The sequence below is a fragment of the Sorex fumeus genome, unplaced genomic scaffold (assembly GCF_029834395.1).
Source record: "Sorex fumeus unplaced genomic scaffold, SorFum_2.1 ptg000058l, whole genome shotgun sequence".
Classification (NCBI taxonomy): Eukaryota; Metazoa; Chordata; class Mammalia; order Eulipotyphla; family Soricidae; genus Sorex; species Sorex fumeus.
Window position 1 is genome coordinate 8561889 of NW_026606115.1, and position 72089 is coordinate 8633977.

The 72089-nt window shown below is 39.4% G+C and overlaps 1 protein-coding gene across 1 annotated transcript; it reads left to right on the top strand.

The window, feature by feature from the left end:
* Positions 1–253: 253 nt before the first annotated feature.
* IL13RA2 (interleukin 13 receptor subunit alpha 2) lies at positions 254–48104 on the top strand. Its single transcript, XM_056125658.1, has 9 exons — positions 254–348; positions 3546–3697; positions 5536–5689; positions 6660–6780; positions 15817–16001; positions 22246–22388; positions 29288–29438; positions 46230–46345; positions 47999–48104. Exons 1-9 carry the CDS (start codon positions 255–257, stop codon positions 48029–48031), a joined length of 1149 nt encoding a protein of 382 aa, XP_055981633.1. The 5' UTR covers position 254; the 3' UTR covers positions 48032–48104.
* The last annotated feature ends 23985 nt before the right edge of the window (positions 48105–72089 follow it).

Here is a 72089-nt window from a genome sequence, read left to right on the forward strand (position 1 = left end):
CAGTGGTCTTTTGTTTGTTGTTATGCTTGTTAAAAGAAGGAAACTGAATCTTTTCTTTTATCTTATTTGTTCTGGTTTATTGTTTTTTTCTGTTTCCATGGTTCAAAGATGCAGTTTCTCCAATTCTTGATAGAAAGCATGAAAAAGTTTCTAAATGTATTTGTAGTCACATTTTGTCATTTGAAGTAGAAAAGGGGGTGTTAAATTTGTTTTTCCTTCTTAGGTGGAAATTTCAAGGCGTTGAATCTGACAAAATGATTCTTATTCATTTGCATATCAGATGCCTATATACTCTTCTTATCTGCATAGAATTTGGTGCTGTTTTATCTTCAAACACTGAGACAAAAGGTAAGGCAACAGCAGAGGAGCTTAAAATTGTGGTATTAATGTCTATAAGAGTACATAGCATATAGGCATATTAATAGGTATATTTAAGGAAGTCTACATACAAAAGTTCATTCTTATTAGCCAGTATCACATAAGAAGTAAGTGATAAACATTTTATGGGATAAAATTCAGACTAAAAGATACTTTCCATGTGTTTTGTACAGATTTTTCAAAAGATTATTGGAAAACTTATTTAAAGCCTGGAACATAACTATTAGAAGCCCGGCACCTAACTATTACAAAAATTTTAACAATCACTTAAGAAAAACATGCAGAAATTTAATTGAACTATAAAAATTACAAAATCATTGAATTATGGCTATTTAACTAATTTTATTTATATAACTATGCATTTGACAAATATTTCTAGCCATAAATGCTGAAAGAATGGCATTGTCATAAAATAATATTAATAAAAATAACATAACACTAATACCTAAGTACAGTAGAGACAGGACCAGGAGGATTGCTTCACGGTTTGATAGCCTGATTCATATGTTGTGGGAGAAGGCAGTTGGGATAGAGATGGGACCACCAAGTCAATGATCATTGGAAGAATTGCTTGGAATGGGAGATGTCTGTGAAAAGTAGACCAAGGACCAAGCATGATGGCTTCTCAGCATTTGTATTGCAAACCATAATGCCAAAAAGTATAGAGAGGGTAAGAAGGAAAGTACCTGCCATAGAGGCAGGGGGTGGGGTGGAGTGGGGCTGGTGGGAGGGATACAGGGGGCATTGGTGATGGAAAATGAACACTGGTGAAAGGATTGGTGTTCAATCATTGTATGACTGAATCTCAATCATGAAAGCTTTGTAACTGTATTTCATGGTGATTCAATAAAAAATTGCATGCATTTACCAAACTAGAATCAAAATTAAATAATAGCAAGGACAAAAAATGGTATTGTCATTTCATCCCCAATAGAGACTGTTCTTATTGGGCATGGATGGATGTTCAATATTAAATCATAATTTCTGAAAAATGTCTTTCTATATATTATGTTCCTCACCTCATTACTGATGTAAGGTATTAAAATGAATAAAGCTTTTGATATCCCAATCCAATCTTGTCTGCTCTGGTTCATAAGTGTTGTAGAATTTGAGATGTTGTAGATTTATACAACATAGGTGTTGTAGAGTTATACAATGTTATATACTTTGAGATGTTTTATAATTTAGATATAGATTTTATTTGTGATGTAAATTTTCTTTATTTCCTTTTGGGCATTATGGTTTGCAGTATAGATATTGAAAGGTTACCATGTATATGTATTCATTTACCTACTTTCAACACTCAGTTCTTGTGAAGAGTGATCATTTCTAGCTATTATTGTCATAGGGGTCCATTTTCTATCCTATCTTCCCTTTGCCTCCAACACACTTGTGGCAAGCTTCCAACCATAGACCAATCTTCCTGTCTCTTGTTATACCTGGTCTTGTTTTACCTGGTCTCATTTTGTTTTTCTTGTCTAATTGCCACGGCAAGTACTTCTAATACTGTATTGAATATTAGTGGTGAGAATGGGCACCCTTTTATTGTGCCTGATATTAGAGGGAAAGGCAACCAATCTTTATTAACAAAATACAGAAAGTTTAACCTGTAACAACATCTCAGTAATCTCTTATACAAGAGCTTAATGTCTCCATGGTCAAATTTAATAATCTCCACTAATTTTCTTCTAAGGAAACATTCTTTGATCATACTTTTAGCAAACTACTTAAAAGAAGCCATATAAAATAAATTATTGAGGGCATGGTATGGGGACAGGCTTAATAGGTGGCTGTGGAAATTGGAGATAATGGTTGTGTGAAGGTACAGTGGTAGTGGTATCAGTATTGATGTATTGAATATCTGTAACAAATCATCATGAACAACTTTGTAAACCAGTGTTCTTTGGTAATACTATAGTGTATTGATTAGAACAAAGTAATTTTCTTAACAAATAAATAAAATTAAACATGTTGCACACCTCACAAAAATAAAAGTAGAAAAATAAAATTAAATAAAGCAGAAATCAGAGGCAATTACTAGAAAAATGGCACTATTGGAGAAGACCTATAATATTATTAGTTTGGCTAGTATAAAATTACAGTAAGTGAAATTGAGTTATTTGTTTTTATTACTTTACAAATAATCATATGGGTATGATTATTACCTCGCATTGCTCTTCCCTTCTAAAACTCGAGTTGTTCTTCAATGTTACTATACTCAACTGTCAACCACTACTTGAGGACTTTCAACAGTTATTCTAGTTTGGCACACTCTAGGGATAGCTTTAAATTTTAGTTACTTCGAGGGTTTAATTATCCAGAATGAATCAACAAGATCTGCTCTCTACATTCTTAAGTCATTTAACCATGGTAGTTACCTTTTTCTATCTACCTTTGGCGTGTGCCATGATATTATATACATATTGTAAATATTGAATTAGCACTAGTTTATTCTTTCTATTAAAGATATTTCTATAAAAGTATTTGCACTCTATACCAACATTTGATCTGTGACCACAAAAAGAATGCTATGAACATTTATTTCCACTGAATTTCTTGTAGAAAGTTAGGTTTGTGTTTCCTGTAAAACAATATAGACTTAGGCAAAACTACACTTCTCATGTATTTTTTAAAAGAGGGGATAAATATATAGTTTCAATCCAGCTTCTAGCTTTTTAACATTTGCTTGACATACAATTTGCATAATATAAAACTTATCCCTTTAAAGTGTACTGATGATAGTTTTTAGTATACCCACAGAATTGTGTAACAATCACATAATCAAATTTCTGGGAAGAGTACAGAGATTATAGATTACAGAGTACATAATATTTACAAACTTCCCCTTAAAGAAACTCCATATGATGCAGCAGTCATGTTTGATTTTACCCTGTTTCAACCCTGGCAGCAGTTGAATTTCTGTTCCCATGGATTTTCCTGTTCAGCAAAATTCATATTGATGGATTCGTACACTCTGCAATCTTTTGTGACTTCTTCCCCATTTAACACAATATTTTCAAGACTCTTCTAAATTCTTAAATTTTTCTTCAATTTTTGCATGACTGAATAATATTCTGTTGTGTGGATGTAATACAGTTTATTTGATCATCAGTTAATAAACATATGGAAGCGAAAAATACTATAATATTGTATTGATTTTGTTTCAGTCAATCCTCCACAGGATTTTGAGATAGTGGATCCTGGATATTTGGGTTATCTTTATTTGCTTTGGCAACCTCCACTGTTTGTGGATGACTTTAAGGATTGCACAGTAGAATATGAATTAAAATACCGAAACACTGATAGCGCAACCTGGAAGGTAAGTGAATCATATACTTGCAGTATCAGAATTATTATTGGAATTTAATTGTAGTTTCATTGTCTGCTATAGTGTCCCCATCTCAGTAGCTACTATTATGATATAACAAACTATCATGCTCTATCTTTTAAGTCTGCAATGGGATTCAGAGGTAAAAAGTATTTGGTGCAGTAGAATATGAACTTGAAATTAGTTACACATTTTTATCATGTTTTGTGGTTACTTACAAAGCCATTTATGGATATTATGTATGCTACTAGCTTGCTGAGTAAGAATCAAATCTTATTTATCTCTGTACTCTTCCCAGAGAATAAAGGATGTTTTCCTGAAATGTATTTTACTGCATAAGTGCTCAATGGAAGTTATTATTTATTAACATAGTTATTTATTAACTATTTATATAGTCAATGAGCACATTCATGCAAAGATTTCCAGCTAGATAGTTATAAGGAACAATTCAAATCAAAATTTTATTGAGCATCCTTTTGTGTCAGGAACGATCACGATCACGATCACAACCATCCTGTTTTTTGTCGATTGCTTCAGGCAGGCCCAGTAACATCTCCTTCGTCCTAACCCTGAGATAGTGCCATATTCAAGGCTCTTTAGGAGAATGAGACCAATCATTGCTACTGGCATTTGGCATATTGGGGACGCCACGGGGAGTTTGCCAGACTCTGCCATGTGGGCAGGTTACATTCGGTAGCCTGCCAGTTTGTCCAAAGTAGGAATGAAATAATAAGATGTCGCACAGCCGCATTCGTGGCCATATGCTTCCGGGAGCTGGCTTTTATAGTCTCTGAGTCTTGGCCGTTAATGGGATTACACGGTGCCAGGGGGTCAGTTGGTGGGTGTGACCCCCGCCTACTGGAATTTGGAGGATCTGGGTGGAGGATGCTCAGCCCCAACCCAAGTAGGCTTGGAGATCTCAGCCCCAGGACCCGCATGCCTTTGTTCCTCTGCCGGTACCTTCATGTGTGCGGAGAGTGGTCTCAGCATGGTGGTGGCTGGTTCTGGAGGTCTTCAGCTGCCGGAGCCCTGGTCGGGGCGGGGAGGAAAACTCAACCCGCTCCCCTCCAGGGGCCCTGGCGAGGACAGCCAGGCGTGGGGGCAGGAGACCCTGCTGTGTCAGGAACACTATTAGGAATACAAGAGTAAGTGATATGCAATTTTAGTCATCCAGGACCTCAGTTTTTCTGACTTTCTCTAATTTCCTACTGTATGATACTTTATATTATTAATTAATTGCTTGCATAATATTTTAAATAAGATGAATAATTTGTTCCATAATATGCATATGCATTGGAAAATTATCTCTTTAATTTAAAGTTGGTTTATTTATGTCCATCGCTCCATGGACATAAAGGGCTGGAGCGATAGCACAGCGGGTAGGGCGTTCGCCTTACATGCGGCCAACATGGCCGACCCGAGTTCGATTCCTCCGCCCCTCTCGGAGAGCCCGGCAAGCTACCGAGAGTATTCGATATGCCAGACACAGTAACAACAAAGTCTCCAATGGAGACGTTACTGGGCCCGCTCGAGCAAATCGACGATCAACGGGAGGGCCTTTACGTTTACGTTATTTATGTCATATTGCCTTTTATCCCTTCTAGAAGTATTTTTCTTGTTTTTTAAATAAATGAGATATTAGATATTAATGGTCTTAGTAAATAATTGAAATAAACTGTGTAAGAAATTTGTGTGGGGTATTGTATCACACGATTATAAGTAATCTCTCAGATATTGAGAACTTTCTGGGATATTAATGATTTTTAATCTTTTGATGTGACTGATGATATCACCACTATTTCAAGCTTGACGTTGTCTCTTTTATTCAGACTATCATTACTAAGAATCTACATTACAAAGATGGGTTTGATCTCAACAAAGGCATTGAAGCAAAGATACTCACATTTCTGCCAGAGCAATGTACCAATGGATCAAGAGTTAAAAGTTCATGGTCAGAAGCAACTTATTGGGCATCAACAAAAGGTTAAAACTAAGTTTCATTTTTTTTTTAAGTTAATAGTAGACAGGGCTGGGGTGATAGCACAGCGGGTAGGGCGTTTGCCTTGCACGCAGCCTACATGGCTGACCTGAGTTTGATTCTTCTGCCCCTCTTGGAGAGCCCGGCAAGCTACCGAGAGTATCTCGCCTGCATGGCAAAGCCTGGCAAGCTACCCGTGACGTATTCGATATGCCAAAAACAGTAACAACAAGTCTCACAAATTGTTATGAGATGTTACTGGTGCCTGCTCGAGCAAATCGATGAACAATGGGAGGACAGTGCAGTGTTAGACAACTCTTCAGAGGGAATAATTTCTTCAGCTCTTTTGTACCAAGATTGTATGTACAATTGAAAATATAGCAAAAAACAGAATCCTACATAGTAGTAGATGGCTGGACTTTCTTTTGATTTTTTTAAAGTTTTTGGACCATAGCATGCCATGCTTGGGGTCTACTAGCTTGATGCTTAGGAATCATTCCTGGTTATGCTTGGGGGACCATGTAGGGTGTCCAGATCTAACCTAGGCTCTTTCATAAAAAAAAAAACTTCAGTCCATTCAGCTGTTTATCAGTCCCTGACTGGTCATTTAAAGTTCTTTAAATTAAAAAAAATCCTTTTGGCAAATCTACATCTTATTAAGTTTTGAACAGTTTCTTATTTGGGGTTTATATTATTAAATCTGCATATGAGCATTAAATCAATTAATCAGAGCACCCTATAATTTTTAATGTTGTACTTTCGCATATGCTTATACTATTACTAGGAAATGAACCATCTATTATCTTTTGATTTTCCAATCTTAAGTGATTTACAGCAAAGTTATTTTGAAAGATTCCTAAGTATGCTGATTGTTAAATGGGAAAGTTGAAAGGGAACAAAACAGAGATTCATAATGATTTCCCAAATGCTCCATTACCATATTATTGAAGCATTTGCCATTTATTCATTCCTAAGGACATGTGAACACCAAAATTCAGGATATGGAGTGTGTATATAACAATTGGCAACATTTACTCTGCTTTTGGGAACCTGGGATAGGCGCACAGTTTGATAGCATTTACAACTTGTACTACTGGTAAGTATTTCCATAATAATTTTTATTAGCATTATTTTTTCATAACTGTTTAATTTTCTTCTTATATTTATTTATTGAATCACTGTGGGAAAAGTTACTAAGATTTCAGGTTTAAATCTTGATCATGCAATAATCAAACACCTTTCCCTTCACCAGTACTCATTTTCCACCACCAAGTACCCCAATAAACCCCCCTCCCACTCCTCCCAATGCCTGTGAGGCAAATGATTTCCACTTAATTCTTCTCTACATAGATTACATTCATTATTTTGACAAAAGATGCACCATTATTGTTTAGAATTACCCCCCCCCCCCAACAATCAGAATTGCTGAAAAGGCATTGTGAAATACTTTGTTTTCTATAGTTGGTTATGAGAATCATATACTCTTGCTTGGCCGCAGTAGTGGCCTCGCAATTTTGGATTTCTGCAAAGAGACAGATAATTACGAGGTTGGTTTCTGTGCATCTGGTGTTATCACTGTGCCAGAGAGCCGCTCGTGGGGGGCAACTCGTGACCTCAGTAGGGCGTGAAGGACGAGCCAGTAGCGCCCCCCCCCTTCCCATGAGACTGCAGCTTCCCCGTCACTGCTGGCTCATACCTGGCTTTTCTATAAGCTGTGAGGCGGCGGCCACCTTGCTGCCAGAGAGAAAAAAGGTGGAAGGGAACAACACCCTTTCCCTCCCGGGGAGGCATGATGCCATAGTTTAATGCATGGTCCATTCAATTTTCTGCCTCAAGCTGCTGGGCTCTGGATTAAGTCCTTTTGCCTCTGGAATCATGACCATGCTGGAGAGCCGCTCGTAGGGGACAACTCGTGACCTCGATAGGGTGTGAAGGATGAACCGGTACCGCCTCCCTTCCTATGAGACTGTAATTTCCCCGTCACCGCTGGCTCATACCTGGCTTTCCAATAAGCTCTGAGGTGGCGGTCATCTTGTATGTGATACAGATGCATTTCTGCCAAAAGCTGCTGGGTTTTGAGATTTGTTTCTGAGTCTCTGGGATCATGGCCATTAATTAGCTTGATCAGGAGCCAGAGAGGCCATTTGTAGGCAGCGACTTAGGGTCTCGCTGGGATGGGGAGGAAAGGGCCGGTTCCACCCCCATCTGGTGAGGCACTGCAGGCCTAAACCTGACTGTCCAGTGGCCTCTGGAGGATAGTGGTCACCAGGCCGCCAAGGGGAACAAGCCAAGGCATGAAACCTATTCCCATCCTAGTGGCCCAGCACCTGTAACCTACTGCAGAAACAGGATGCATTTCTGCCAAAAGCCTTTGGGTTCCGAGATTAGTTTCTGAATCTCTGGGATCATGGCCATTAAGCAGTTCGATCAGGAACCAGAGAGGCCATGCCTCCAATTATATAGCTGAGCTGGAGGTGGTTTGTGGGTGTGTCTCCTAACTTTTGGCCTTTTACTTTCTTGGTAAACTTTGCCCCAAGTTTTTGGGGTCTGACCAAAGGCACAGCAGCAATTTTGGGGTATCTGAAAGTCTGACGGTGCCATCAGGCTGCTGATGCACTCGTTTCACAGGTACAGATTGACCTGCTGGTGGCAGTATTATATTTTAAAGTAATAAACATTACTAGTAACTATTTTCACTGGATTCATTATGCATATTTGTATTTTATATACACATATATAAATGTATATAATGTATGCCATAGTATGTATATATATTTAGAAATGTATATATTATATGCTATGTTATAAAATGTCTATTTGTGTATATATGAAATATAAAAATTATATAAAAATAGTATTATAGTATTGTGATATTATTTGTATATATCTAATTTTATTTTATACATATTAATGTAAGTTGTAGTTATTTGGCATTTTTTTTCGAGTAAGTATGCTTAGACTGTACTTACTGACATGTACTATATGGTGATACAGGTTCTGTATTGGTCGAGTTTTGTATACATTATATAGATGAATTTACAATCTAAAGTGATTGGCTAATCACTTTATGTGTGGAATTGGAGGATGTCATGTTAAAAATTATTGTCTAAGAATTCAAATATCTACTAAAATGGATCTATTCAATACTCCTTTCTACTTTTGTCAATCATCATAGAAGCTTTTAAATTTAATCATTTTGAAACTTTCTTTTCTCGCTACCATGTTACTTCATAGTAGCATTGATCATCTTGTTCTAACACTACTTTACAAGCATGCACATTTGTTTTGCACATACTCCCTATTTCTACTCTGAACATTTTCCTTTAGCAAAGCATCTAGATTACTGTGGCCTCCAAGTAATTGAAAAGACAGTGATACAGTGGGCCTAAGACTGGAATGGTGATCTATTTTATCCTGACTTTTCAACATTATGTTTTATCACCACTGTGACAGAATTTTCTTCTCCCTATTAACCCATCTCAGTTTTTCCCTCTCAAACATGTTTTAGACTTTTGTGTATATTGCTGCCTAAAATCATCTTTACCAATCTTTTAAGAAATTTATTATTTTTCAGTAGTATCAGTATTATTGTTTCATATTTGCTGTGCTGTTATACCATGTCTACCACAAGAGTTACAGGATCTCAACATCATTATCTTAAAGTCCCTGATCCTACCATATCCCCAGATTACAATTCTGTTTACCCTATGTCAGGATTGCTTTATGTGAGAAATGTCTAATCTCTTGCTTTGTTTCTTTATACTCCACAAATGAGATCATCCGATGCTTATCTTTTTCTTTCGACCCATTTAACATGACATCCTCCAATTCCATACAGGTTGCAGCAAAATTCATGATTATATCTTTTCTCATAGCTGAGTGATATGCCACTGTGTATCTGTATACCATGATTCTCCCCACAGATCAATGTTTTATTTATTTATGTTATTGTATTTTAGGTAAGATGTTTTAAATAGTGATAAAAGGTAAAGGTAAAGGCCCTCCCGTTGATCGTCGATTTGCTCGAGCGGGCCCAGTAACATCTCCATTGGAGACTTTGTTGTTACTGTGTCTGGCATATCCAATACTCTCGGTAGCTTGCCGGGCTCTCCGAGAGGGGCGGAGGAATCGAACTCGGGTCAGCCATGTTGGCCGCTTGTAAGGCAAACGCCCTACCGCTGTGCTATCGCTCCAGCCCAAATAGTGATAACTTTTATAATATTGATGTGCATAGTTACTGCACTTTAAACACTACTAAAGTGTCTAAAGGCCTTCATAATTGTTATTTTCAGGTCGGCCATGTTGGCTGCGTGCAAGGCAAACGCCCTAACAGCTGTGCTATCGGGTAGGGCATTTGCCTTGCACGTGGCTTACTGGGCTGACCCAGGTTCAATTCCTCCGCTCCTCTCAGAGAGCCTGGCAAGCTATCGAGAGTATCTCTCCTACACAGCACGGATTTGATATGCCAAACACAGTAACAACAAGTCTCACAATGGAGATGTTACTGGACCCACTGGAGCAAATCGATGAACAATGGGAGGACAGTGCTACAATTGTTATTTTCATAAAAAATTAATGCATATATTTTAAAATTAAGGCACTATGATTTACAAGTTTGTTAAAAATAGACTTCTAGGCTTACAATATTCCAACACCAAATCTACCACCAGAGTGGCCTTTCCTCTACCAATGTTCTCAGGTTCCTTCCCAAGTCACAATCAGCCTCCTTGACAGGCCCATAGTTAAGATTATTTACTGTAGTTGAGTTCTCCTTCTTGCAGTGTTGTTACCTATGTAGATACGCCTTGGTTTCTTTGTCCACCCATATGCTCTTGAATACTTTACTTTTACTCTTATCCATCCTTTAAAACCCATCTGTTATTCAGTCTGATATAACTTTTAATGTTTTTGGTTTTGGACACAGAGCAGGATATTCCCAGGGGTTTCTTCTGGTCTTACAGTCAGGAATAACTCCTGATTGTTCTTGGGGGACCATATGGGATTCTGGGGCTACAACCTGGTACCCTACCTACTGTATTATCTAACTCCATGATTAAATGTTTGATATATAACATTAGTATATGTTTATTTTTCTCTGAGCTTATAAGTCTAACTTACTGCTCCAGTTGTAATTTTCTCATAAATTTGTCTTCTCTCAGATTTTTAGGAGATTGGTGGAGATAAATTATTTCTGATTTATCTTGACTAACTCTGCTATGCAATGGCAGTTCTAGTATTCACCAAAATATCGAAACATTATTAAAACATTGCCAAACTTATGGAAATATCAAACAATTTGCATATATTAAATAACAATAAAGGCAATATTAAACAAATTTTTGCTTAGAAGTCTTCCTTTGGAAATTTAGAAATTTCTTGTCTTCCTATACTTTTATCCCCATTCATTGATGAAGGTGAATTCTTATATTTCTTTATTATGCCTCGTGCTGTGGTATGGCTAGGTTTAAAAAATCCAAGTAGGAGATGAAGGCCTGTGTGACTGACAATCAGGAGATCTCACTCACAAAATAAAGTTAGTGTCTGTGGTTCTGATTCTGTCATGTTCTGCATGCCCATTAGAGATTTGTTGTTCAAGTGCCATATAGTAGCCTAACATGTCTGTGCTCAGCAATTTCTGGTGTCTGGCTATGGAAATAAAGTTGAAGACTGGCTGACCTGAACAGTGACTAGGAATTAGTCCAAAGTTAAGAAAGTTATTCTCAAATTAAGGGCACCTCAAACTAGAAAGAAATTGAGGACCCTTTCAGGAAAATAGGATTCTGTAGGCATTGGATCCCCAAACAAAATTCAGAGATGAGTCTCAATAAAAACCTGAAAAACTGGATCCACTTCCAATAAACAACTTACTGACTAAACGGAAATAATCTAATCCAATTATATCAAGTACTTCCATTACTGTAAAATTTAATGGAATTTCGAGTTGGGCTCATCTCTCCAGGATGTCATCCAGTGACCATATTCTGAGAGAACCCATCCCATCCCCCTCCAGAATTGGGAGATATCCTGGTTCTTCATGCTTTATTCTTTTAATTGAAACACAGTGATATACATATTTACAAAGTTGTTCATGATTGTATTTCAATCATATAATGTTCCAACATCCTTCCCTTCTCCAGTTTACTTTCCCCACGACCAGTGGTCCTAGTTTTTCTCCTGAGCCCCTCCCCTTTACCCCTACCACCTGCCATTATGGCAGGCACGTTTTTTCTCTCTCTCCTCTCTCTCTCTATCTCTCCCTCTCTGTCTCTCAATTTCCTTATCTCTCTCCCTCTCTTTCCTTCTCTCTCCCTCTCTCTTCCTCTCTCTTTTTCCATTTGGGCCTTATTGTTTGCAATACAGATAATGAAACATTATCAGGTATATCACTTTACCTGTGCCCATTACTGCCCACACAGTGTTGTGGCAAACTTCCATCCATTAACCTGTCATCTTGGCCCCTGTTTACACTCACCTTGGGTATTATTCTCATTATATATGTATATATGTAAATATATATATCCCACAAATGAATGAAGTCATTCTATAACTATCCCTCTCATTCTGACTCATTTCACTCAACATGATTCTCTACATATCATCAGTTTTCCTAACAGCTACATAGTAGTCCATTGTGTAGTTATACCATAAATTCTTTACCCAATCATCTGTTCTCAGGCACTCAGGTTGTTTCCAGCTTCTGGCTATTGTGAACAGTTCTGCAATGAACATCGACGTGCAGATGACATTTCTGATGTGTGTTTTTGGGTCCCCAGGGTATATTCCTGGCACCAGGGGGCCATTTGGTGTGTGTGACCCCTGCCTACTGGAAGGTGGAGGATCTGGGTGGAGGATGCTCAGCCCCAATCTTAGTAGGCTTGGAGATCTCAGCCCCGGGACCCGTATGCCTTTGTTCCTCTGCTGGTACCTTCATGCGTGTGGAGAGTGGTCTCAGTATGGTTGTGGCTGGTTCTGGAGGTCTTTGGCTGAGGGAGCTCTGCTCGGGGCAGGGAGGTAAACTCAACTCACCCCCCTCCAAGGGCCCTGGCAAGGACAGCCAGGCGTGGGGGCAGGAGAATCTGCACTGTTCTCTTCCGGGAGATGGGTTTTATAGTCTCTGGGTCTTGGCCGTTGATGGGATTATTCTCCACATGAATGAAGGTACCAGCAGAGGAACAAAGGCATGCGGGTCCCGGGGCTGAGATCTCCAAGCCTGCTCAGATCGGGGCTGAGCATCCTCCACCCAGATCCTCCACTTTCCAGTAGGCAGGGGTCACACCCACCAACTGGCCCCCTGGTGCCATGTAATCCCATCAACGGCCAAGACCCAGAGGCAATAAAACCCAGCTCCCAGAAGTGCGCGGACGCATTCATGGCCATGCAGCATCTTATTATCTCATTCTTACTTTGAACAACTTGGCAGGCTACCAAATGTAACCTGCCCACATGGCAGAGTCTGGCAAACTCCCTGTGGCATACCTAATATTCCAAATACCAGTAACAATAATGGGTCTCATTCTCCTAACCCTGAAAGAGTCTTGAATGTGGCCCTTTTTAAAATCTCAGGGCTAGGACAAAGGAGATGTTACTGGGGCTGCTCAAGGCAATCGACGAACAACAGGATGATTGTGATCATGATCGTGATATTCCCAGAAGTGGAGTTGCTGTATATTCCCAAAGTGGAATTGCTTTACACTGAGAAGAGGTCCCTAGAATTCGTGGCAGGCCAGAACATTCTTTTTATTCTCATAGCAGGGACATTTTCGTCTCTTCCTTTAACTGTCCTGCCTTTAGGCATTAAAGTTATCCCTGAGGGTAGCAAGGCACTAGTAATATTTACTCTTAGTATTAGATGGCTCTTATTGGTTAAACCGATGACTTTGGACTCTGTCTCCCCTTTCTTCACTTTTTAGTATATTTTTAAATGCTATATAGCAATTATGTTTGTTTGCATAAACACAGAAAGGAGATCACTCCTCTGGGTGGCATGGTCTGCCTGCCCCTAATGTAGATTAAAAATTTCAAGAGATAATTATGACACTTTAAAATCCTCTTCCTCAGAAAAAAATTTTGGCACTAGGCCTCTCACATAAAAGGTTAATGACCTACTGCTGAGCTACCTTTACAGCTTTTCTTTCACCCCCTCTTCTCCCCTCCAGTCCCTTTACCTCCCTTCCCTTCCCTTCTCTCTCCTCTCTTTCCCTTTCCCCTTCCATCCTCTCCTCTTTTGCTATGTTGTAGATCAAAGCCAGGTCTATTAAAAGCATGTGCCCTTTTACTTCTGGGCATCTCTAGTCCCCATGGTGTCTTTCTTTTGAAAATCTTTAAATGTAGATATATATGTGTGTATATATGTGTATATAAATAATAAGGAATAAGCTGTTAGCAATCCTTTTAATTAGATTCTAATATGTCCTGCTTTTTATTTCATATAGTGCTCTTGAAGAAGCAATTCCAACTTTCATTGTTTCATAGTATGGAATTGACATGTCAGTTTTTAAAACCTAATTTACTTGTTGATTTAATAAATAGTAAACATCTAATAAGTGAGGCAAGGTTTGGAATAAGACAAATCCTTGCCCTCTATTGCAATGCATTAATAATTTGCATAACTTTATTCTCATCTCAATAGAGTAGTGAGTTATAAGTGTTAACATTTTAGAGTCAGAAGGAGAGGAACACACATAGAATGATTGCATTGATTTGTGGGATGTAAAATAACCCACATCCCACATAATGTAAAATGTACTATGACTAATACCCAAGGACAGTAGACAAAAGGTCCAGGAGGAATGATCCATGGATGGAAGTCTGCTTCAAGTGCTGGGGTAGAAGGTAGTTGGTACAGAGAAGGGTCACTATGACAAAGATAGCTGTAAATGGTGGCCCTCGATAAGAACTGTGTGCTGAAAGTAGATAAAGTAACACCATGATACAATTTCAGTATATGTATTGTAAACCATAAAACCATAATGCCCAAAAGGAGAGAGAGAGGAAGACAGAAAGTGCCTGCTAGGCACATAAGCACATAGAGACAGGCTAGGGGTGAAGTGGTGGTGGTGGCAGGAAGGAAACTGGGGACATTGGTTGTGGAAAATGTACACTGGTGAAGGGATAGGTGTTGGAACATTGCATTACTGAAACCGAATCATGAACAGCCTTGAAACTATGTATTTCATGGTGATTAAAAAAGGGTTAACATTTTAGAAACTGGACAGTAAAAGAAATATGAACTTTCCCACTAATGCAAAATCAGTTTACAAAGCCAAGCCTGGATACCATGTATCTTAAATAGTGATCCGGTATACTTGCCTAGAGAATAAAATTTTGCACTTTCCTTAAATACTTGGCATAAAGTGAATTCAGTAGAGTCTGGATATTTGTACAGAACCTTATCAACTGCTAGGTTGGACTCATTTCAAGAGATTTTAACTGCCCTTACACATAATGCAACAGTTTTTATTGAAAGCTAATTTTAAGATAAATAAGCAAAAAATATTACTTTGTGAATCAGTATGGAAATTTCCCCTAATTCCCACCAGCTTTTTACTGGCAATAAATGAACTTTAGATGATATGCTCACATTTCTTGTCTGCAAAAAGAAAAAGTCGCTATTTACTTGCCAAAACAAGTCTTTTTTCCCCTGTGGCTTTCTCTTCAATTTATGTGGTTTGTATCTTCATGTATAATATATATTTAGAGAATTTTGATTACTTTAGCTAATCAGAACAATATCAATATGATTTTAATATTTTTTCTAAAATAAATTCCTGATTACAATATAGAAAAGAGAGGATTACTTATGTAAACTCCAGAATTTCTTATCTTAATTTGCTAATTCTGTTAGTGAGTCAACATAATAAAAATACCTGCCCAAGAACCCTTACATTATTTTTGAAAATTTGGAAACATTTTCATAAGTTTATAAACTCCATGAAATCTTTAATTATCTCTACTTTCTTTAATATTGTTCTAGCATTTGTTATCACATCTGGTGCATAATATATGCTTAATAAATACAGCATATCTTAAATGATTTTAACATTTACTTGGAATTTTCTGATTATATAAAATTGAGGAACATGGTATTAAAAGACACTGGAAAACACAATTCTTACAGCACTTCTTTTTATAGGTATGAAGGCTTGGACCATGCATTGCAGTGTCCCAATTACATTAAGGCTGGTAGAAAAAATATCGGATGTAGGTTCCCTCATTTAGAATCATCAGACTATAAAGATTTCTACATCTGTGTCAATGGAACATCACAATTCAAGTCTATCAGATCCAGCTACTTCATTTTTCAGCTTCAAAATATAGGTGAGCGAAACTTCAAAATATTACTAGTTGAACCATTTATATGTGCATGGAAGGAGGTGAAGAAGAAGATGATGAAGAAGAAGAGAAATGAGCATGTGTGTGTATGAGAACAATAAAAGAGACGGGCAAGTAAGGAGAGAGAAGGGCAGGAGGGAAACAGGGGGAGGGTGGGAAAGAAGGGGAGGATGAGAGTTAGAGTGCAAGAGTGACAGAGGAAAGAGAGAGACAAAAAGAATTGAACTGTGTTATAAAAACAAAGTCAGAAAAAAGAACTGATAGACTATATGAGACAATATGAGGAAGCATTTAGCTAAACATTAATATATAATAAAGGATTCAATGAAGGGAAAAGTTATTTTCATTTAGAACTGTGCTAAGTGGATTTACTACTGAGTTTTAAAAAGTATTCTATTTTAGGCACTGTGGTTTACAAGCCTGTTCATTGTAGAGTTTGATGCATAAAATATTGTGGTAATACATTCTCTAACAGTGTCCACTTCATTGTACTTTAGTCCTAGTGTCTCCACTCCTATCCTATTGTTGTCTGTGGGAGATGTGACACCTGTCATCAAAGAAGTAGAATTCCCCAGGTGGCTTATGTGAAACAGGGAAAAGAGAAGGGGCAGCCTTGAGAAAAAAATCTATCATTTCCCTCTATTCTCACCTCATATCCTGGAGAACTGCCTGGGGAAACCTACAATTGTATAACTACTGTAATAAACACCTGTATGATAACAGAATTTATCTCAGGAGGCTGTTATCAAACCCCACCTGAATTCCATTTGTTCAGCCCAGCATGAGAAATGATCTCTGGCTTCTAATTCTTTGAGAGCTGGGAAATAAGGTGGGAATGAGACCCTGGCCTTTGTAGAGTAGTCACTCTTAAATCTTACTGAGGAGTTTCAGGTCTATCCATTTTCCTCACAGAAAAGAATTTCAGGAGGAGATGAATAGTGAAATAAAATAAGTTTCGTTTGGAAATAGAGATAGCAGGAGAAATGTAGATAAAGATATGGGCTCAAGAGAGAACACAAACTTTTCAAGAGTGACAAAATAAGAGCAAAGTACACATACCACGCAAGGAGGAGGCAATCTCCCCAGAATGAGAAAATGCACCCTTAAGTAAGAAATTACACATCCCAAAAGGAGATGTAGGCAAGTGCATGCCTCTTCTGCTGTCATGTAAGTTTATAGACAGTTTTCCCAACTTGCCCCCTCCCCAGTTCATTGCTAGGGTGGTTGGCAAGGAAAGACATTTGGAGCAATATGACAGAGCTCACTCAGTATTTGTTCCTCTCCTGACTTGCTATAGTATTTTTGTTAAGTATCTGTGATAGAATAATTATGGAATCAGTTGGACATTATCAGATATAATACTGGAGTGACAGGCCATACCTGGGTCTGAATCATGAATTTATCTATTTGTCCCTTTATTACTGTGTATTACTGTATCTTACTTTGGGTGAGTTTATGAACACTTTTCAATTTGCTTTTCAGTAAACTAAGGATAACCTCTTAGATTTGTTTTGACACATGAATGAGTTTATGTTGCAAAGTCTTTGCTTCAGTGTCCAACACATCATAAGCTCGAAATCACTTGTTTCTAATTTTACAAAAAATGGGGAGAAATTACTTATTTCAATCTTTGAATTTTTTCTATCCTTCAATACTTTTTTTTATTAGTGAAACACCATGAGGTACAATTGTAGACTTACAAATTTTTGTGCTTGGGTTTCAATTATACAATGATCAAATACCCATCCCTCCACCAGTGCCCATTTTCCACCACCAGGGATCCCAGTATCCCTCCCACCACATCCCCCCATCCCACCCTGACTCTGTGGCAGGGCATTCCCTTTTGTTTTCTCCATTCTTTTGGGTGTTATGGTCTGCAAAAGAGGCATTGAGTGGCAGTCATGTTCGGTCCATAGTCTACTTTCAACATGCATCTCCCATCCTAGGAGGATCCTCCAAACACCCTTTATTTGGTGCTTCCTTCTCTATATGAGCTGCCCTTTCCCCTAGAATGCCCTGCTGGCCTCTAAGTCCTGGAGTAATCCTACTGGTACTGATCTCAGCTATTCTTGGATGTTAATCTCCTATTTTGTTACTTTATGTCCCCCAGATGAATGCAGTCTTTTAATGTCTATCCCTCTCTTTCTGACTCATTTCTCTTAGCATGATACTTTCTATGTAGTACCACTTGTATGTAAATTTCATGAGTTCATCTTTTCTAACAGCTACATGGTACTCCATTGTGTAGATGTACCAAAGTTCCTTTAACCAGTCATCTGTTCTCGGGCACTCAGGTTTTTACAGATTCTGGCTATTGTAAAGGGTGCTGCAATGAACAAACAAGTGCAGATGTCACTTCGACCATACATTTTTGCCTCTCTGGAATATATTCCCAGAACTGGTATTGCTGGGTCATATGGAGCTCAATTTCTAATTTTTTGATAATCGTCCATACTGTTTTCCAAAAGGGCTGAACCAGTCAGCATTGCCACCAACCGTGAATGAGTGTCCCTTTCTCGCCACATCCGCGCCAGCATTGGTTGCTTTTGTTCTTTTGGATGCGGGCCAGTCTATGAGGTGTGAGATGGTATCTCATTGTGGTTTTGATCTGCATCTCACTAATGTTTAATGATGTAGAGCATTTTCTCATGTACTTTTTTGCCATTCGGATTTCTTCTTTGAGAAATTTTCTGTTCATCTCATTGCCCCATTTTTTAAAAAATTTATTTATTTATTGAATCACTGTGGGAAAAGTTACAAAGCTTTCAGGTTTAGGTCTCAGTAATGCAAATATCAAACACATTTCCCTTTACCAATACTTATTTTTTACCATGAAGAACCCCAATAAAACCCCACCCCCCACCCCTCCCAGTCCTTGTGAGGCAGATGAATTCTAGTTAGCACTCTTTGTTTCAATAAAAGATTCACCACTATTATTTAGAGTTTACCCCCCCCCCCCAAAATCAGACATGCTGAAAAAGCATTGTGAAGTGATTTGCTTTCTACAGCTGGGTTCAAGAATTACATGTTGGTTTTGGATTTCTGCTATTTTACTTATTAACCCTGGAAGTATTTCTACTGAAAGTCAGATAATTAAGAAATTGGTTTCTGTGCTCTGGAGTTGTGGCCGTGCCAGAGAGCCGCTCGTGGGGGGCAACTGATGACCTCGGTAGGGCGTGAAGGGCGGACCGAAACGCCCCCCTTCCCATGAGGTTTTAGTCGCCCCCACACCCCCGGCTCATACCTGCTGTCCACAAGGCTCCCATGTGTCCGCCATCTTTCTTTCCAGAGAGGAGAGGGCGAATGGGGCAACACCCTTTCCCCTCCGGACAGACCTGATGGCCTGGATTAACGCATAGTCTGTTCACTTTTCTGCTCCAAGCTGCTGGGTTCTGCATTAAGTCCTTGTGCTTCTGGGGCCATGGCTTTGCAGGAGAGCCGCTCGTGGGGGGCAACTGGTGACCTCGGTAGAGCATGAAGGACGGACCGGAATGCCCCCCTTCCCATGAGGTTTTAGTCGCCCCCACACCCCGGCTCATACCTGCTGTCCACAAGGCTCCCATGCGGCCGCCATCTTTCTTTCCAGAGGGAGTAGGGCGAATGGGGCAACACCCTTTCCCCTCCAGGCAGACATGATAGCCTGGATTAATGCATAGTCCGTTCACTTTTATGCTCCAAGCTGCTGGGTTCTGCATTAAGTCCTTGTGCTTCTGGGGCTGTGGCCGTGCTGGAGAGCCGCTCGTGGGGGGCAACTGGTGGCCTTGGTAGGGCGTGAAGGACGGACCCAAACGCCCCCCTTCCCATGAGGTTTTAGTTGCACCCACACCCCCAGCTCATACCTGCTGTTCATAAGGCTCCCATGCGGCCGCCATCCTTCTTTCCAGAGGGAGGAGGGCGGAAGGGAGCAACACCCTTTCCCCTCTGGGCAGACATGATGGCCTGGATTAACGCATAGTCCGTTCACTTTTCTGCTCCAAGCTGCTGGGTTCTGTATTAAGTCCTTGTGCTTCTGGGGCCGTGGCTGTGCTGAAGAGCTGCTCGTGGGGGGCAACTGGTGACCTCGGTAGGGCGTGAAGGACGGACCAGAACGCCCCCCTTCCCATGAGGTTTTAGTCGCCCCCACACCCCCGGCTCATACCTGCTGTCCACATGGCTCCCATGTGGCCGCCATCTTTCTTTCCAGAGGGAGGAGGGCGGAAGGGAGCAACACCCTTTCCCCTCCGGGCAGACATGATGACCTGGATTAACGCATAGTCTGTTCATTTTTCTGCTCCAAGCTGCTGGGTTCTGCCTTAAGTCCTTGTGTTTCTGGGGCTGTGACCGTGCTCCAAACTTAACTCTGATTTTCAGGGAGAAACGTTGGGTGATTTACTTCCCATTGATCACTTTGTATATAGAGAGATGTTGCGCGGCCACGTAAGCGGCCGTGCGGTTTGGAGGAAAAGTCCTATTTCCCGCATACTCGAGCTTTGCTTGTAGAGGCTTCTGGTCACCGGGGTTCCATCTGGGGGAGGCGGGATGCGGCACCTACCCCATCTGGGACTTCCCGATGATCTCGGCTCTTTTTGGAACCTGGTTTTTTCTCCGGGGGCTGTGGAGCCAGCCCTCCATGTGGCCCTTCTCTTCGGCTGTATGCTGTAAAGATCGCCCCATTTTTTAATGGGGTTAGATGTTTTCTTCTTGTGGAGTTCAACCAGTACTTTATAAATCCTTGATATCAACCCCTTGTCAGATGTGTATTCGGCAAATATCCTTTCCCATTCTGTAGACTGTCTTTGTATTTTGGTCACTGTTTCTTTTGAGGTGCAGAAGCTTCTTAGTTTAAGATAGTCCCATTTATCTATCTCTGTTTTCACTTGCTCAGCCAGTGGCGTGACATCTTTGAAGATACCATTAGCTTCAATGTCATGGAGGGTTTTGCCAACTTTGTCTTCAATGTACCTTATGGATTCTGGTCTGATGTTGAGGTCTTTAATCCATTTTGATCTTACTTTTGTACATGGTGTTACACAGAGTTCTGAGCCCACTTTTTTGCATGTAGCTGCCCAGTTTTGCCAGCACAACTTGTTAAAGAGGCTTTCCTTACTCCACTTCACATTTCTAGCAACTTTATGAAAGATTAGATGATCATATGATTGAGGGGAGGTGTCAGTGTATTCAACCCTATTCCATTGGTCTGCAGATCTGCCTTTGTTCCAGTACCATGCTGTTTTAATTATTACTGATTTGTAGTAGAGTTTGATGTTAGGGAGGTTGATTCCTCCCATTTTCTTTTTCCCAAGAATTGCTTTAACTATTCGTGGGGGCTTATTGTTCCATATGAATTTCAGGACTGGTTGCTCTATTTCTTGCTTCAATACTTTTTAACATATTACTTTAAAAAATGAGTTTGCCTCCCAGGATGGGAAAATTATGCTGAAAGTAGACTATAGACCGAACATGATTGCCACTCAGTGCCTCTTTTGCAAACCACAGCACCCAAATGGAGAGAGAGAACAAAAGGAAATGCCCTGCCACAGAGGAAGTATGGGATGGGGGGGCATGGTGGTTGAGAGGGATACTGGGATTCGTGGTTGTGGAAAATGGGCACTGGTGGAAGGATGGGTACTCGATCATTGTATAAGTGAAACCCAAGCACAAAAATTTGTAAGTCTACAACAGTACCTCATGGTGTTTCACTAATAAAAATTTTGAAAAAATTAGTTTGCAAAATAACAAACTTTCTAAATCATTGTTTCCCAAAGTGGGTGATACTGTCCACGTAGGGTTTCCTGGACCAATTCAGAGGAAGTAGGAGTGGTAACCTGAGATCCATTTGAGGGTGCTTTCTGTGTGTTTGCTTAAGTAAGGCAGATTTCTGGAAGGGACAATTACTGAGTGATTTTTTTTTCTGAAAAGGAGTTGGCAGGCCAAATAATTTTGAGAATCTTTGCTATAAATAAACTGTGTTTGGCAAGTATCTTGATGATATTGTATCTAATTGGAAGGAGGGTGTATTGGGAATAAACCCAGGACCTCATACTTGCAAGACATGTACTTTTTCACTGAGACTCATCGCTTGTCCATGACAAGCAGCTTCGATTTTAATTCCTAGTGTTGAAAATAGACTTAATGTGCCTGATTTATCTTTGTAGGTGTCTGTTACTAGGAGTTCCAGGGTTTTGATAAGGTATACTGCTACTAAACCTCAACAACCTCTATGTCTAAATGGTTTCCTTTTGCTTTTCAGTTAAACCTTTACCAACAGACTACCTTAGTCTTACTGTGAAGGATTCAGAGGACATTTTCCTGAGATGGAACGTTCCAAGAGGCCCCATTCCACCAAAGTGTTTCATTTATGAAATTCAGTTCGTAGAAGATGATTCTACCAGAGTAAGATGAATATTGCATTTATTTTGGGGAAATTATAAACCTAGATTTAGAAATGATATAGCAGACATAAGAGCCAAAATAATTCTCTAGCTACATAAATATTATAACATGACATGTACCTTAATTTCTGAAAGATCAAATATTTTAGTAGACGAAAGAAATATGCTTTCAAGCTAGTAATATAATTAAGCATACAAATTTTAAAACTTCATGGTGTCTTAGAAATCTGGTAACATGTTTTGAATTTCATGTCAATAAACTAAAGTTGCCATTGCATACATAAAATGGAAGTGGCCTCTAGTTAAAAAAAGCAAAATAAAAAACACCAACATAAACACTATTTATTTATTTATTTATTGAATACCATAAGAAACACAGTTGCAAAGTTTTTAATGATTGGGTTTGAGTCATATCAGTCATACAATGTTCGAAAACCTTTTCTCTCTCTCTCTCTCTCTCTCTCTCTCTCTCTCTCTCTCTCTCTCTCTCTCTCTCTCTCTCTCCCCCCTTCTGGATGTTATGGACCATAGACACTTTTAGAAGGGCTAAGCAGAGGAAACAGCCAAGACTAATTTATTTCCCCTGTAACAACGAAACAGTGATCTCTTTAGGCCTATGGTATTATGTTAATTTTATTCTTTGCTTTACAACATTAAAAAGTTGTGGGTATAAATAAATAAGCCATGAGTTTGAATTGATTCTTTTCATATAAAGATGAGAAAACACTCTGTTGTTAGAATAGATGTAGAGGTCCAAAGTAATTTTTAATTGGTTCACAATCAAATTACTTATCTTGAACTAGAATACAGGTCTTGTAAGAATAATGTTAAGAAAATTCCCATTTTAGCTTGGAAAATTATTAGCTTACTCTTGAACAAGATGTCTCTGAATCAATGTGAAGACTTGTCCACTTGAAGCTATACTATTTTATGATCATTCCCAAGAAAATTGCAACAAAAAATGTGTTCCTGTGGGTGAGAAGCCTTTATTTGCTTTTTGAAATACAAAATTAAAATAGTTGTTACAGTGTTTTTTTATTTTTATTAGTGAAACACCATGAGGTACAGTTTAAACTTACAATATTTTGTGCTTGGTTTTCAGTTATACAAATAGTCGAGTACCCATCCCTCCAGCAGTGCCCATTCTCTACCTCCAGTGCGCCCAGTACCCCTCCCATACCCCCAGACCCCCCATCCCACCCCAGCCCTGTATCAGGGCATTACCCTTTGTTTTCTCTCTCCTTTTGGGAGCTGTGGTTTGCAAAAGAGGCATTGAGTAGCAATCATGTTCAGTTTATAGTCTACATTCAACATGCATCTCTCATCCTGAGAGGCTCCTCCCCAAACCCTTTATTTGGTGCTCCCTTCTCTATCTGACCTGCCTTTTCCCCCAGCATGTGCGGCTGGCCTCCAAGCCATGGAGTGAACCTCCTGGTACTTATCTCGGCTATTCTTGGGTGTTCATCTCCTATCTTGTTAGTTTATATTCCCCAGTTGAATGCAATCTTTCTATATCTGTCCTTCTCTTTCTGACTCATTTCACTTTTAGCATGATAATATCCATATAGTACCACTTGTATGTAAATTTTATGATTTCATCTTTTCTAAGACCTGCATAGTATTCCATTGTGTAGATGTACCAAAGTTTCTTTAACCAGTCGTATGTTCTCAGGCACTCAGGTTTTTTCCAGATTCTGGTTATTGTGAACAGTGCAGCAATGAACATAGAAGTGCAAATGTCATTTTGACTGTACCTTTTTGCCTCTCCAGGATATATTCCCAGAAGTGATATAGCTAGGTCAAATGGGAGCTCAATTTCTAATTTTTAGATAATCGTCCATACTGTTTTCCATAATGGATGAACCAGTCGTCATTCCCAATAGCAGTGAAGGGGAGTGCCTCTCTCGCCATATCCATGCCAAAAGAGGTTGCTTTTGTCTTTTGAATGTGGGCCAGTCTCTGTGGTGTGAGATGATATCTCATTGTTGTTTTGATCTGCATCTCCCTGATGAATAATTATGTGTGTAGGGCATTTTCTCATGTACCTTTTAGCCATTAAGATTTCTTCTTTGGAAAAATTTCTTTTCATTTCATCACCACATTTTTGATGGGGTTAGATGTTTTCTTCTTGTAGAGTTCAACTAGTGCTTTGTACATCCTTGATATCAACCCCTTATCAGATGGGTATTGGGTAAATATCCTTTCCCATTCTGTAGATTGTCTTTGTATTCTAGTCACTATATCTTTTGAGGTGCAGAAGCTTCTTAATTTAAGATAGTCCCATTTGTTTATCTCTGTTTCCACTTGGTTGGTCAGTTGGTGTCGTCTTTAAAAATCGTTAGCCTCATATCATGGAGGGTTTTGCCGACCTTGTCTTCAATGTACCTTATGGTTTTGGGCCTGATGTTGAGATATTTAATCCATTTTGATCTGGCTTTTGTGCATGGTGTTAAGTGGAGGTCTAAGCCCATTTTTTTGCATGTGGTTGTCCAGTTATGCTAGCACCATTTGTTAAAGAGGCTTTCCTTGCTCCACTTCACATTTCTTGCTCCCTTATCAAATATTGGATATTCATATGTTTGGGGTTGTGTGTACGGATATTCCACCCTATGCCATTGGTTTAAAACCCTGCCTTTGTTCCAATACCATACTGTTTTAATTATTACCGCTTTGTAGTAGAGTTTGAGGCTGGGGAGGGTGATGCCTCCCCATGACTTTTTTCCAAGAATTGCTTTAGCTATTTGTGAGCATTTGTTGTTCCATATGAATTTCAGGAGTGCTTGATCTATTTCTTTGAAGAATTTCATGGGTATCCTTATAGGGATCACATTGAATCTGTATACTGCTTTCAGGAGTATTTTCATTTTTACAATGTTAATTCTTCCTATCCATGAGCAGGGGATATGTTTCCATTTTCTCGTGTCTTCTTTGATTTCATGAAGTACCATTTCGTAGTTTTCATTGTAGAGGTCCTTTACCTCTTTAGTTAGGCTGATTCCAAGGTATTTGATTTTCTGGAGCACAATTGTGAACGGGATTATTTTTTTCATGTCACTTTCCTCTCTCTCATTATGTGTGTATAGGAAGGCCATGGATTTTTGGGCATTGATTTTATAGCCTGCGACTTTATTGTGCAAGTCTATTGTATATAGGAGTTTCTTGGTAGAGGCTTTAGGATTCTATAGATATAGTATCATATCATCCACGAATAGTGAGAGCTTGATTTCTTCCTTTCCTCTGGATGCCTTTAATGTCTTTTTCTTGCCTAATCGCTATTGCAAGTACTTCCAGCACTATGTTAAACAGAAGTGGTGATAGTGGGCATCCTTGTCTTGTCCCTGATCTTGGAGGAAAGGCCCTAGTTTTTCCCATTGAGGATAAATGCTTTCCATGGGTTTGTCATAGATGGCTTTGACTATCTTGAGGAAAGTTCCTTCAAAACCCATTTTGGTGAGAGCTTTCATCATAAACTGGTGCTGGATCTTGTAAAAAGCTTTCTCTACATCTATTGATATGATCATATGGCTTTTATATTTTCTTTTGTTGATATGATGGATTATGTTGATTGATTTCCGAATATTAAACCATCTTTTGCATCCCCGTGATGAATCCCACTTGGTCGTGGTATATGACATTTTTGATGAGTTGTTGGATTATATTTGCTAATACTTTGTTGAGGATCTTTGCATCTGTGTTCATTAGGGATATTGACCTGTAATTTTCTTTGTTGGTGGTTTTTTGTTTGCCTTCGGTATTAGGGAGATATGTGCCTCATAGAAGCTGTTTGGGAGAGTTCCTTTTTTTCAATTTACTGTAAATGCTTGAGGAGAACTGCAAAACGTCTTCTTTAAATATTTGGAAGAATTCACTAGTGAATTCGTCTCGGCCTGAGATTTTGTTTTTGGGAAGACTTTTGATTACCACTTCAAATAGCTTGATATGAACGAGTCTATTCAGGTATCCCAACTCTTCCTGGTTCAATCTTGGGTATTATAGGAATCCAGGAATTTATCCATTTCTTCTATGTTCTCTTGTTTCATGGCATACAGACTGTCAAAGTAGTCTCTGATGATCTTTTGAATTTCATTGGTTTCTGTTCTGATGTCCCCTTTTTCATTTCTTATTCAGTTTATTTTAGTTCTCTCGCTCTCTCCTTCTCTCTGAGTCTTGCTAGTGGTTTATCAGTCTTATTTTCTCAAAGAACCAGCTCTTGGTTTCATCGACCTTTCAGATTTTTTTACTTCCATTTCCTTAATATCTGCTCTAATTTTTATTATTTCTTTCCTTCACCCTGGTTTGGGTTCCTTCTGTTGGTCTTTTTCTAAGATCTTGAGCTGTGAAGTCAAGCTATCTATGTAGGCCTTTTCTTCCTTCCTGAGGAATGCCTGCAAAGCTATACATTTTCCTCTTAACACTGCTTTAGCTACATCTGATATGTTCTGGTAGCTTGTGTCTTCTTTCTCGTTTGTTTCCAGGTATCTTCATTTCGTCTTTGACTTCCTTCCTGACCCAATCATTGTTCAACATTCAGTTGTTTACTTTCCAGGTGTTTGATTTGTTTCTCGATGTCTTTGTGTGATTCGTTTTTATCTTGAGCACATTGTGGTCTGAAAAGATTGTTGATACTACTTCTATCTTTCTTGTTATATTGAGGTATGTTTTGTGGCCTAACACGTGATCTATTTTGAAAAATGTTCCGTGTTCACTGGAGAAGAATGTGTATTCTTTCTTTTGGGGGTGAAAAGCCCTGTATAGTTCTATAAGCCATATCTCTTCAATTTCTTCCTTCAAAGCCAATGTTTCCTTGTTGAGTTTTGTTCTTGTTGATCTATCCAGAGGTGATAAGGCAATGTTGAAGTCTCCAACTACTATTGTGTTGCTAGAAATGTCATCCTTAAAATGTCTAAGCACTTGTTTTAAGTATTTAGCTGTTCCCTCATTAGGTGCGTATACATTTAAGAGTGATCTTTCTTCCTGTTGTATGTATCCTTGATAAATAGAAAATGGCCTTGGCTTTCCCTTCTAACCTTTTTAAACCTAAAATTTATGTTGTTGGATACGCTAATTGCCACCCTAGCTTTTTTGATGGAGCTGTTTGCTTGCAGGATTGTTTTTCATCCTTTAGCTTTGAGTCTGTGTTTGCTCTGACTGTTGAGATGAGTTTCTTGTAGGCAGCAAAATGTTGGTTTCAGTTTCTGGATCTTTTTTGTCACTCTTTGTCTCTTGATTGGTTCATTTAGACCATTGAGGTTGAAAGATATTATTGTCATGGGGTTTTCTGCCATCTTTCTGTAAGGGTTGGTTGTGTTTCTAAGTGTTTTCCTTCTTATTTTACAGGAGCCCCTTTAATCCTTCTTTTAGATTTGGTTTCGAGTCTATGAAGTTCCTGAGCTGTTGTTTATCTACAAAATGGTGTATAAGTCCATCTTGTTTGAGTGACAGTTTAGCTAGATAAAGTATTCTTGGTGAGGCGTTCAGTCCATTGATTTTTTCACTATATCCCACCATTGTCTTTGGGTTTGGAGAGTTTCCTCTGATAGGTCTACTGTAAATCTAAGGGGTGCTCCTTTGTATGTGATTTCCTTCTTTGACCTTGCTGCTTGCAGTATTGTGTCTCTGTCCACAGCATCCATCATTCTGACTATGATATGCCTTGGAGTGTTTTTATTTGGATCTCTTTTAGCTGGCACCCTTCTGGCTCCTTGTATCTGTATGTCTGCATTCTTTTACTCTGGGAACTTTTCAGCAACGATTTCTTTGTGCCTTTTTCATTCGGGTTGCCTCCCTGTCCTTCTGGCACTCCGATAATTCTAATGTTCTTCCTCTTGGCATCATCCCCTAGTCTCTAATTCTCCTTAGATCTTTTTTGAAGTCTTTTCCCATTGTTGTTCCCTATGAGATTTCTGTTTCTCATCGTCAAGCTGCAGTGATCAATTTTTAAGGTCATTCAGATCTGTGATATTTTCCCTACAGGATTATATTTATACCAGTATCAGAGCACTGGTACAGAGCGAGTACTATATTAGCCAACCAAAATAAGATTAAAGGGAGCAGATGGAGCAATAATATAGTGGTCTGGCATTTATCTTGCATGGGGTTTACTAGAGTTCCATCCCGCACCACTTATGGTCCTCTGAGCACCTCCAGCAGCAATCCTTGAGTGTAGAGCCTGGAGTAAATTGTGAGAACTGCCGATTGGGCCCCAAAAGAATAAGGGGTAAACTATTTCTGTGTCTTAATGAACACTATAGTTTTCATACAAACAATATCAATGTACAAAATGACTTTGTTTTCCACTAACTCAGTGTATGTAGAATTTTTCCAGATGAAGGAATATGGGAGCATTAACACTAAACCAAATAGTACGTGTCATGTACATCAAAGTTACTTGACGAATTTTTATTCTGCCACATGTATATGCCTTTTATGCACGTGACACAGAAAAATTAAAATATAGACAAGAAAAATGAAAAAATGCAAAAATAACCACCACATAAAATACAGTCACTAATAGTATTTTTGGGCTGGAGCGATAGCACAGCAGGTAGGGTGTTTGCCTTTTACGCAGCCAACATGGCCAACCCGAGTTCAATTCCTCCGCCCCTCTCGGAGAGCCCAGCCAGCTACCAAGAGTATCTTGCCCGCATGGCAAAGCCTGGCAAGCTACCCTTTGCGTAATCGATATGCCAAACACAGTAACAAGTCTCACAATGTTAGTGGGCCCGCTCGAGCAAATTGATGAACAACAGGAGGACAGGACAGTTAGTATTTTTGTCTACCACATTCTAGACATTTAATAGATGTTTTATGAACAAGACCTACTTGCAAGGTTACCAAGCAGGATCTACATAGTTTTAATTTAGGCTAAATAACAAATACTGGATTTTTTTTTCTCTATAGTTTCAGGCAACTACACTTGAAAATGAGATGCACGTTACAAAATCATTAAATGAAAGCCAGAAATTATGCTTTTCAGTAAGAAGCAAAGTGAATATTTACTGTGCAGAGGATGGAATTTGGAGTGAGTGGAGTGAGGAACAGTGCTGGAAAGGTATGAGAATAAAGAACAGTAAGTGAACAATAAATGATTTGTGGCAAAATTAATTTGTTATATTTAATAAATTATGTAAATAAAGTGATCTTAAATGTAGTATATAATACATAAAAGATAATTAGCGAATACCTCAATAGAATATAACTTTCTTGATAATCCAATATTCACTTTTAATGAGGAGTTCAATTAGTAGTTAAACTAAGTTTTGTGTTATCAGCATTCTTATTTTCTTAAGTGTCATTTATACTAATAGTTCATTTTTGGTGTGAGTCTATTTGGAGGGTGACCAAGGTTTTGAATCACACCCTGTGGTGCTCAGTGCTTTCTTCTGACTCTATGCCCAGTGACCACTCCTGGCAGTGTCAGAGATTGATCCCAGGTGAACAATGTGCAAGGAAAGCTCTGTAAGTCCGGTATCATCTCTCTGGCCCCAGGAGTAAGGATATTTTACCAATGATTTCTTATACTTTTAGCAATATAGAAAATTTTTTCTTCATCTTTTATTTCAACACCATGATTTATAATGCTATCAATAATAAAGTTTCAGACATGCAATACTCCAATACCATACCCACCACTTGAATGTCAGCATTCTTCCAACATCTAAAGATTCCCTCCAACAGCCCCTTGACTAACTCAGTTCTGCAAGTCAACTCTCAGGGTCCGTTGCCATTGGCTACTTGTTCTTACCTTTCAAAGTTTTTTTTATATGAGAGGTCATTCTAAATCTTTCCCCTTTCTTCTGAAATATTTCACTCACCATACCTTCTGGTTCCATTCACATAGCAGCAGACTGCACATGGGTTGTTTGAAGATTCTGGTGATTGTGAACAGTTCTGTAATGATCACAGAAGTGCAGATGGCTTTTCTGCACTGGAGACACTTTTTAAAAAATATATGAGATTTTGCACTGGGTTTATGGTACTGTTGCCGAGAGGGTTTCATATGTAATAGTTTACCTCCTTTCAATACCATCTCCTTCTCCTGGTTAAACACTTCTCTTCATAGATGTTGCCATTTTCCCTGTACTTTTCCCCCAGCCCTTTTTGGGGCGGGGATTGTTGTAAGTTCCAAGAAATAAGAGTTTCTGGATCAAATGAAAGCTCAATTCCCAGGTATTTTAGGAATGTTCATATTGTTTTACATAAAAGCCTGACTAGTCGATGTTTCTACCAACAGTGACTGAGAGTCTCTTTTTCCCTGCATCCATGCCAATACCATTTCTTCTTATTATTTTTGATGTGTGCCAATCTCTATGGTGTGAAATGGTATCTCATTGTTGTTTTGACTTGCGTTTCCCTAATGATTAGTGATGCAAAACACATTTTCATATGCCCTTTGTCTCTTTGTATTTCTTCTTTGAGGAAGGTTCTGTTAATCTTTTCTCCCCGTTTTTTTGATGAGGTTCAATGTTTTTATTGTAAAGTTCTACCAGTGCCTTATATATTTTTGATATTAAACCCTTATCATATAAGTGTTGGGTAAATTATTTCTCTCATTCCATGGGTTGTGTTTGTATCCTGGTAATCATTTCCTTTGAAGTGCAGAAACTTCCTCATTTAATGTAGTCTTTGCTTTGTAGTTCATCTTTGCTTCCACTTGCTTGGTCATTGGTACTTCATCCTTAAGAATGTCTTAAGCTTCAATGCCATGAAGAGTTCTGAATACACTTTCTTCTATGTTCCAAATTGTGTGTGGTATTAAAAAGAGGTTTGAGTTCATTTTTTGCATATAGCTGACCCATTTTTCCCACCACCATTTGTTGAAGAGATTTCTTTCCTCCACATCAAAATGTTTCCCCTTTATCAAAAATTAACAAAAATTAACTGACCATCACTTGAGTGTTTGTCTCAGGATATTCAATCCTATTCCATTAATATAAGGGTCTGTCTTTATTTCAGTACCATGCTGCTGGTTTAATTACTACCACATTGTCATACAGTATGATGTTGGGAAAAGTGATACCTCCCATCTTTTTTTTCCTGAGTATTGCTTTATTTCTTCAGAGGCATTTATTGTTCCACATGAATTTCAGGAGTGTTTGATCTATTTATTTGAAAATTTTCATGTGTATCATTATAGGGACTGCATTAGATATGTACAATGTTTTGGGAGTATTGCCATTTTGATAATATTAATCCTCCCAATTCGTGAGCAAGAGAAATGTTTCTATTTCCTCAAACCTATTTTATTTTTTGAAGTGTGTTTTTATAGATTTCTTTGTATAGGTGTTTCACCTCTTTACTTAAGCTGAATCCGAGGTACTTGATTTTCTGAGGCACAACTGTGAGTGGTATTGTTTTAATAAATTATATCACATTTCCTTTACTCTCTGCACATAAGAAAGCCACAGAATTTTGCATGTTAATTTCATAGCTTGCCTGCAACTTTGTTACAGAAATCTATGGTTTCTAGGAGATTTTTGTGTAGTCTTTAGTATTTTCTAAATACAGAATCATATCAAAACAAATAGTGAGCTTGATTTCTCCTTTTCCTATCTGGATGCCTTTGATATATTTTGCTTGCCTAATTGCTATGGAAAGTACTTCCAGTATTATATATAATAGAAGTGGTGACAGTGGGCAACTTTATCTGTGCCTGATCTTAGAAGGAAGCCTTTTAGATTTTCTCCTTTTAGTATAATGTTTCTGTGGGCTATGATAAATGGACTTATTTATGTTGAAAGTTTTCAATTCCCATTTTGTTGAAAGGGTTTATAATGAATGGGTGCTGGATCTCATCAATTTTTTTCTCTTTTTTATTGATATGATTGTATAGTTCTTTCTTTTATTCATGTGATGCATTATATCTTTGGCTTGTGTTTGTTAAACCATCCTTACATATACATAGACTAATCCCACTTGGCCATTATGCATGATCTTTTTGATAAGTTATTGGATGCAATTTGCTACTATTTTATTGAGTATATTTGCACCGGTCTTTATCAGGGAAACTGGCCTGTAATCCTCACTTTTTAGATATCAAAGTCTGCTATATAAATCAGAGTGAGGTTTGATCTTAGAAAACTTTTTGATAACATTTTTTATTAGTGAAACACCATGAGGTACTGTTGTAGACTTACAAACTTTCGTGTTTGGGTTTCTGTTATACAATGATCAAGTACCCATCCCTCTACCAGTGCCAATCCTCCACCACCAACGAACCCAGTTGCCCTCCAACCCCCCAAGACCAGCCCACCCCACCCCACTTCTATGGCAAGGCATTCCCTTTTGCTATCTCTCTCCTTTAGGGTGTTGTGGTTCATAATAGAGGTATTGAGTGTCCGTCGTGTTTGGTCTATAGTCTAGTTTCAGCACGCGTCTCACATTCTGAGCGAGTCTGCCAACACCCTTTAATTGGTATTCCCTCCTCTATCTGGGCTGCGTTTTCCCCCAGCATGTGCTGCTGGCTTCCAAGCTGTGGATCAGACCTCCTGGTACTTATCTCAACTATCTTTGGGCGTTCATCTCCCATTCTGTTAAATTATATTACCAAGATGAGTGCAGTCTTTCTATGTCTGTCTCTCTCTTTCCGACTCATTTCAATCGCATGATACTTTCCATGTAGAACCACTTGTTTGCGAATTTCATGACTTCATCCTTTCTAACTGTTGCATATTATTCCATTTTGTACATTACCGAAGTTTCTTTAACCAGTCATTTGTTCTAGAGCACTCAGATTTTTTTCCAGATTTTGGCTATTGTGAACAGTGCAGCAATGAGCATAGAAGTGTAGATGTCATTTCGACTATAGTTTTTGCCTCTCTGGGATATATTCCCAGGAGTGGTATTACTGGGTCAAATGGAAGCTCAATTTATAAATTTTTGAGAATTATCCATATTGTTTTCCAAAAGGGCTGAACCAGTCGGCATTCCCACCAGCAGTAAAGGAGGGACCCTTTCTCTCCACATTCGTGCCAACACTGGGTGCTTTGGTTTTTTGGATGTGGGCTAGTCTCTATGGTGTGAGATGATATCTCATTATTGTTTTGACTTATAGTTCCCTGATGATTAGTGATGTAGAGCATTTTATCATGTGCCTTTTATTTTTTTAATTAATTTATTTATTTTGAATACCCATCCCTCCACCAGTAACCATTTCCCACCACCACGGATCCCAATAACCCTCCCACCCCCATCACTCCCATCCCACCCTGCCTCTGTGGCAGGGTTCTTTTGTTCTCTCTTTTGTTCTTTTGTTCTCTCTTTTCCATTGGTTGTTGTGGTTTGTAAAAGAGTTAAGCCTGATTTTCAGGGAGAAACGTTGGATAATTTACTTTCCATTGATCACTTTATATATAAGGAGATGTCGTGCGGCTGCATAAGCGGCTGCACAGTTTGGAGTAAAAGTCCTGGTTCCTGCATAACCGAGCTATGCTTGTAGAGGCTCATGGTCACTGGGGTTCCATCTGGAGGAGGCAGGATGCGGCACCTACCCCATCTGGGACTTCCCGGTAACCTTAGCTCTCTTTGGGACCTGGAGCATTCTCCAGGAGCTGTGGAGACACCCCCCCCTGCCCCGCGACCTTTCTTCTCTGTGGGTGTGTGATGTAAAGATGGCGCTGGGGGGCGGGTTGTGGACGTGACTTCCAGAATCAGAGGTTACCTGGGAGCCGGGGCAGTCCAGGAAGTTTGGAGTAAAAGTCCTGTTCCCGCATGCAGGAGCTGTGCTTGTAGATGCTCATGGTCACCGGGGTTCCATCTGGAGGAGGCAGGATGTGGCACCTACCCCATCTGGGACTTCCTGGTGATCTCAGCTCTCTTTGGGACCTGGAGCATTCTCTGGGAGCTGTGGATCCCCCCTACAGCCTTTCTTCTCTGTGGCTGTGTGCTGTAAAGATGGTGCTGGGGGGTGGGTTGTGGGCGTGACTTCCGGTATCAGAGGTTACCTGGGAGCCGGGGCAGTCCAGGAAGTTTGGAGTAAAAGTCCTGTTCCCGCATGCAGGAGCTGTGTTTGTAGAGGCTCATGGTCACCGGGGTTCCATCTGCAGGAGGCAGGATGCGGCACCTACCCCATCTGGGACTTCCCAGTGATCTCGGCTCTCTTTGGGACCTGGAACATTCTCCGGGAGTTGTGGAGCCCCCGCCCCCCCCCCCCCCCCGCGTGGCCTTTCTCCTCTGTCTCTCATGTGCCTTTTAGCCATTCAGATTTCTTCTTTTAGAAGTTTCTGTTCATTTCGTCACCCCATTTTCTGATGGGGTTGGATGGTTTCTTCTTGTGGAGTTCAACCAGTGATTTGTCTATCCTTGATATCAACCCCTTATCAGATGTGTATTGAGTGAATATCCTTTACAATTCTGTAGATTGTCTTTGTATTTTGGTTACTGTATCTTTTGAGGTGCAGAAGCTTCTTAGTTTGATATAGTCCCAATTGTTTATCTTGGTTTCCACGTGGTTGGTCAGTGGCATGTCATCTTTGAAGATACCATTAACCTCAATATCTCGTGGATGGTTTTGCTGACCTTGTCTTCAATGTACCTTATGGATTCTGGTCTGATGTTGAGGTCTTTAATCCATTTTGATCTGACATTTGTGCATGGTGTTAAATTGATGTCTAAACCCATTTTTTGTTTCATGTGGTTGTCCAATCATGCCAACACCATTTGTTAAAGAGGATTTACCTGCTCCACCTCACATTTCTTGCTCCATTATCAAAAATTATATATTCATACATTTGGGGTTGTATGTTGGGAAATTATACCCTGTTACATTGGTCTTCGGTTCTGCCTTTGTTCCAGTACTATGCTCTTTAAATTGTTACAGCTTTGTAGTAGAGGTTGAGGTTGGGGAGTGTGATGCCTACCATTGTCTTTTTCCCAAAAATTACCTTAGCTATTCGTGTTTGTTGTTCCAAATGAATTTTAGGAGTGCTTGATTCATTCCTTTGAAGAATTTCATCGGTATCTTATAGGGATCACATTGAATCGGTATAGTGCCTTTGGGAGCATTGTCATTTTGACAATGTTAATTTTTCCTGGGCTGAATCGATAGCACAGCAGGTAGGGCATTTGCCTTACAAGCTGTCAACATGGCCGACCCAAGTTCGATTCCTCCACCCCTCTCGGAGAGCCCAGCAAGCTACCGAGAGTATCTCGCCCCCACGGCAGAGCCTGGCAAGCTACCCCTGACATATTTGATATGCCAAACACAGTAACAACAAGTCTCATAATGGAGATATTACTGGGCCCACTTGAGCAAATCGATGAACAATGGGAGGACCGTGATAATGATAATAAATAATTTTTCCTATACATGAGCAGGGGATGTGTTTTCATTTCCTCGTGTTCTCTTTATTTTGTGGAGTAGCGTTTTGTAGTTTTCATTGTAGAGGTCCTGTACATCCTTAGTTAGGCTGATTCTAAGGTATTTGATTTTCTGGGGCACGATTGTGAACGGGATTGCTTTTTTCATGTTGCTTTCCTCTGTTTCATTATTTGCATATAGAAGGTATGGATTTTTGAGTGTTGATTTTATTGACTACAACTTTACAAGTCTACTGTTTCTAGGAGTTTCTTGGTAGAGGCTTTAGGATTCTCTATATATAGTATCATATCTGCGAATAGTGAGAGTTTGATTTCTTCCTTTTCTATTTCGATGTCCCTTAATAACTTTTTCTTCTATAACTGCTATAGCAAGTACTTCCAGTACTATATTGAACAGAAGTGGCAAGAAATGGAATCCTTGTCTTGTCCCTGATCTTAGAGGGAATGCCCTTTTTTCCCCATTGAGGGTAATTCTTGCCATAGGTTTGCCATAGATGGCTTTGACTATCTTGAATAAAATTCTTTCTAAGCCCATTTTGATGAGAGTTTTCAGCATAAACTGGTATTGGATCTTGTCAGGTGCTTTCTCTGCATCTATTGATATGATCATATGGTTTTTATCTTTACTTTTGTTGATATGATGGATTATGTTGATTGATTTATGAATGTTGAACCATCCTTGCATTCCCGGGATGAATACCACTTGGTCGAGGTGTATGATCTTTTTGATGAGTTGTTGGATTCTATTTACTAATATATTGTGATGATATTCACATCCATGTTCAACAGAGATATTGGCCTGCAATTTTCTTTCATAGTGGTGTCTTCGTTTGCTTTTGGGAGAGTTCTTGTTTTTTCAATTTCCTGGAAAAGTTTGAGGAGAACTGGCAACAGATCTTCATTAAATGTTTCAAAGCATTTGCTAGTGAATCTATCTGGAATCTATCTTTTGTTTTCGGAAAGACTTTTGATTACAGTTTTCATTTATTTGCTATGAATGGGTCTATTCAGGTATTACAAGTCTTCTTGGCTCAGTGCTGGGTGATTGTAGGAATCGAGGAATTTATCCATTTCTTCTAGGTTATCTTGTTTGGTGGCATATAGACTCTCAAAGTAGTCTCTGATGATCTTTTGAATTTCATTGGTTTCTGTTGTGATGTCCTCTTTTTCATTTCTGATTAGGTTTTTAGGGTTTTCTCTCTCTTTATTTGTGAGTTTTGCTAGTGGTTTATCAATCTTGTTAATTTTCTCAAAGAACGAACTCTTGGTTTCATTGACTTTTTGGATTGTTTTTTTGGTTTCCATGTTGTTAATTTCTGCTCCAAGTTTTATTATTTCTTTCCTTCACCCTGGTTTGGGTTCATTCTGTTGGTCTTTTTCTAAGATCTTGAGCAGTGAAAACAAGTTATCTATGTAGGCCCTTTCTTCCTTCCTAAGGAATGCTTTTAAAACTACACATTTTCCTCTTAACACTGCTTTAGCTGCGTCCCACAGGTTCTGGTAGCTCGTGTCTTCATTCTCATTTGTTTCCAGGTATCTTTTTATTTCTTCCTTGACTTCCTTCCTGACCTCCTCATTGTTCAACCTTGAGTTGTTTGATTTCCAGGTGTTTAATTTGGTTCTCTGCATCTGAGTGTGATTCGCTTTTATCTTCAGCGCATTGTGGTCTGAAAAGATAGTTGATACAATTTCTATCTTCCTGATTCTATTGAGGTATATTTTGTGACTCAAGACGTGGTCTATTTTTGATAATGTATGGTGTGCACTGGAAAAAATGTGTATTCTTTCTTCCTGTGGTGTAAAGCCCTGTATAGTTCTATAAGCCATATCTCTTTTATTTCTTCCTTCAAAGCCAATGTTTCCTTGCTGATTTTTGTTTTTTTGTTGATCTATTCAGAGATGATAAGGTGATGTTGAAGTCTCCAGCTACTATTGTGTTTCTAGCAATGTCTTTCTTAAAATATTTTAGCAGTTGTTTTAAATATTTAGCTGTTCTCTATTAGCTGCGTATACATTTAATAGTGTAATTTCTTCCTATTGTACGTATCCCTTGATGAATATAAAATGGCCTTAGCTCTCCCTTCTAATCTTTTTCAACCTGAAGTTTATGTTTTCGGATATTTGTATGGCCACTCCAGCATTTTTGAGGGAGCTGTTTGCTTTCAGTATTGTTTTCCATCCTTTAACTTTGAGTCTGTGTTTGCTCTGACTGTTCAGTTGAGTTTCTCGTAGGCAGCAGAAAGTTGGGTTCTTTCTCTGAATCTATTTTGTCACTCTGTCTCTTAGTTTGTGAATTTAGACCATTGACATTGAGAGAGATAATTTTTATGGGGTTTTGTGTCATCTTTCTGTAATGGTCTGTTGTGCTTGTAGGGTTTGTCTTGCCTGATAGTAGCTCCTTTAGCCCTTCTTTTAGGTTTGGTTTTGAGTCTATTAAGTTCCTGAACTGCTGTTTATCCACAAAATATTGTGCTTGGAAGGTTTCCTCTGAAAGGTCTGCTGTGAATCTAAGAGGTTCTCCTTTGTATGTGATTTCCTTCTTTGATCTTGCTGTTTGCAGTATTGTGTCTCTATCCATGGCATCCATCCTTCTGTCTATGATATGCCTTGGAGTATTTTTATTCGGGTCTCTTTTAGCTGGCACCCTTCTGGCACCTAGGATCTGGAGTTCTGCATTGTTTAACTCTGGGAACTTTTCAGCAATGATTTCTTTCACTGTGGCTTTTTTATTAGGCCTGTCTCCTTTTCCTTCTGGTACTCTAATGATTCTAATTTTGTTCCTCTTGGAGTCATCCCCTAGTTCCGTGATTCACCTTAGAGCTATTTTGAGGTCTTTTCCCATTTTTTGTTGTTGCCTGTACAATTTCCGTTTCTCAATTTCAAGATCACTAATTCTGTCTTCAGCTGTAGTAATTTTACTGCTGAGGGCACCACCTGAGCTTTTAATTTCATCTACCGAATCCTTTATTTGTGACCCTTCTTTTTGTAGCTTTCTTATTTCTGCTATCATTTCTTCATGTATTTTCTCAACTATCCATTCCACTGTTTCTTTCATTTCTTTCTTTAATTTTCTGGATGTCTCCTCCATTGATTCTTTGAGTCTTTCCTTGAACATCCTCAGCATTTCATCTCAGAATTCTTTATTGGAGAGTTCGTATTTGTGTGTAAACCCGGTTGAGGGTTCGGAACTCTTTTTTTCGTCCTCCCCTTGTAGTGGAGATTTGCGCTGTTTCTTCATGCTCTTGTAGTTATCTAGAGGTAAAACCTTGAGTTCACTAGCAGCGTTCCTTCTTATTGCGGGAAAGTATTCTGAGTAAAGTTGGTTGATGGCGGTCACCCTTCTCCCCTTCTAGAATCTGTCCTACCTCTCAGACATTAATCTGTGGCTTATGATAGGCATCTAGTAAAGCGTTGGAGTAGGTGCTCTTTTATATTGGGCTTGCACAGCTTCTTGCGTACTGGTCTTTTTTTGGAATGGGAGTAGGCTGGTGGATTATTGTTGTATTGTGCCTAAGGCGACCAGCACTTTTTCCACAGAATTAGATGATAAAGGTAGGGATGTGAGTCGAGAGTGTTCAGAGTGGGAAACATAACTGAGGCCACACAGAAGTCCTTGCCCATTTTTGAGGAGGCCACGCCCTACAGTGTAGGCCATACCCCCAGTCGGTCCTGATGCTTGTCCACAGACCTGTGCACAAGGGCCTGTGCAGAGGAAAGGTGGGGGCTGGGTAGGCATGTGTGGTAGAACTCTGGAGAGTGCTCTCAGGGGGCTGTCCAGGTGGCAGTCCAGTGGGGACCGCGGGCTGGATGGGACAGGACGTGAACACACAGAAGGACACACCTGTGCAGAGGAAAGTTGGGGGTGGGTCACATATTTTTTTTTATTTCATCACCATGAGATACAGTTAAAAAGCTTTCATGTTTGAGTTTCAGTCATACAATGATAAAACATCCATCCTTCCACAAGTACACATCTCCACCTCCAATGTCCCCAGTATATGCCCCCTTTCTAACCCTCCCTATGCCTGTATGGCAATTTCCCCTATACTCTCTCTCTACTTTGGGACATTATTGTTTGCAATATAGATATGAGAGGCTATCACCTTTGGTACTTTATCTACTTTTGGCACATATCTCCCATCCCGATTGATTCCTCCAACCATCATTAACTTAGTGATCCCTTCTTTATTCCAGCTACCTTCTCCCCCCACTTATGAGATAGGCTTCCAGCTATGGAGCAATATTCCTGGCCCTGTGTCTACTGTCCTTGAGTGTTAGTCTCATGTTATTTTATATTCCACAAATGAGAGCAGCCCTTCTATGTCTGTCCCTCTCTTTCTGATTCATTTCACTTAGCATGATACTATCCATGTCCATCCACTTATAAGAAAATTTCATAACTTCGTCTTTCCTAACAGCTTCATAGTATTCCATTGTAAAGATGTACCAAAGTTTCTTTAACCAGTTGTCTATTCTCGGGCACGCAAGTTGTTTCCAGATTCTGGCTATTATGAACAGTTGCAATAGCTACAATAGTTTTATGTTATTGCTGCAATGAACATACAGGTGCACATGTCATTTCTACTGTTCTTTTTTGCGTCCTCGGGATACATTCCCAGGAGTGGTATTGCCGTGTCATATGGAAGCTCAATTTCTAGTCTTTGAAGGAGTGCCCATATTGTTTTACAAAAAGGCTGGACCAGTCTGCATTCCCACCAACAGTGAAAGAGCGTCTCTTTCGACCCACATCCATGCCAACAGTGGTTGTTTTTGTTCTTTTGAATTTTTGCCAGTCTCTGTGGTGTAAAATGATATCTCATTGTTATTGTGATATTCGTCTCCCTGATGATTAGCAATGTAGAGCATTTTTGTGTGCCTTTTGGACACTTGTATTTTTTTTGAGGAAGCTTCTGTTCATTTCTTCTCCCCATTTTTTATGAGGTTGGAGGATTTATTCTTGTACAGTTCTACTAGTGTTTTGTATATCCTGAATATTAATCCCTTATCAGATGGGTATTGGGTAAATATTCTTTCCCATTCTTTGGGCTCTCTCTGTATTTTGCTCACTGTTTCTTTTGAGGTGTAGAAGCTTCTTAAGTGTAATGTAGTCCCATTTGTTTATGTTTGTTTCCACTTGCTTGGTCAGTGGTGTTTCATCCTTAAAGATTCCTTTAACTTCTATGTCATGGATGATTCTGCCTACATTTTCCTCCATATACCTTATGGATTCAGCTATTATGTAGAGGTCTTTTATCTACTTTGATATGACTTTTGTTCCAGTTGTTTGATAGAGGTCAGAGTTCATTTTTTGAAGGTAGCTCTTCAGTTTTTCCAGCACCAGTTTTTGATGAGTCTTTCCTTGTTCCACTTCACATTTTTTGCTCCTTTATCAAAGCTTTAGTGATCATATATTTGAGAGTCTGCGACAGGATATTCAACTCAGTTTCCTTGATGTGGGTCTAGAACAGATTTCTTAATGCAAGGACAAGTAATTTTATACTTGTTTACAAGTGCATAGTACTTTATCTATTTAATGTTTGCTTGTTACTATGTCATCATTAAATACATGCAAATTCCGTTCCCTTCCAACACTGTTTTAAAGTGTCATCTTCAGAAATATAGGTAAACATTAAATTACAAAATATAAAAATTTAAAGCTTGACATTGAAGTGAAATGCATATTTTAGTATAATAGCTTTATTACTAGAAATTACTAATAATGGTTGGAAGTTGAAGAAAATTAACATTGATTTATCAGGTACATGGTATATATAATATTTTTTCATGATGTTCCATTATATTGCAAACCCTATTTGAATATTTTTTCTTATGAATACAGTAATGATTCCTTCTACCTTACTTAGTTTTTTGTCTGGTCAAATAATTAGAATGACATAAAACAGATCAGTAAAAGAAAAATAGATATCATTGTATATTACAGAAAACACACAAAGAATTGAGTGCCCATCCATCCACCAGTGCCCATTCTCAGCCGCCAATGTTCCCAATATCCCTCCCCCCACCCCACTCCTTCCCATTTCTGGCCTCTGTGGCAGGCACATTCCCTTTTACTCTCTCTGTCCTTTGGGATTAAACAATGATTTTCATGCCATACAAAGACAAAGGGATACAGAAAACAATCTGAATAAACAGGAGTTGCTACACAACCAAACCTACATAACCCTTTTTGAAATAGTCTGCTCGATCTACATTATTTTAGTCAGGATAGGAAGAGCAAAACATTCTCAAGTCTGATTTTTTAAACATAGTCAACCCCATAATTGTTCTCCCGGAGACCAGAGAGATAGTACAAGGGTTAAGACATTTGCCTTTTATGCAGTTAATCTTCATCACATTTCCTGGTACCATATGCGGATCCCAATGCCTCCAGGAGTGATCCTTGAGCACAGAGCCAGCAGTAATCCATGAGAACTTCCAGTTGTCTCCCAATCGATCACCCCATATGCCAAAAATCATTATGCCAAAGATATATATATATTTTTGTAGGAGTACTGCGATTTATTCAGCCACTGGTTAGCTGATTGAATTGTGCATGAACTCCACCTTACTTTTTTTCATTTTTTATAATTTTATTTATTGAATCACCGTGAGAGCAGTTACAAAGCTTTTGCTCTAAGTCTCGGTCATACAATGAAACACCCGTACCTTCACCAGTGCCCATTCTCCACCACCGAAAACCCCAGTATACCCTCATCCCACATCCTCCCCCTACATGTGGGGCAGATGATTTCCACATTACTCTCTCTCTACTTTGATCACATTCAATATTTCGACACCAGACCCACCATTATTATTTGAGATTTTACCCCAACACTCATATCTGCTGAAAAGGCAACAATAGACAATTTGTGTTCTATTGCTGGTTATGAATAACATATGATGTCGCGTGGCTGCAGTAGGTCGATGTGGTTTTGAAATTCCGAAATTTTAACACTTAAATCTGGATGGATTTCTGCCAAAAGCCACTGAGTTTCGAGATCTGCTCCTCAGTCTCTGGGATCATGGCCGTTGAGCAGCTTGATGAGGAGCCAGAGAGGCCGTTCGTGGGCGATGACTTGGGGTCTCGGGGTGGGGAGGACAGGCCCGGCTCCACCCCATCCCGTGAGGCCCAACAAGTTTCGTCACTGCGGGCCCAAGCCTGACTGTCCAGTGGTCTCTGGAGGATGACGGCCACCGAGCCGCCAAAAGGAAGCAGGCAGAGGGACAGCACCCCAAAGATATATTTTAAGACTGCAAATTTTGCTTATCCACATTTCCCTTTCACGTGAGAAATATTTACTAAGCAGGTGTATACAGAGCCTTCTTAGACTTTTGGAGATACAGCACTGGGAAAAAAATCTCAGTCCTAATAGAATTTATGCTTTATTCCTGAGTAGCAATAGTCAATTTTTAAGAAAGGCAAAAAAGGATGGCATAATCATGAAGAACTGTGGAGAAAATTGGGAGAAGGAAAAGTAAATTAACCAAAAGATAAGAGGAAACTGAAAGAATTCTCTTTTTATTTTTTCGTTACTACTATGGAAAAAGTGTAGAGAAACTATGAAACTAACATGAGAAAAATCATGGTCTGATACTCAGAAGACAGCAAAAGTGGCAGTGGACATATTTGTATGTGACATGCTGAGTTTGATCACTGGCACCACAGACCCCACACTTGTTGAAATAGTTCACTTACCCCAGAACCATACCAACACAAAGCCTGCATGGACACATCATACCTGCACTAGTAGCAGAGGTGGAAGGGCACCAGAATTGATGGGTGCGGTCATTTGTGAAAAATATCATGTTCTTCAATATGACAATGAGATATCATCTCACATCAGTGATACTGACACATATTAGAAAGAGTATGAACAATCTGTGCTGGCAGGGATATGGTGAGAATTAACTCTCATCCATGGCAGGCGGGGAATGTTGTCTGGTTCAGCCTCTGTGGAAAGTAATATGGAGAGTCCTTAGTAATCTTAGAATTGAACTGCCATTTGACCCAGCAATTGCACTTTTGGGCTTCTACTTCCAGGACTAAAAAACATTCATCCAAAAGGACATATGCACACCATTATTTATTGCTGCACTTAGTACAGTAGCTGAGATATGGATAGATTTAGGTGTTCAACGACAGATAAATGGACATTGAATATGTGCTATATATACACATTGGGTGAAGCGATAGCACAGCGGGTAGGATGTGTTGCCTTGCACGTGGCCAACATGAGTTCAATTCCTCCACCCCTCTCGGAGAGCCTGGCAAGCTACCGAGAGTATCTCACCCGCACAGCAAAGCCTGGCAAACTACCTGTGACGAATTCAATATGCTAAACACAGTAACAACAAGTCTCACAATGGAGACGATATTGGGCCTGCTCGAGCAAATCGATGAACAATGGGAGGACAGTGCTACAGTGCTATACACAGTGGAATATGACGCAGCTTCAAGAAATGATAAAATCATGCAATTTGTTGCAACCTGGTTGTAACTAGAAAATACCATATTTAATGAAGTAAGCTAGAAAAAGACAAACACAGGATTATTTCATTTATCTGTGGTTTACAGAATAATTGGATAAGGAATCATAATGTAGTAATGGGGGATGCCTAGAACACTTGTGAACCCAGAGATTGGGGAAGAGATAGACAGAGAAGGAAATAAATCAAGTGGGAAGGAAGAAAATGAGAAAACACAGTATTGAGGGAACAGGAGTTAGGTCTCTAGTTACACTGGTTATGTGTGAAATAGCTATAATTACATATCCCAAGCACAGACTGAACACTGAAAACATGAAATCTTAGCGGCAACCACTGAACTTTGTAATGTGCCTGACAAGGTGGCAGGCAGGGTTCAATTGGATGAAGTATTGGAACACTGATGAAGGGAATTTGACACTGGTGATGGTATTGGTGTTGAAATATTATATTACTAAAACTCATCTATCAATAATGTTATAAATCATATTATTTAATTAAATTAAAATTATTTTTAAAAGGTCATGTCCTAAATTATATATTATCATTAGTCAATTTGTACACGAGAGTAGATATAGTGAACTTCTAGATAAGTCCTCAAAGGATGCAATATTTAATGTATTTCACATAAAATCCAAAATGTTGTGTGTTAATGAGAATTTTACCCTGATGGAATTCTCCTGGCAAAATATTAATTAAGTTATGATTAGGTACAAAAATTTCCTGAGATGCTTGTGCTCTTAGTTTTTCATCACAGGTATTATTGGCTATTTTATGTTATATAACAATAGCATGCTTTTCTATTGACAATGAAACTTGTTCAGGACTGATTCTGTTAGAGGAAAAGCAACTGGAAACTCAGAAAAGAAGACTGCTTTTGCACTGTCAAATTTAGAAGTAAAAACCTTTTCATTCATTATCTCTCTGAATTAGAATGGGAGACTAACACCCAAGGATAGTAGAGATAAGGACCAGGAGGATTGTTCCATAGCTTGGAAGCTGGCCTCACATGCTGGGAGAAAAGGCAGCTCAGATAGAGAAGCAGCCACCAAGTAAAGGATGCTTGGAGGGCCCGCTATGAAGTGTGTGCTCAAAGTAGATTATAGATCGACCATTTCATTTTTCATTTTTTTTCATTTCATCATCCTGTTATTCGTTGATTGCCTCGAGCAGGCCCCAGTAACGTCTCTTTCATCCTAGCCCTGAGATTATATTCAAGGCTCTTTAGGAGAATGAGACCCATCATTGTTACTGGTATTTGGCATATTTGGTACGCCACGGGGAGTTTGCCAGACTCTGCCCTGTGGGCAGGCTACATTTGATAGCCTGCAAGTTTGTCCAAAGTAGGAATGAGATAATAAGATGTCATATTCCCTTTTACTCTCTCTCTATGCTTTTGGGTGTTGTAGTTTGCAATACAGGTATTAAGTGGCCATCATGGTCGATCTATAATCTACTTTGAGCACACACTTCATAGCGGGCCCTCCAAGCATCCTTTACTTGGTGGCTGCTTCTCAGAGGTGATCCCTGAGCACAGAGCCAGGATAAAACCCTGAGCATTGCCGGGTATGAACCAAAATTTTTTTTTGGTTTTTGGGTCGCACCTGGCGATGCACAGGGGTCACTTCTGGCTCTACACTCAGGAGTTACTCCTGTTGGTGCTCAGGGTACCATATGGGATGCTGGGAATTGAACCTGGGTCGGCCGCATGCAAGGCAAACGCCCTACCCCCTGTGCTATCTCTCCAGCCCCGAACCGAACCAAATTTTTTAAAGCACAAGTGAAAGGTATATTATATTCAAGCATAACTATGGTATCAAAGCTCTGGTAAACATGACAAAGCGTGTCAAACTGAACTCAAATAGTGCTAAATTGTTTTTTGAACAATAATCTTACCCTGTTAGGAGTGTTTCTTGAGCACAAATTGAGGCGTAAGCTCTGAGTACAGCTGGATGTGTCCAATTTACCCCACAGCCCAAATAACAAAAACAGGCCTGTAAACATCTAACCTTTTCCTCTTTGTTGTGATTTTTACTCCTAGGTGACATATTGAAGGAAACAGTCATATTATTTTTACTGCCACTTGCTTTTGTGTTACTTGTTGTTCTGTCAGCACTGTGTCTCCTTTTGTCTAAGCAAAAAGCTTTACTGAGACTGGTAAGTTGTATATCAATAGTTTTTCTTCTAAGACCAGTTTATAAGAAGTATTCTTCATTTAGAATTATTAGGCTTATATTTTATGATATTGCCTACACACTGTAGATGCTCAGTTGATATGTGGATTATGAAATATATCTTCAAGAAGAGAATGGTAATGAAAGAAAATTAATTCTAGGCCAGGGATATGGTTCAGTGGTATAGCACTTACCTCGTGTGTTTTACCTAGGTTTAATCCCCAGCAACAACAAGACAAACACATACACTAACCCTGGAAAGCACATTTTGATTTGGATTTACTTTACTTTTAGTTTAACTATAATACTTCAGAACAGTGTTTCTCAATCTTTCCCTATCCATGGTCCTCTTCTAGCCTTGTTTCCATCATATGATGCCCTTGTCTTATGGGTTGGCTCTTTAGTCTTGTGTTGTTGTCACCATTTGTACAGTTTTCACCTGTAACCCACTTGGAATGCCCTGTGGTCCAACAGGGGCACTATATGGAACCCAACTGAAAAATAATGATTTCAGACATGAAACACTCTTATATTAGCAGAAGATTTACAGAAAGAGTTCAAGGAGAAAAGCAGGATTGAGAGAAGGAATGAGTGACTTAAAATGGATATAGACAAATATATTGCTAGTGTGCCACAAGTAAAAGATCACTTAATTTAAAAATTATTAAAGAATTGTGATTTACATAGTAGTTGAGTTTTAGGCATATAATGTTTCAACACCAATCCCACCACTAGTGTCAACTTCCTTCCACCAATGTTGCCGTATTTACTTCCCAACTCCGATTTCTGCCACATCCCTGCCTGTCAATTTGATAGGTACATTGCAAAGTTCCAACTTTTGCAGCTTAAATTTTAGTGTTTTCAATTTTGTTGAGTCTGTGTTTTGGATATATGGCTATACAAATATCACCAGTATAACTGCAGCCCATACCCCTATTCACCCATTACTTCTTCTACCCTTAATTTCTTTACTTTTCTGTAATCCTTTCTAAAGGCTGTTATCAAGTGTGATCTAGGTATCCACCCTTTACTATATGTCTTCATTCAGTATTCTATAGACCACAAATAAATGAGATCATCCTGTGTTTGTCTTTGTCTCCTGGCTTATTTTATTTAGCATGATATCTTCAAGTTGCAACCATGTTGCAGCAAATTACATGATTTCATTATTCCTTGAAACCACATAGTATTCCATTGTGTATATATACTACATCTTGATTATCAATTCATCTGTCATTGAACAGCTAGTTGATTCCATATTTTAGCTGTTGTACTGAGTGCAGCAAGCATGGCGCTTCTTCAAATATTCATACTCTGACTGGATGAGAGAGACTCCAAACAGAAATAGTAGCTTGATTATGAGCTGATTCTAAGTGATCAATCACTCCTTGAGGTGTAGCTAGTATTTCAAAAGATGGAGGGCTCACTAAAGTTTTGTAAGTCTTAAGGACTTGTGGCTTGGGATAAAAAATCTTACTATCAGGTGTTTTAAAGATCAAGAGAATTTTGTATCCATTGATATACATTATCTTATTCTTCAGGTGAAGTTTGGGGTTCTATTTTTGTGTTATTAATATAAAATGTAAACATTTTATTATTAATTGTGTTAATAATGGAAGTTTTTTCTTAATTTCAGACATTTTGTATAAAAGAACAAGAACACTGCTGAGGAAGATATACTCTGCTGATTTACCTATTTCTAATCTTATGTTCTAATATTAAATATTATTAGTTAACTGATTCGTCCCTCCACTGTTGAATAAATCTTACTTCAAAAGCATTGTGTTTAAGTCAGTTTAGAGAAGTAAAACATTCAATTTACCATGAATTTTTCCACATTTTATTGGCAGATTGATAAAAAATAAATATTAATTGATAGTAAAGGTATTGAATCTAGAGAGGTAAGGGATGGGTGAATCTAATCAATGATGCAGTAGTGAAACAATGTGGTTTCAGGAAGAGAGAGCAAAAGGGAATGCCCTGCCACAAAGGTGGGGTGGGATGGGGGGGATGGGTTGAGGTGGGAGGGTACTGAGATCATTGGTGGTGGAGAATGGGCACTGGTTTAGGGATGGGTACTCGATCATTGTATAACTGAAACCCAAGCACGAACGTTTGTAAGTCTACAACTGTACCTCATGGTGTTTCACTAATAAAAAAAAATAGAAGACATATGGATTGTCAACAGGCATATGAAAAGGCACTCATTGATACTCATGATTAAAGAAATGCAAATCAAATGTAGCAACAAAGGACCAATAGTAGCATAATGGGGAAACTGACCCAAGAAATTGACTTGGTGGGGATCTTGTGTGGAAGAAGTCTTGTTGTCCTTGTGAGAGGGAAGAGGTAAATTGGTGATGATATGGTGTTGAAATTATGTGTATGTAAAACCATCATTAGTAGCATTGTAAACCATAGACTCAATGAAAATAAAAAACAAATTAATTTTTTTAAATGTGGTTTCACACAGTGCCCTAAGTCAGTGAGATACTGTATAATCTTGGGAGAATTTAGCATTCAAAAGAGTGCACTTGGAGAGCCAGAGACATAGTGGAGCAGATGGGGTGCTTCCCATAATCATGGTGGACCTGCCCTTAATCCCTGACACAATATATGGACCTCCAAACATGAAGAAGAATGATCCCTGAAAAAAGGACCAGGAGGAAGTCCTGAGAACAGCAAGGTGTGGCGCAAAACCTTCCCCAAAATTTCACCATGAATAGAATTGTTTGAGTTTATTACCTGTGGTAAGGATTAATCAATTTTATATAAATAAATGTATGCTTCGTATTTCTTTTAAAAGGTGGGAGTTTACAGTGCTTCAAAGGCTTAAAGTATTTCAATGGCCAGAGATGGTGGTAGAAAATTCAAAGGTCACAAACTTTATGGTAAAATCTTGGGAGTTTTCTATATTTGTTGGCATATGCTACTCATCTATGGACTATAAAGTAAAACTACTGCTGCGGGTGGTTTATATAAAGTGAGAAGAAGAAGTGTTGACAGTCTCAAGAAGGGAATCCACCACTTTTTTCTTTTCATCTGGATCACTTTCTTCTTTTCATTGGTAAATGCCTGGGGGAAAATCTAGATCTGATGAAAAGGCTCTGATGAGCACCTGCATAGATAGACGTGTCTCATCAGCCCCACAAGGTGGCTTTCAAAGTGCACTTAAGTTCCTTTGTTCTGCCCAGTGTGGGAAACGATCCCTGCCACCCGATTTCTTGGAGCAAGGAATTTCTCTCTGCAGGAAAATCAGTCCTAAATCATACTCAGGCCAGGCTTCTCAATCTGTAGTCTTGCTTTACAGAAAAGAATTTCAGTAAGGCGGACATGAATTGTGAAGTAAAATAATTTCATTTAAAGATTATGAGGATGGAAAGAAAAAAAGTAACACTTTAAAGAAAGAATGGGGACTGCCCCAGAAGGAACAGCTCAGAGTAGATGTTGTTGGGAGATACGGGTCACTCTCCAGAATGCATTTACAGTGCTTATTTTACAGGTTTTCTTTGCTGATATGGGAGAAGCCCTCACGTGGGACTATTACATAAATAAGTCTGTTGCTATGGCATTGTCAAGAGGAAGAACTTGAAAGTTTTAGTGGTTCATCTTCATGTCCTAATCATAACCTTTGTTCCTGCTGGAGGGTCTTGTTGGAGGTTCTCTCTGGAGGGGGATCTAGTCCTCTCAGGGTATATGCTACAACCAGTTTGAATCTTTTCATAACAAAGTTCCTTTGTCAACAAAATGGGTTGACTCATAATGCATTTTGCTACATTAGGGCTAGTGAAAGAATAACTTCTTTAAACCCCATCTAGATTTTATTACTTCCCAAGAGCTCATTGTCAGCCCCACTTAACCCCCCCCCCAACCGTATCATCAATTTACCTGCCTGCTTCACCACTGTGAATAATATTAGGAAAAAAATGGTCCAGATTCAAAATTAGCACTGTATTGTAGTATGTAGACCTTTGTTCCCTAAGTATTAAAATAACTATTTACTGAGGCAAAGAGATTGTACAATGGGAAAGGTGCTCTTCTTGCACTTGGCTGACCTGTATTTGCTCCCCAGCATGGAATATGATCCAAAAGCAGTGTCAGGATTGATCTTTCAGCACAAAGCCAAGACTAATCCCCAAGCACAGCTGGGTATGGTCCAAAAACAAAAAAGAAGTTTGCATCTGCCATAGTCTCTCCTAGAAGTCAATTATCGGTATAAAGTTTTGGTACATTTTGTTTTTGTTTTGGGGCCATGCCAGGATACAATCAAGGCTTACCCCTGGCTCTGTGCTCAGAGATCACTCCTGGTAATTCTTGGGGGACCATATGTGTTGCAAGGATAGAACCAGGATTACCTGCATGTAAGGCAAGCACCTTTATTTTATTAGTGAATCACTGTGGGGGTATACATTGAGGAAAGTCCCTTCTATACCCATTTTGGCGAGAGTTTTCATTATAAATGGGTGCTGGATCTTGTCAAGTGCTTTCTCTGCATCTATTGATATGATCATAAGGTTTTTATCTTTTCTTTTGTTGATATAATGGATTATGTTGATTTATTTCTGAATGTTAAACCAGTCTTGCATCCCCAGGATGAATGCCACTTCATCGTGGTGTGTGATCTTTTTGATTAGTTGTAGAATTCTATTTGATAGTATTTCATTGAGAATCATTGTGGCTGTGTTCATCAGGGATATTGGCCTGTAGGTCTTTTATTGTGGTTTCTTTGTTTGATTTTGGTATTAGGGAGATATAAGCCTCATAGAAACTGTTTGGGAGAGTATCTGTTTCTTCAATTTCCTGGAAAAGCTTGAGAAAAACTGGAAATAGGTCCTCTTTAATGTTTGGGAAAATTTGGAAAAATTCTCTAGTGCCATCTGGACCTGAGGTTTTGTTTTGGGGAAGACATTTCATTACAGTTTCAATTTCCTTAATATTAATCTGACTATTCAGGTATTTCAGATCTTATTGATTCAGCCTTGGGATATTATAGGAATCCAGAAATTTATCCCTTTCTTCTAGGATCTCTTGTTTCGTGGTATACAGACTTTCAAAGTAGTCTCTGATGATCTTTTAAATTTCTTAGGTTTCTGTTGTGATATTCCCCTTCACATTTCTGATTCGGTTTATTAGGGTTCTCTCCCTTTCTTTGTGAGTCTTGATAGTATTATATCAATCCTGTTTATTTTCTCAAAGAACCAGCTCTTGGTTTCATTGATCTTTCAGATTGTTTTTGGGTTTCGGTGTCATTGATTTCTGCTCTAAGTTTTACTATTTCTTTTCTTCAGCTTGGTTTGGGCTCCTTTTGTTGGTGTTTTTCTAAGATCTTGAACGGTGAAGTCAAGTTGTTTATGTGGTCCCTTTCTTCCTTCCTGAGAAATGCTTGCAGAGCTATAAGTTTGCCCCTTAGCATGGCTTTAGCTGCGTCCCACACGTTTTGGTAGCTTGTGTCTTCATTCTCATTTGTTTCCAAGTATCTTTTGATTTCTTCCTTGATTTACTTCCTGTTCCACTCGTTGTTCAACATTGATTTGTTTAATTTCCAGGTGTTTTATTTGGTTTTCTGCATCTGTACATGATTAACATCTATCTTCAGTGCATCGTGGTCTGAATAGATAGTTGATATAATGTCTATGTCCCTGATTCTGTTGAGGTATGCTTTGTGGCCTAGCACATGGTCTATTCTGAAAAATGTTTCATGTGCACTGGAAAAGAATGTGTATTCTTTTGGGGGGGGGATGTAAAGTACTGTATAGATCTATTAGCCATCTCTCTTCTATTTCTTCCTCCAAAGCCATTATTTCCTGACTGAGTTTTAATCTTCTTGATCTATCCAGAGGGTATAAGTCGTTGTTGAATTCTCCAACTACTATTGTGTTGCTTGCAGTGTCCTCTTTTTTTTTCCTTTTTGGATCACACCCAGCAATGCACAGGGGTTACTCCTGGCTCTGCACTCAGAAATTACTTCTGGCGGTGCTCAGGGGACCATATGGGATGCTGGGAATCGAACCTGGGTCAGGTGCATGCAAGGCAAACGCCCTACCCGCTGTGCTATCGCTCCAGCCCCAACAATGTCCTTCTTAAGGTTTGTTAGCAGTTGCAGATATTTAGTTTGTCCCTCATTGGGTGCGTATACGTTTAGGAGTGTGATTTCTTACTGCTGTACATGTCCCTTGATTAATAAAAAATGGCCTTCACTGTACCTTCTAACCTTTTTCAATCTGAAATCTATGCTGTCGGATACTAGTAAGGCAACCCCAGCTTTTTGGAGGAAGTTGTTTGCTTGTAGGATTGTTTTCTATCCTTTGACTTTGAGTCTGTGTTTGTTCTGACTGTCCAGATGTGTTTCTTGTAGGCAGCAGAATGTTGGGCTTAGTCTCTGAATCCATTTTTCTATCCTGTGTCTCTTAATTGGTGTATTTAGACCATTGTCATTAAGAGAGATTATTGATATAGGGTTCTATGCCATCTTTATGTAAGGGTTTGTTGTGCTTGTAGGGTTTGTCTTGTCTTACAGTAGCCCCTTCAGTCATTCTTTTAGGCTAGGTTTTGAGTCTATGAAGTTCCTGATCTGCTGTTTATCCACAAAATAGTGTATCGTTCCTTCAAGTTTGAGTGAGAGTTTAGCCGGATAAAGTGTTCTTGTTTAAGCATTCATTTCATTGATTTTTTTCAGTATATGCCACCATTGACTTCAGGCTTGGACGGTTTCCTCCGATAGGTCTGCTGTGAATCTAAGAGACCCTAACAAAAAAACTCCAAGACACATCATAGTTAGAATGATGGATACCATGGATAGAGACACAATACTGCAAGCAGCGAGGTCAAAGAAGGAAATAACATGTCCAGGATATTCAAGACAATAATAGATTTGTACAAGAAAAATCCTTCAACCCCATAAAAATTGGGAGAAGGAATGAACAGAAACTTTCTCATAAAATAAATACAAATGGCCAAAAGTCATATACAAAAAAGCTCTACATCACTAATTATCAGGGAGAGGAATATCAAAACAACAATGAGATATCCTCTTATACCTCAGAGACTGGCACACATTCAAAAGAACAAAAGCAACCAGTATTGGCATAGATATGGGGAGAAAGGGACGCCCCTTCACTGTTGGTGTGAATGCCGACTGGTCAAGCCTTTTTGGAAAACAATATGGGCACTCCTTCAAAGACTAGAAATTGAGCTTCCATATGACCCGGCAATACCACTCCTGGGAATGTATCCCGAGGATGTAAAAAAGAACAGTAGACATGACATGTGGAACTGTATGTTCATTGCAGCAATAACATATAACTATTGTGGCCATTGCAACTGTTCACAATAGCCAGAATCTGGAAACAACCAGAGTGCCCGAGATCAGAAAACTAGTTAAAGAAACTTTGGTATTTCTCAACAATGGAATACTTTGCAGCTGTTAGGAAAGATGAAGGTATGAAATTTGCTTATAAGTGGATGGACATGGATAGTATCATGTTATGTGAAATGAGTCAGAAAGAGAGGGACAGACATAGAAGGGCTACTCTCATTTGTGGAATATCAAAGAGTATACTTTTAGACTGACATCCAAAGGAGAGTAGACACAGGGACAAGAATATTGCTCCAAAAGTCGGAAGCCTGTCTCATGAGCTGGGGGAGAAGGCAGCTAGAATAGAGGAGGTATCACTAAGTCAATGATAATTGCAGGAATCATTCGGAATGGGAGATTTGTGCTGAAAGTAGATGAAGTATCAAAGGTGATAACCTCTTAGTATGTATATTGCAAGCCATAATGCTATAAACTACAGAGACAGCATGGAAGAAATTGCCATAGAGGTCGGAGGAGGATTGAAAAGGGTGGGACATTGGTAGTGGAGAATGTGGACTGGTGGAGGTATGGGTGTTTTATCATTGCATGACTGAAACTCAAACATGAAAGCTTTGTTATTATATTTCACGGTGATTCAATTAAAAATAATAAAATCAAGAGATTATCTAATTTTTCATACTGTTGATGATTATTTCTCAAGCATATAATTCTGAAATAATAGCATCTTAGAAGACTTAAAGTAGAGACAAATTTAAGGGCATGATAACTAAAATTTTGACTACTAATGGCACTAATAGTCTACATTTTTGCTGTTGTTAGTAGTGAAATAGGGTAGTTTTTAAAATTTTTTTTATTTTTTAATTTTTATATTGAAACATTATGAGGTAGAGTTGTAGACTTACAAACTTTCGTGCTTGGGTTTCAGTTATTCAATGATTATTACCCTTCCCTCCACCAGTGCCCATTCTCCAACACCAATGATCCTAGTAGCCTTCCCACCCCCAACACTAACCCCCCACCACACCCCACCTCTTTGGCAGGGCATTCCCTTTTGCTCTCTCTTTGCTTTAGGGTGTTGTGGTTTACAATAGAGGTATTGAGTGGCCATCATGTTCTGTCTATAGTCTACTTTCAGCACCCAACTTGCATCCCGAGAGAATCCCCAAAACACCATTTATTTGGTGTTCCCTTCTCTATCTGAACTGCCTTTTCCCCTAGCATGTGCTGCTGGATTCCACACCGTGGAACAGACTTCCTGGTATTATCTCAGCTATTTTTGGGTGTTCGTCTCCCATTCTGTTACTTTATATACCACAGATGAGTGCAGTCTTTCTATGTCTGTCCCTCACTTTCTGACTCATTTCACTTAGCATGATACTTTCCATGTAGAATCACTTGTATGAAAATTTTATGATTTCATCTTTTCTAAGACCTGCATAGTATTCCATTGTGTAGATGTACCAAAGTTTCTTTAACCAGTCGTATGTTCTCAGGCACTCAGGTTTTTTCCAGATTCTGGTTATTGTAAAGAGTGCTGCAATGAACAAACAAGTGGAGATGTCACTTCAACTATACTTTTTTGCCTCTCCTGGGTATATTCCAAGAGTGGTATTGCTGGGTCAAATGAGAGCTCATTTTCCAATTTTTTGAGAATCTTCCATATTGTTTTCCAAAAGGGCTAAACCAGTCGGCATTCCCTCCCGCAGTGAAGGTGGGTCCCTTTCTCGCCACATCCATGCCAACACTGGTTGCTTTGTTCTTTTGGATGTGGGCCAGTCTCTGTGGTGTGAGATGATATCTCATTGTTCTTTTGATCTGCATCTCCCTGGTGATTAGTGATGAAGAGCATTTTTTCAAGTGCCTTTTGGCCATTTCGAATTTCTTCTTTCAGAAAATTTCTGTTCATTTCATGGCCCCATTTTCTTATGTGATTGGATGTTTTCTTCTTGTGGAGTTCAACCAGTGCTTTGTCTATCCTTGATATCAACCCCTTATTGGATGTGCATTGGATGAATATCCTTTACCATTCTGTAGATTGTCTTTGTATTTTGGTCACTGTATCTTTTGCAGTGAAGAAGCTTCGTAGTTTGATATAGTCCCATTTGTTTATCTCTGTTTCCACTTGGTTGGTCAGTAGCATGTCATCAAAGAAGATAGCGTTAGCCTCAATATCGTGGAGGGTTTTGCTGACCTTGTCTTCAATGTACCTTATGGATTCTGGTCTGATGTTGAGGTCTTTAATATATTTTGGTCTGACTTTTGTGCATGGTGTTAAGTCGAGGTCTAAGCCCAGTTTTTTTGCACGTGGTTGTCTAGTTATGCACCATTTGTTAAAGAGGCTTTCTTTGCTCCACTTCACATTTCTTGCTCCCTTATCCAAGATTAGATGTTCATACATTTGGTGTTGTGTCTAGGAATATTCCACTCTGTTACATTGGTCTGCGGCTCTGCCTTTGTTCCAGTACCATGCTCTTTTAATTGTTACCGCTTTGTAGAAGAGTTTGAGGTTGGGGAGGGTGATGACTACCTTGCCTTTTTCCAGGAATTACTTTACTATTCGTGAGCGTTTGTTGTTCCAAATGAATCTTAGGAGTATTTGATCCATTTCTTTGAAGAATTTCATGGGTATCCTTATAGGAATCATATTGAATCTGTACAGTGCCTTGTGGAGTATTGCCATTTTGACAATATTAATTATTCCTATCCATGAGGAGGGGATATGTTTCCATTTTTCATGTCCTATTTTATTTCGTGGATTAGCGTTTTGTAGTTTTCATTGTAGAGGTCCTGTAACTTACATCCTTAGTTAGGCTGATTCCGAGGTACTTGTTATTTCTGGGGCACAATTGTGAGCGGGATTGCTTTTTTCATGTCGCTTACCTCTGTCTCATTATTTGCATATAGGAAGGCCATGGATTTTGGGGGTGTTAATTTTATTGACTGCGACTTTACTGTAAAAGTCTATTGTTTCTAGGAATTTCTTGGGAGAGGCTTTAGGATTCTCTAGATATAGTATGATATCATCTGTGAATAGTGAGAGCTTGATTTCTTCCTTTCCTATCTGGATGTCCATAATATCTTTTTCTTCTCTAACTGCTATTGCAAGTACTTCCAGTAGTATATTGAACAGAAGAGGTGAGAATGGCCATCCTTTTCTTGTCCCTGATCTTAGAGGGAAGACCCTTAGTTTTTCCCCATTGAAGATAATTCTTGCCATAGGTTTGTTCTAGATGGCTTTGACTATCTTGAGAAAAGTACTTTCTAAGCCCATTTTCGTGATAATTATCATCATAAACGGGTGTTGGATATTGTCAAATGCTTTCTCTGCATCTATTGATATGATCATATGGTTTTTATCTTTACTTTTGTTGATATGATGGATTATGTTGATTGATTTCCGAATGTTAAACCATTCTTGCATCGCTGGGATGAATCCCACTTGATTATGGTGTATGATCTTTTTGATGAGTTGTTGAATTTTATTTGTAATAGTTTGTTGAGAATCATTGAGAGCTGGAGCGATAACACAGCGGTAGGGTGTTTGACGTGTTAGTGGCCAACATAGTCGACCCGAGTTCGATTCCTCTGCCCCTCTCGGAGAGTCCAGCAAGTTACCAAGAGTATCTTACCCGCAGGGCAAAGCCTGGCAAGCAACCCGTGATGTATTCGATATGCCAAACACAGTAACAATTGTCACAATGGAGACATTACTGGGCCCGCTCAAGCAAATCAATGAACAATGGGAGGACAGTGACAGTGATTTTCGAATGTTAAACCATCCTTGCACCCCTGGGATGAATCCCACTTGATCTTTTTGGTGAGTTGTAGGATTCTATTTGCTAATATTTTGTGGAGGATTTCACATCCATGCTCAATAGTGATATTGGCCTCTAATTTTCTTTGTAGTGGTATCTTTGTTTGCTTTTGGTATTAGGGAGATATTTGCCACATAGAAACTGTCTTGGAGAGTTCCTATTTTTTTTCGTTTTCCTGGAAAATCTTAAGGATAACTGGCAGCAGGTCTTCTTTAAATGTTTGGAAGAATTCCCTAGTGAATCCATCTCGGCTTGAGCTTTAGTTTTGAGGGAGAATTTTGGTTATAGTTTCAATTTCCTTGATATGCATGGGTTTATTCCGGTATTCCAAGTATTATTGGTTCAGTCTTGGGAGATAATAGAAATTCAGAATTTATCCATTTCTTCTAGGTTCTCTTGTTTCGTGGCAAACAGACTCTCAAAGTAGTCTCTGGTGATCTTCTGAATTTCATTGGTTTCTCTTGTGATGTCCCCCTTTTCATTTATGATTCGGTTTATTAGTGTTTTCTCTCTCTTTCTTTGTGAGTCCTACTAGTGGTTTATTAATCTTGTTTATTTTTTCAAAGAACCAGCTCTTGGTTTCATTGACCTTTCAGATTTTTTTAAAAATTTTTATACAGGTTGTTTTTTTTTTTGTTTCCATGTTGTTTATTTCTGCTGTAAATTTTATTGTTTCTTTCTTTCAGCCAGGTTTGGGTTTCTTCTATTGGTCTTTTTCTAAGATCTTGAGCTGTGAAGTCAAGTTATCTATGTAGGCCCTTTCTTCCTTCCTGAGGAATGCTTGCAAAGCTATACATTTTCCTCTTAGCACTACTTTAGCTGCGTTCCATAGGTTCTCGTAGCTCATGTTTTCATTCTCATTTGTTTCCAAGTATCTTTTGACTTCTTACTTGACTTCCTTCCAGACCCACACATTGTTCAACATTGAGTTGTTTAATTTTCAGGTGTTTGATTTGTTTCTGCGTGTCTGTGTTTGATTCACTTATATCTTCAGTGCATCGTGGTCTGGAAAGATAGTTTATACAATTTCTATCTTCCTAATTCTATTGATGTATGTCTTGTGAACCAGCACGTGGTCTCTTTAAAAAAGTTCCATGTGCTCTGGAAATAAATGTGTATTCTTTTTTTTGGGAGGGGGGATATAAAGTCCTGTGTAGATCTATTAGCCCTCTCTATTCTATTTCTTCCTTCAAAGCCAATGCTTCCTTGCTGAGTTTTGTTCTTGTTGATCTATCCAGAGGTGATAAGGAGATGTTAGTCTATGACTACTATTGTATTGCTAGCAATTTCCTCCTTAAAATCTGTTAGCAGTTGTTTCAAGTATTTAGCTGGTCCCTCATTATGTGCATATACATTTTAGAGTGTGATTTCTTCCTGTTGTACAGATTCGAAACAAGTTGGTTTTTATTGAAATGATGTTGCTTAGATATTTGTGAGAAGACAAGAAGTGGAAAAATCTGCTCAAAAGAAACCACATCCTTTTCCAGAGTGGAAATGAACAAGCTGAGAAACAGAGCGAAGCAAGTGAGATACGCGTTGAAGGGAAAACATAGGCTCAAAGAGCAAGCTAGTGTACCTTTAAAAGAGGAAAAAGTGTAAAACTTAAGAGTTTTTCAGGGACTGTAGTTTTTTTTTTATCAATTTCTAATTGTATTTTCAAGTCATCTGAAAATAGAATGACTACAACTCTTCCAATCAGGATGGATGTCCTTAATATGTCTCCATTACTTAATTGCTGGGCTGGAGCGATAGCACAGCAGGTAGGGCATTTGCCTATACTCAGCCAAACTGGGTTCGATTTCTCCGTCCCTCTCGGAGAGCCTGGCAAGCTACCAAGAATATCCTGCCCGCACTACAGAGTCTGGCAAGCTCCCCGTGGCATATTCAATATGCCACAAACAGTAACAAGTCTCACAATGAAGACATTACTGGTGCCCACTTGAGCGAATCAATGAACAATGGGAGGACAGTGCTACAGTGCTACCTAATTGCTATAGCAAAGACTTCCAATAATATATTAAATAATATTGGGCAATCACTCTTTTGCCTGATCTTAGAGATAAGATTTTCAATTATTAATTTTCATATGATGTTACCTGTGGGGTAATGTTAAATGGCTTTAACTCTACTGAGAAAAGTTGAATCCCCATTATATTTAGAGGTTTTCGGTAGGGCGTTTGCCTTGCACACAGCCAACATGGCCGACCCGAGTTCGATTCCTCTGCCCCTCCCGGAGAGCCTGGCAAGCTCCCCGTGACAGATTCGATATGCCAGACACAGTAACAAGAAAGTCTCCAATGGAGACGTTACTGGGCCCGCTCGAGCAAATTGACGATCAACGGGAGGGCCTTTACCTTTACCTTTACCCTGTTTTTAATTATGAATGGATCTTATATCTTGTTAAATGCTTCCATTATAGCTATTGATATCTTCACATGGTTTTAATTTTTTCCTTCTGTTGATCTGGTGCATGATGGTTATTGATGTGTATGTTAAAGCATATTTATATAGGTTGGATAAATCATAGTTTGTCATGGTGTAAGATGTTTGTTGGATTCAGTTTGCTAATATTTTGCTAAAGATGCTATATTTGGTAAATACATCTGTAGTTGGAGCGATAGCATAGCGGGTAGGGCATTTGCCTTACAAGCGGCCAACATGGCTGACCCGAGTTCGATTCCTCCGCCCCTCTTGGAGAGCCCGGCAAGCTACCGAGAGTATTCGATATGCCAGACACAGTAACAACAAAGTCTCCAATGGAGACGTTACTGGGCCCGCTCGAGCAAATCGACGATCAACAGGAGGGCCTTTACCTTTTTACCTTTACATCTGTAGTTTACTATCCAAGTTTTATCTCTGCCATTATTATAAGGGCAATAGGTTGGAGCCATAGCACAGCAGGTTTTGCCTTGCACGTGGCTGACCCGGGTTCGATTTCTCCTTCCCTCTTGGAGAGCCTGGCAAGCTACCAAGAATATCCCGGCCTCACGGCAGAGCCTGGCAAGCTCTCCATAGCATATTCGTTATGCCAAAAACAGTAACAACAAGTCTCACAATGGAGACGTTACTGGTGCCTGCTCAAGCAAATTGAGGAGAACAGTTGGAGGACAGTGATACAGTGCAATGCTTGCCTCATAGAAAATATTTTGGAGGGTTCATTTATCTTTGGTTTTCTGAAAGATCCTAAAAAGAATTGGGAGTAGGTCTTCTTTAAAGGTTTGGAAGATGGGGGTATGGTGCCGCCAGCAGGTCAATCTGTACCTGTGAAGGGAGTGCATCAGCAGCCTGATGGCACCATCAGACTTTCAGATACCCCTAAATTACTGCTGTGCCTTTGGCCAGACCCCAGAAACTTGGGGCAAAGTTTAGCAAGAAAGTAAACGGCTAAAAGGTATGTGGGAGACACACCCACAAACCACATCCGGTCCAGCTATATAATTGGAGGCATGGCCTCTTTGATTCCTGATTGAACTGCTTAATGGCCATGATCCCAGAAACTCAGAAAGGAATCTCAGAACCCAAAGGCTTTTGGAAGAAATGAGTCCAATTCCTGCATAGGTTACTGGCGTTGGGCCACTCCAGATGGGAATAGGTTTCGTGCATTGGCCTGTTCCCCCTGGTGGCCCGGTGACCACCATCATCCAGAGGCCACTGGACAGTCAGGTTTGGGCCTGCAGTGACGAGACACATGGGGCCTCGACAGATGGGGGTGGAACCGGCCCTTTCCTCCCCATCCCAATGAGATCCTGAGTCGCCGCCTACAAACGGCCTCTCTGGCTCCTGATCAAGCTGCTTAACGGCCATGCCGCCACCTCAGAGCTTATTGGAAAGCCAAGTACGGCTGGCGGTGACGGGGCAACTGCAGTCTCATGGGAAGGGAGGCGGTAGCGGCTCATCCTTCATGCCCTACAGAGGTCACCAGTCCACCCCTCCCCCCGAGCGGATATCTGGCATGGCTATGGCTCTAGAGGCAAAAGAACTTAATCCAGAGCTCGGCAACTTGTGGCAGAAAAGTGAATGAACTATGCGTTAAACTACAATGCCATGCCTCCACAGGAGGGAAAGAGTGTTGCTCCCTTCTGCCTTTTTTTTCTCCCCAGCAGCAAGGTGGCCGCCACCTCAGAGCTTACTGGAAAACCAGGTATGAGCCGGCAGTGATGGGGCAACTGCAGTTTCATGGGAAGGGAGGCGGTACCGGCTCACACTTCATGCCATACCAAGGTCACAAGTTGCCCCCCATGAGCGGCTCTCTGGCACGGCCATGGCTCCAGAGGCAAAAGGACTTAGTCCAGAGCCCGGGAGCTTGCAGCAGAAAAGTGAATGGACAATGCGTTAAACTACAGCACCGACTGAGGCACATCTCGCGGAAACAAAGCTGAAGGGCTCCAGGCATTCTCTCCTCATTCAGACAGGTACTGTCTGGCGCCCAGCACCAGGGACTCTTTCTGGACATGTGCAGCTAGCTTGATCCCCTAGAACAGCTGGTCTTCACCCTTGATCTGCGTGGGACAGGAACTGAGGCACATCTCGTGGAAACAAAGCTGAACGGCTCCGGACATTCTCTCCTCATTCAAACAGGTACCGCCCGGTGCCCAGTGCCAGGGACCCTTCCAGGAGCCGGGGCCGCATTAGAATTATTTTCCCACTACATATCCCATAGGAATCATAAGTTATCCTCTTAGATGTAACCTTCTCTAGGTTAGCTCAACCACTAGAAACACATTAGCCCATAATTCCTTAAGCCTATCTCAATTCATCCTGCATATCAAGCAGAATAGTAACAATGAACGTGAAGGTCTAAACCACACTGATCAAAATGGTAAAGCAACACAAAAGCCCATCAAACTTTCTTATTGAAGAGGCTAGCCCAGAAGACACCAACAGTAGTGTAGTGTTAGAAAACCTCTCTGACAAGGAATTCAGAAGGGAGCTACGTAGGATGCTTAGGGAGCTAAAAGAAACAATGGAAATAAATGCTAATGAAAGACAAGAGGATTTGAAAGCAGAAATGAGGAAAATGCAAACGGAAATGTCAGACTTGAAAAACCTGGTAGGCGAATTGAAAAACTCAGTGGAAGGCCTCAGCAGCAGAGTAACAGCTGCTGAGAACAGAATCAGTGAGCTCGAAGATGAAGTTCAGAGACTCTCCAGAAAAGAGCAGAAAATGGAAAAGAGACTCACAATCCGGAACAGATGGCAAGAGAAGATCGTGATGAAGCCAAGAGGGGTAACATAAGAATTATTGGAGTCCCAGAGGTACAGGAAGAAAACCTCGATGAAGAAGAAACTGTCAGAGACATCATTGCTACGTTTCCAGAGCTGAAGAAAACTTGTGACCACATTCAGGAGGCCCGAAGGGTACCAGCTAGAAGAAATCCGAATAAAAATACCCCAAGAAACATTCTGATCAAAATGACCAAAACCTTAGACAGAGACAAAATTCTGAAAGCAGCAAGATCGAAGAAAGAAATCTCTTACAAAGGAGCATCCTTAAAATTCACAGCTGATTTGTCTGATGAAACCCTCATGGCCCAAAAACAGTGGTGGAATATAGTGAAAAACCTCAATGAAATAAACGCCTCACCAAAAATACTTTACCCATTGCTTTTGTTCTTGTGGATGTGGGCCAGTCTCTGTGGTGTGAAGTGATATCTCATTGTGGTTTTGATCTGCATCTCCCTGATGATTAATGATGTGGAACATTTTCTCATGTGTCTTTTAGCCATTCGGATTTCTTCTTTGTCAAAGTTTCTATTCATTTCATATCCCCATTTTTTGATGGGATTGAATGTTTTCTTTTTGTGGTGTTGAACCAGTATTTTGTATATCCTTGAAATTAACCCCTTATCAGATGTGTAGTTGGCGAATATCCTTTCCCATTCTGTAGACTGTCTTTGTATTTTGGTCACTGTTTCTTTTGAGGTGCAGAAGTTTCTTAGTTTAAGATAGTCCCATTTGTCTATCTCTATTTTCACTTACTTGCCAGCCGTGTGACATCTTTGAAGACACCATTAGCTTCTATGTCATGAAGGGTTTTCCCAACATTTTCCTCAATGTATCTTATAGATTCCGGTCTGATGTTGAGGTGTTTAATCCACAAGAACAAAAGCAACTGGTGCTGGCGTGGATGTGGCGAGAAAGGGACACTCCTTCACCATTGGTGGGAATGCCGAATGGTTCAACCCTTTTGGAAAACAGTATGGATGATTCTCAAAAAATTAGAAATTGAGCTCCCATTTGACCCAGCAATACCACTCCTGGGAATATATCCCAGAGAGGCAAAAAAGTATAGCCAAAGTGACATCTGCAATTGTCTGTTTATTGCAGCACTCTTTACAATAGCCAGAAGCTGGAAAAAACCTGAGTGCCTGAGAACAGATGACTGGTTAAAGAAACTCTGGTACATTTACACAATGGAGTACTATGTAGCTGTTAGAAAAGACGAAGTCATGAAATTTACATACAAGTGGTACTACATGGAAAGTATCATGTTAAGCGAAATGACTCAGAAAGAAAGGGATAGACATAGAAAGATTGCATTCATCTGGGGAACAAAAGTAACAAAATAGGAAACTAACACCCAAGAATGGCAGAGATTAGTACCAGGAATTTTACTCAATGACCTGTAGGCCAACCACACATGGTAGGGGGAAAGGGAGCTCAGAAAGAGAAGGGAACACCAAACAAAGGGTGTTGGGAGGATCCTCCCAGGATGGGAGAAGCATGCTGAAAGTAGACTATCGACCAAACATAATTGCCACTCAATGCTTCTTTTGCAAACCACAGCACTCAAAAGGAGAGAGAGGGAAATGCCCTACCACAGAGGCAGGGTGGGATGGTGGCTGGGGGGTGGGAGGGATACTGGGATCCGTGGTGGTGGGAAATGCACACTGGTGGAGGGATGGGTGTTTGATCATTGTATAATTGAAACCCAAGCACAAAAATGTGTAAGTCTGGAAAAAAAATAAAATGTTTTTTAGTGAAAAAAAAAATACTTTCCCCAGCGAGACTCTCATTCATAACAGAAGGAACAACACACAGTTTCACAGACAAACAACAGCTCAGGAACTTCATAGACTCAAAACCATGGTTACAAGAACAACTAAATGGACTACTTTAAGACAAGACAGGCCCATCAAATACACCAAATTTCAACAGAAAAACGGGACAAAACCCCATAACAATAATCTCTCTCAATGTCAATGAGCTAAACACACCAATTAAAAGACACAGAGTGGCAGGATAGATTAGAAAATTGAACCCAATATTCTGCTGCCTGCAAGAAACACATCTCAATAGTCAAAGCAAACACAGGCTCAGAGTCAAAGGCTGGAAAATAATCCTACAGGCAAACAGCTCCCATAAAAAAGCTGGGATAGCCATCCTAATATCAGACCACATCGATTTCAGAGTGAAGAAGGTCACAAGAGACAGTGAAGGCCATTTCTTATTGATCAAAGGATCTGTACAACAGGAAGAACTTACAATACTAAATGTATATGCACCTAATGAGGGAACAGCAAAGTACTTAAAACAATTACTCATAGATTTGGAGAAAGACATCAATATCAACACAATACTAGTGGGAGAGTTCAACACTGCTTTATCACCTATTGATAGATCAACCAGACTCAACCTTAGAAAGGACATAATTCATCTGAGGGAAACAATGGAAGAAAGGGACTTAGTAGGTATATACAGGACACTTCATCCTCAAAAAGCTGGATACACATTCTTCTCAAGCATACGTGGAACATTCTCCAAGATAGACCACATGCTGAGCCACGAAACATACCTCCATAAAATTAAGAAGATAGAGATTGTATCAACAACCTTCTGAGACCATCATGTGCTGAAATTAGAAGTAAATCACAAAAAAACCCAGAAAACTAAAACAAACACCTGGAAATTAAACAGTGCTCTATTGAACAATGAGTGGCTTAAAAAAGGAAATCAAAGAGGCAATCAAAAGATTCCTAGAAATGAATTAAGATGAGGACACGAGTTAACAAAACTTATGGGACACAGCAAAAGCTGTGTTAAGAGGAAAGTTTATAGCTCTACAAGCATTACTCAGGAAGGAGGAACGAGCCAACATAAATAATCTAACTTCACAGTTTAAGAGCTAGGAGTAGGATCAACATAAAGAGCACAATGCCAACAAGAGAAAGGAAATAATAAAACTCAGAGCAGAGATTAACGAGATGGAAACCCAAAAAAACAATCTGAAAGATCAATGAAACCAAGAGCTGGTTCTTCAAGAAAATTAACAAGATCGATAAGCCTCTAGCAAAACTCACAAAGAAAGGGAGAGAGAAAATCCTAATAAACCGAATCAGAAATGAAAAGGGGTCATTACAACAGAAACTACAGAAATTCAAAGGATCCTCAGGGAGTACTTTGAGAAGCTTTATGCCACGGAACATCAAAACCTCGAGGAAATGGATAAATTTCTAGACTCTTACAGACTCCCAAGGCTGAACCAAGAAGACCTGGAATACCTGAACAGACCTATCACCATCAAGGAAATTGATAATGGCAATAAAAAGGCTCCCCAACCACAAAAGTCCCGGCCTGGATGTATTCACTAGTGGATTCTTCGAAATCTTTAAAGAGGACTTACTCCCAATCCTCTTTAAGCTTTTCCACGAAATTGAAATATCAAAAACATTTCCGAACAGTTTCTACTAAGCAAATATTACCCTGATACCAAAAGCAGACAAGAAATACCACAAAGAAAGAGAATAACAGGCCTATATCCCTGATGAACACAGATGCAAAGATCCTCAACAAACTACTAGCAAATAGAATTCAACGACTCATCAAAAAGATCATACACCATGACCAGGTAGGATTCATCCCAGGGATGCAAGGATGGTTTAACATTCGGAAATCAATCAACATAATCCATCATATCAACAAAAAAAAGATAAAAAACATATGATCATATCAATAGATGTAAAGAAAGCATTTGACAAGATCCAGCACGTATTTATGATGAAAACCCTAGCCAAAATTGGTATAGAGGGGACTATCCTCAACATAGATATAGCCATCTACCACAAGCCTACAGCAAGCATCATCCTCAATGGGGAAAGACTGAGAACCTTCCCTCTAAGACCAGGGACGAGACAAGGATGCCCACTTTCTCCACTGCTGTTCAAAATAATACTGGAAGTACTGGCAATAGCGGTCAGGGAAGAAAAAGATATTAAGAGCATTCAGATAGGAAAAGAAGAAATCAAGCTCTCACTATTCGCAGATGATATGATACTGTACTTAGAGAACCCTATAACCTCCACCAAGAACTCCTAGAAAAATTGACTTATACAAGTAGACTATACAGTAAAGTTGCAGTAAAATCAATACACAAGAGTCCATGACTTTCCTATACACAGTGAGAGAGAAGAAAGTGACATGAAATAAACAATCCAGTTCACAATTGTGTCCCAGAAAATCAAGTACCTAGGAATCAGCTTAACTAAGGAAGTAAAGGACCTGTACAAAGCAAAGTACAAAAGGCTACTTCAGGATATAAAACAAGACATGAGAAAATGGAAAGATATACCGTGCCCATGGGTCGGGAGAATTAACATTGTCAAAATGGCAATACTTCCCAAAGCATTGTATAAATTCAATGCAATCCCTATAAGGATACCCATGGCGTTCTTCAAATAAATGGAGCAAACAATCCTGAAATTCATATGGAACAATAAGCCCCACGAATAGCAAAAGCAATTCTTGGGAAAAAGAAAATGGGAGGAATCAACCTCGCTAACATTACTACAAATCAGTAATAATTAAAACAGCATGGTACTGGAACAAAGGCAGAGCTGCAGACCAATGGAACAGGGTTGAATATACTGACATCTTCCCCCAGTCATATGATCATCTAATCTTTGAAAAAAGTGCAAGAAATGTGAAGTGGTGTAAGGAAAGCCTCTTTAACAATTTGTGCTGGCAAAACTGGATGACTACATGCAAAAAATGGGCTCAGAACTCTGTGTAACACCATGTACAAAAGTAAGATCAAAATGGATTAAAGACCTCAACATCAGACCAGAATCCATAAGGTACATTGAAGACAAAGTTGGCAAAACCCTCCATGACATTGAAGCTCATGGTATCTTCAAAGATGTCACGCCACTGGCCGAGCAAGTGAAAACAGAGATAGATAAATGGGACTATCTTAAACTAAGAAGCTTCTGCACCTCAAAAGAAACAGTGACCAAAATACAAAGACAGTCTACAGAATGGGAAAGGATATTCTCCAACTACACATCTGACAAGGGGTTGATATCAAGGATTTATAAAGTACTGGTTGAACTTCACAAGAAGAAAACATCCAACCCCATAAAAAATGGGGCAATGAAATGAGCAGAAAATTTCTCAAAGAAGAAATCCGAACGGCAAAAAAGTACATGAGAAAATGCTCTACATCATTAATCATCAGGGAGATGCAGATCAAAACCATAATGAGATACCATCTCACACCTCAGACACTGGTTCGCATCCAAAAGAACGAAAGCAACCAATGCTGGCGTGGATGTGGTGAGAAAGGGACACTCCTTCACTGTTGGTGGGAATTCCAACTAGTTCAGCCCTTTCGGAAAACAGTATGGATCATTCTCAAAAAACTAGAAATTGAGCTCCCTTTTGGCCCAAAATACCACTCCTGGGAATATATCCCAGAAAGGCAAAAAAGCATAGCCGAAATGACATCTGCACTTGTTTGTTCATTGCAGCACTCTTTACAATAGCCAGAATCTGGAACAAACCTGAGTACCCAAGAACAGATGAGTGGTTAAAGAAACGTTGGTACATCTACACAATGGAGTACTATGTAGCTGTTAGAAAAGATGAAGTCATAAAATTTACATACAAGTGGTACTACATGGAAAGTATCATGCTATTCAAAATGAGTCAGAAAGAGTGATTGACATAAAAAGATTGCATTAATCTGGGGGACATAAAATAACAAAATAGGAGATTAATACCCAAGAATAGCCGCGATCAGTACCAGGAAGATTACTCCATGGCTTAGAGGCCAGCTGGGCATTCTAGGGGAAAGGGCAGCTCAGATAGAGAAGGGAGCGCCAAATAAACGGTGTTTGGAGGATCCTCCCAGGATGGGAGATGCATGTTGAAAGTACAGTATGGACTGAACATGATTGCCACTCAATGACTCTTTTGCAGACCACAACACCCAAAAGGAGAGAGAGAGAACAAAAGGGAATGCCCTGCCACAGAGGCAGGGTCGAATGGGGGGATGGCGGTTGGAGGGATATTGGGATCCATGGTGGTGGAAAATGGGCACTAGTGGAGAGATGGGTATTTGGTCATTGTATAATCGAAACCCAAGCACAAAAATGTGTAAGTCTACAACTGTACCTCATGGTGTTTCACTAATAAAAATTAATAATAATAAAAAAAACTACAGCAACATGCCTCCCTGGGAGGGAAAGGGTATTGCTCCCTTCCACCTTTTTGCTCCCCGGCAGCAAGGTGGCCACCAACTTAGAGCTTATTGGAAAGCCAGGTATGAGCTGGCGGTGACGGGACAACTGCAGTCTCCTGGGAAGGGGGCGGTACCAGCTCATCCTTCACGCCCTATCGAGGTCACGAGTTGCTCCCCACGAGTGGCTCCCTGGCACAGTCATAACACCTGATGCACAAAAACCAATCTCGTCATTATCTGGCTCTTTGCATAAATCTGGACAAAAGAATGGTGCATCTTTTGTTGAAATAATGAATGCATTCAATGTAGAGAAGATTTATTTAGAAATCACCTACCTCACAGGCATTGGGAGGGGTGGGAGGGGGGTATGTTGGGGTTCTTGGTGGTGAAAAATGAGTACTGGTGAAGGGAGAGGTGTTTGATCATTGTATGACTTAGATTTAAACCTGAAAGCTTTGTAACTTTTCCCACAGTTAATCAATAGATAAATATAAGAAGAAAAAAAATAAAATTATGAAAAAAAGTAAGGTGGAGTTCATGCCCAATTCAATCAGCTAATCAGTGGCTGAATAAATAGCAGTATTTATACATAAAAACATAAAAATAAAGGTTTGGAATAAATGACTAGTAATTTCCATTTAAATTTTCTTGAAGTATATTGATATGTTCAGGTGCTCTGTTTCCTTTTGTTTCAGCCTTGTAAAATAAAAATGTTCTGCACCATTAGTGATCAGGTAAAAGCAAGCGAAAAGAACGATGTGTTATCTCCTCAAACTACATGATACTGGCCCACATCATAAAGAACAACAATGAGTATTGGCATAAATATGGTGAAAAAGGAACCCACATCCAGTGCTGGTGGGAATGCCAACTATTTACAAATAATATGGACACTTCTAAAAACTAAGAATTCAGATTTCCTATGACTCAGCATTTCAACTCCTTGGTTTCTATTTCAAGGATCCCTAAGCTCTATTCAGAAGAAAAGACATTTGTTCTCCAATGGTAATTCAAGCACAATTCACAATAGCCAAAATCTGTACATGTCTAAAAAATAGATGACCAGATAAAGCAGCAGTTCATATGCACAGTGAAATATTAATGGGATTTTAGTAAAGATGCCATTATGCAATTTGCTGCTTTGTAGATGGATCTGGAGAGTATCTTGCTAAGTAAAATTGTTAATAAGGAGGGAGATAGATATAGAATAATAAACTTTATATATGGAATATAAAGAGAACAGCCAATTTCCTAAAGCAACACAAACCAAAACTTTGTTTATAAATCTGAGTTAAGCATGGCAGGAGGATGGGGATGGTTGGAGTTGGTTAGGAAGGATTCTCTGGTGGAAGATTTTGTGCTGGAATACTATATGTAACAGTATTTTAAATCAGGATGACAAATTTTTAATTAAATTAATTTTGAAATCAATAAAGGAATATAAAATATTGTATAAAATATTGTATAAAATATTGTTCTTATTTTTAGTCAGAGTTACTGCACTCATGTTATGTGAAACACAGTTAATGTATTGTGCATATTCAAATATTACATTATATCAGCTGGTAGCACTGCACTGTAGCACTGTCCTCCCATTGTTCATCAATTTGCTCTAGCAGGCACCAGTAGTGTCTCCATTGTGAGACTTGTTGTTATTGTATTTGGAATATTGAATATGCCACGAGGAGCTTGCCAGGCTCTGCCATGCGTGTGGGATACTCTCAGTAGTTTGCCGGGCTCTCTGAGAGGGACAGAGAAATCAAACCTGGGTCGTCAGTGTGCAAGGTAAACGGCCTATGCGCTGAGCTATGGCTTCAGCCCATATCAACTGGTAGTATCAAAAAATGCCTATAATGCTAAAAACAAAGGACAACAGAAAGTCTCCATATTCTGAGCACAATATGACAAAAATATTTAGATATATGAAGACAATATTTGGGAAAAATGTAATGGAATGATAGAGATAGAGTTGCCATAATCATGAAATGGAGGACTGTAAACTAGTTAAGAGAGACAAGAGGAAAGGCTTAAATATTCACAGGATACTCATTTGGATTTTTCTGTTTTATTCAGAATCCCACCTCAAGACAAACACATGTAGGTGGCAAACAAACTGGGAGAGATGTAGCCCAACAAAAACTTTAAAAAGAACCAAATTCCAGTGACTTGGCCAATACTTAATTTATTACTGTATTATCAGACTTACATTGGGATATAAACTTGTATGTAGTGAAGTTCACTATTGGGGTGTTTAATTATTGAATTTTAAGTCTAATAACTCTGATATATCATGTTTTACAGTAGCTTGATACTGGTTTTGGTTTTAAGTGAATGATATGTAAGACTATCATGTTGACTATGGAAGCTCTTCACTATTACACATATTTTAATTTTTATTGGGCTGGAGCGATAGCACAGCAGGTAGGGCATTTGCCTTGCATGCGCCCGACCCGGCTGATCCAAGTTCGATTCTTCTGCCCCTCTCGGATAGTCTGGCAAGTTACCGAGAGTATCTCACCCACAGAGTAAAGCCTGGCAAGCCACCCGTGACGTATTCAATATGCCAAACATAGTAACAACAATTCTCACAATAGAGACGTTATTGGGCCCGCTCGAGCAAATCGGTGAGCAATGGGAGCTACAGTGCTAATTAGCTACAGTGCTAATTTTCATTTGTTTATTTTGGTTTGTGCCCATGCCCTGTGGTGCTCATCACTTACTCCTGATTGTGCTCTTAGGGAACAGACTTGATGGTACGTGGGACACTATATTGGTTCCGGGGATCAAATCCAGGTTGCCCCTATGCAAAGAAAGCACCTTACCAGCTGTTGTATACTTCTGTCCCCACACGTGTGCTATTACCAGCTCAATTTTGTATACCTTTGTTGCCTTGTGTTCAGAAAACACATCTACTTTCATACGCCTATTACCAATATCCAACCAACCTAATCTATTAATTCACGCTCACTATCTTATTATCTATGTCCAATCAGATAATGGAGATATCAACAGAAAATGACAAATGCCATAACTATCATTCTTCATTTACAGTGACCTAAGATCTCAATAACATTATTATTTCTACTATTTGATAGGTGTATGGAACAGGCAAATTAGATGAGAAATTAACTGATGTCTT

What these genes read in the sequence shown, in the direction of transcription:
- IL13RA2 (XM_056125658.1), top strand. Translation starts at nt 255, where the DNA reads ATGATTCTTATTCATTTGCATATCAGATGCCTATATACTCTTCTTATC. An exon ending in TAGAAGATGATTCTACCAGA is followed by an intron (nt 22,389 to 29,287) that starts GTAAGATGAATA and finishes TTTTCTCTATAG; the next exon opens with TTTCAGGCAACTACACTTGA. An exon ending in AAAAAGCTTTACTGAGACTG is followed by an intron (nt 46,346 to 47,998) that starts GTAAGTTGTATA and finishes TCTTAATTTCAG; the next exon opens with ACATTTTGTATAAAAGAACA.